The sequence below is a fragment of the Lolium perenne genome, chromosome 7 (genome assembly GCF_019359855.2).
Source record: "Lolium perenne isolate Kyuss_39 chromosome 7, Kyuss_2.0, whole genome shotgun sequence".
In the NCBI taxonomy this organism is placed as follows: domain Eukaryota; kingdom Viridiplantae; phylum Streptophyta; class Magnoliopsida; order Poales; family Poaceae; genus Lolium; species Lolium perenne.
Genome location: NC_067250.2, coordinates 64,162,403 through 64,233,767, shown reverse-complemented (window position 1 = coordinate 64,233,767; position 71,365 = coordinate 64,162,403). Strand labels below are relative to the sequence as shown.

General features: G+C 47.5%; 2 protein-coding genes, 1 long non-coding RNA gene, 1 other non-coding gene and 1 pseudogene across 7 annotated transcripts; 2 read left to right on the top strand and 3 right to left on the bottom strand.

Moving 5' to 3' along the window:
* Positions 1-3,012: 3,012 nt before the first annotated feature.
* On the bottom strand, positions 3,013-6,229 carry LOC127317259 (uncharacterized). Of its 2 annotated transcripts, none has more exons than XM_051347783.2 (8): positions 5,948-6,229; positions 5,012-5,666; positions 4,748-4,930; positions 4,596-4,661; positions 4,347-4,415; positions 4,191-4,262; positions 3,914-4,102; positions 3,013-3,547 (listed from the first exon to the last, which is right to left on the bottom strand). In XM_051347783.2, the coding sequence occupies exons 2-8, from the start codon at positions 5,633-5,635 to the stop codon at positions 3,458-3,460; spliced, it is 1,293 nt and encodes a 430-aa protein (XP_051203743.1). In that variant the 5' UTR covers positions 5,636-5,666; positions 5,948-6,229; the 3' UTR covers positions 3,013-3,457. The 2 variants fall into 2 exon arrangements, with proteins under 2 accessions (XP_051203743.1, XP_051203744.1); XM_051347784.2 differs by lacking the exon at positions 5,948-6,229 and adding an exon at positions 5,755-5,887.
* Positions 6,230-30,151: 23,922 nt separating this feature from the next.
* On the bottom strand, positions 30,152-30,223 carry TRNAM-CAU (transfer RNA methionine (anticodon CAU)). The gene has a single exon. It is a non-coding gene; the product is annotated as a tRNA-Met (tRNA).
* Positions 30,224-31,428: 1,205 nt separating this feature from the next.
* Positions 31,429-40,533, bottom strand: LOC127317260 (polyamine oxidase 1). 3 transcript variants are annotated; one of them, XM_051347787.2, is made up of 7 exons: positions 40,378-40,533; positions 40,020-40,278; positions 39,716-39,862; positions 35,539-36,349; positions 35,359-35,440; positions 35,189-35,275; positions 31,429-31,453 (listed from the first exon to the last, which is right to left on the bottom strand). In XM_051347787.2, the coding sequence occupies exons 1-6, from the start codon at positions 40,523-40,525 to the stop codon at positions 35,196-35,198; spliced, it is 1,527 nt and encodes a 508-aa protein (XP_051203747.1). In that variant the 5' UTR covers positions 40,526-40,533; the 3' UTR covers positions 31,429-31,453; positions 35,189-35,195. The 3 variants fall into 3 exon arrangements, with proteins under 3 accessions (XP_051203747.1, XP_051203746.1, XP_071679275.1); XM_051347786.2 differs by lacking the exon at positions 31,429-31,453 and adding an exon at positions 32,135-32,397; XM_071823174.1 differs by lacking the exon at positions 31,429-31,453 and having other exon boundaries at positions 34,875-35,275.
* Positions 32,412-34,840, top strand: LOC127317262 (uncharacterized). The gene is made up of 2 exons (XR_007861009.1): positions 32,412-34,020; positions 34,126-34,840. It is a non-coding gene; the product is annotated as an uncharacterized lncRNA (long non-coding RNA).
* Positions 40,534-50,173: 9,640 nt separating the features above from the next.
* On the top strand, positions 50,174-50,715 carry LOC127315986 (large ribosomal subunit protein uL3c-like; annotated as a pseudogene).
* Positions 50,716-71,365: the final 20,650 nt, after the last annotated feature.

Genomic DNA, 71,365 nt, shown 5'->3' with positions numbered 1-71,365 from the left:
ATGCAATTGTCTGTTGTTAGCAACTTAATACTGGAGGGGGTTCGGATGATAACCTGAAGGTGGACTTTTTAGGCATAGATGCATGCTGGATGGCGGTCTATGTACTTTGTCGTAATGCCCAATTAAATCTCACTATACTCATCATAATATGTATGTGCATGGTCATGCCCTCTTTATTTGTCAATTGCCCAACTGTAATTTGTTCACCCAACATGCTGTTTATCTTATGGGAGAGACACCTCTAGTGAACTGTGGACCCCGGTCCAATTCTCTATACTGAAATACAATCTACTGCAATACTTGTTCTACTGTTTTCTGCAACCAATCATCTTCCACACAATACGGTTAATCCTTTGTTACAGCAAGCCGGTGAGATTGACAACCTCACTGTTTCGTTGGGGCAAAGTACTTTGGTTGTGTTGTGTAGGTTCCACGTTGACGCCGGAATCTCTGGTGTTGCGCCGCACTACATCCCGCCGCCATCAACCTTCAACGTGCTTCTTGACTCCTACTGGTTCGATTAAACCTTGGTTTCTTACTGAGGGAAACTTGCCGCTGTGCGCATCACACCTTCCTCTTGGGGTTCCCAACGGACGTGTCAACCACACGCATCAATCTTCATCTTCCAAATTCTCTTATTATTATCAACTGGTAAATCAGAAAGCAGGATCGCATTGTATAAAGATTTTACAGAAAAAGAACCATCTACATGGAGGTTCCATCGAAATTCATCTGGCTCTGGCGATAACTGAATATCTCCAAGCCGCTGAATTAGATTGTTCCATGCCACAAGCCTTTGTCCTAGTAAAACCCGTCTGAACGTCACATTCGGGGGTGAAGTAGCCATTACAGTTGCAATGGTATCACCTTGGCGACGCGCAATTCTATACAAAGCGGGATATTGTTCACATAGGGGTGCATTGTCGAGCCAAGCATCTTCCCAGAACCGTATCTGTGCTCCATTCTTAATGGAGAAAGTCCCATGTCGAAAAAAGACATTTTTTGTCGCCATAAGACCAGCCCAGAAGTGTGAATTCCCAGGTTTCCAAACCACTTGAGATAATGTCTTCGAGCCGATATACTTTCTCCGAAGTATAGTTTGCCAAATCCCATCCTCGGTAAGTAGCTTAAAAAGCCATTTACCCAGTAGCGTTGAATTCTTGACCTCCAGGTCATGAACTCCAAGCCCTCCTTGATCTTTGGGACTACAAACTATACTCCATTTAACCAGTCGATATTTCTTTTTCTCGTTGTCCCCTTGCCAAAAGAATCTGGATCGATAATAATCGAGTTTGTGCAGAATTCATTTGGGTAGGATGAAGAATGATAACATATACAGTACCATATTAGTTAGTACCGTACCAATCTTCCACCCAGGGACAACAATTTACCTTCCCAACTACTGAGGCGTTTTTGTAATCTTTCTTCCACTAATTTTCATTCCGCAATTGTCAGTCACCGATAGTGAATCGAAATACCCAAATAACGAATCGGAAATCGGCCTTGCCCACAACCAAATAACTCTGTATACAGAGCTACATCGTCTTGGGCATCACCGAAGCAGAACAATTCACTTTTATGGAAGTTAATTTTCAATCCTGATAATTGCTCAAAAACTGCTAAAATTAATTTCAGATTTCGAGCTTTTTCAAGATCGTGATCCATAAAAAGAATTGTGTCATCAGCGTATTGAAGGATAGATAAGCCACCATCAACTAGATGTGGAATCACACCTTCAATTTGACCATCAGACTTGGCCCGCTCTATGAGTACCGCCAACATATCCGCTACGATGTTAAACAACATCGGAGATAACGGATCCCCTTGGCGTAACCCTTTTCGCGTTTGGAAGTAGTGTCCGGTGTCATCATTGACCCGGATTGCCACACTACCTCCATACACGAAATCATTAATTAGAGCTCGCCACTCAGGCGAAAAGCCTTTCATCCTGAGTGTCTGTTGAAGGAAAGACCATTTAACTTTATCATACGTCTTCTCAAAATCAAGTTATAATATAACCCCATTTAATTTCTTAGAATGCATCTCATGTACCGTCTCATGCAAAACCGCCACTCCATCAAGGATATTACGTCCCTGCATAAAGGCTGTTTGCGATGGTAAAACCACATGATCCGCAACCGTATTAAGTCTAATGGTGGCCACTTTCGTGAAAATCTTGAAACTTACATTTAATAGGCGAATGGGTCTATATTGTTGGATCCTTTCTGACTCATTAATTTTCGGTAACAAGATAACTTCACTAAAATTTAGACGAAATAATTCTAGTTGTCCAATGTGTAAATCACTGAACAAACCATGGAGATGGATAAAGAGTTATCAGTGAGAAACTGGGATTGAGTTCTTCACTGGTTGTTAAGAGGGGCAACGTGAACTTGGTCAGTCTCAGAGGAACCAGATTAAGTGGAGTTAGTTGATGTCCTTGATAATGACCATGCCAAGCAAGGTGGAAGCAAATATGTGAACTGCCTTCTCAGCAACAGCGTGGCCTAATTAGAGAGACTGCAAGGGGTAATAAACTGCACCCTAGAACTCTTTAATATCAATACAGATATTATAATAAAATTCTGATTTTTCATTGACATTCACGATTGAATCATATTCAGTTTAAGAATACTTCTCATATTTAAGTTTCATTACGATAACAATTACTCTGTTAGTATATACTGTATTATATATCACATAATTGATCTCATTAAATTCATGTTCCAAGGTGTACTTGTTTGTGGTTATAAAGTTGTAACACAAAAGTTACATATATAAGGTTATAATTGTAAGAATCCTTCCATTGCGACAGTAGGATTGCAAGATCCATCATATTTCTGCCATGAACATCGCTTGGGCAATTAAATACTTCCCATACCAAATCAAGCTTATTTATTCTCAGCAAACCCTAAACCAGTAAACAGTTCTAACTGGGTGATCAGTGCTTGTTGGAACGTACAGTAGCAAGTGCAGCAAAGAACCTTTTTGCCACCTCATAAGACCAGCAGCTAGCAATTGTACTTCTGTAATAAGATTATACTGCAGTGGAGTACAATTTAGTGGAAAGGGAGCATTTTACAATATTATTGGATCTGAGCTAAATGCTACCGAAATAGTCACTTTCCTGCAAAATGGAACTTGCCATCATGATGTAAAGAGTTAAGTTACCAATAGTTATACACGTAATTTTCCCTAGGATAATATAACTGTTGCAATCCCCATTTAAGCGTCCAGGTAGTCAGGTCTCCAGCTTCCTCTAGTGGCAAATGGGACATCAGAGGAAAAGGATTTTACAGGATATCAACTGTTGCTTCCAGTAATGCGAAATCAACAATAAAGCATTTTGGGTTGCTCAACTGTGAGCTGGCACAGCAGTGTCAACAAGCTCACATGTAGTTCAGTTGAAATCCCATGTCGAATTGTGAGGTCTTGCTTTAGTGGTGGAATCTATTGCTCAAGGTTTACCATTTGATTCTTGGTCGTTAAAAAGGGTAAAGGGTGTCGCGATGACGTTGTGGAACTCTCCGTCAAAATTACTAGGCACCTGTCCAATGTTCAAACCATAAGAGGGTGCATTCGATTGTAATGAAGCAGAAAATATATACTGGATTAACATGTTTCCAAAATCTTATGTGCATATTCTTTTGACAATAACACTAATGAATTAGCAGTTCTTGAACTACCACAGATTGCAACACTGCACTGCATCTAATGGAAGCCTAGCAGGCACCATCTTTTCAATAACATAGTAATGAACTAGTCATTCAAAAACCACGAAAAATACAACACTGCACTAGGTCCTACGGGGAACTAGCAGGTACTGCCTATTGCTATTAAGTTCCATCTGTCTAGAATTTGTTTTAAAGAGCTTAAAATGAGAAATATAGGCACAGTAAGGCATGGGACAAACCTGATGTGTGGGTTCTTTGAATGTACTGCTAGTTCCTTGCATCGGATTTGTTACTCTTCCAAATGCATCAGTAGAGTTCACAATGCTGTGGAACGCAGCTTGAGAATGTTTTGGTGGATGCAAAAACTGATGTCCGATGTCTGGTAAGAAGCCAAATGCAGACGATGCAGTTCCTTGAGACTGAAAGAACTGTACAATGGAACATATATAAGCATGAGGAAAATAAAGTAACATTTGAAGGACCTATAGTATATATAACTGGCAAAGGATTGCATACATCCTTGGACAAAATGCGTTCTATGTTAAAGTCCAGCGCTGGATTGACAGCTGAAAGCTTCATCGACAAAAACTGCACAATATGCACATACAGGGTCAGGAAGTGGACATCACAGAAGACAGCAAAAGCGTCAAACAAGTATTGCCTACAACATACCTCAACTTGCCGCTGTAATGATTGAACGTAATTGATTATCTCATCCAGCATAACAGCTTTACCGATGACCTGGTTTACAGTTTAGCTTGTGAAAATAGCTAATGACAATAATGTGGATTGTGGAATAAGACATATCTAAGAAGTGCTGACTTCCAAAGTTATACTTTGCATTCAAGATAAGCTCTCCCGTGGCAATACAATGCAGACAGTTAAGAAGCAAAAAAAAAAAAAAAGGAGTAAGTCACTTACTTTACTACAACCAGGAACAAGATCCTGAAGAAACTTCATCCTTTCACTAATCTTTTCCCTCCGAACCTGTATGGCAAGCGATATCATTGAAACTAGATGGGTGGAAAAATCACTTGACAAAGGTAATTCTAATAGGATAATTAGGGACCTACTCTTTCTGCAAGACTATGGCTGTTCGTAGCCTGGCCACTTCGAGCTCTTATATGTATGTAATCTTGCTTGGGTGCATCAGAACTTTCCTCGGCTTGTTTCCCGTTGGACTTTTTGGATGCCACAATAGGCCTCTTCGGTTCACCTTTATCGTCATCATCTTTTTCCTGCTTGACCCCACGATCCTTCAAGAGCAACCCATATTCTTAGCTCCATCTGAACCCACACAAATTTAGCTATATTAGAGAGAAATTTTAAAATGGTACCTGGCATGGTTTTTTCCTCTTCTTGGCACAAGACACACTAGGCCTGTCATCCTGGCTAGCACCGCCGCTGCACTCTGGCTTGCTCAACTCGTTGTTGGAGGCATCAGCACCATGCGAACCCTCTGCATCTCCATGCTGCCTATCACCAGTCAACGATGCATCATTGCAGCCCACGTCCACACCCATCTCCATGGATGGCTCACGACCATTCTGGAAGCTACCAAGAGGCTGGTTCCTAGGGAAAGTGTGATCCATCATGGCTCCAAGATTACCCCCACTCAATCCAGGAAAGCCCGTTCCGCAATCCATGAACCCAGACGGGGCGCCGGAGTACGCGGGCACAGCTGCCGCCGACAACATCCCGAGAAATGAAGAGAACTGATGTCCATTCACCATGGCGCTTGAGTTGCTCTCCCCCAGCCCAAAGCCCTGCCCGGGCGGGTGATTCCATAGGCCGGGAGGGAACGTGTTGGCCATGGCGGCCAACGCGTCAGTGGACGAATCGACATGAGCTTCCGGCGAGAAGCGGCGTGCGTCGAAGCTCGGCTGCTGGTCGTGCCCACTGGGCTGGTTCTTGTCCTCCTGTTCCTCCAAATCCGCGCCGCTCTTCTCGGTCACCTCCATCCCGCTTCTGCTACTCCTCCAAGACCGAAATCTGCGATTGTGCCAACAAACAGAGGTAGTTTCAGATGCCCCGCTTGCTCGACCTCAAACCCTCGACAGTACACCGAATCCAGCACAACCTCACAAGGATGTTCTTTGAGGGAGTCGGGTGAGCTGACTAAACCCAAATCTCACATGAACAAATGCAGTACAGTGAAAGCAAGAATGTGCGGGGGCGGCGGATCTAGACAGTGCGCACCGGCGGGCACCAAGATTCCTGGAGGTCAGTGGCGGGTTTGCTTAACTAATCAGTGGAGGACAGAATGCTCGTACCTCGAGAACCAGTGGCCAAAAAGGCGGACGGAGTCGAGGTGGAACGGGAACGGGAACGGGAACGGCGGCGGCGGCAGGCTCTCGCTGGAGGCGGTGAGGGTGGATGGGGCGAGGCGCCGGCGGTGATGCGAAGCTACGGGATGGCGGTAGCACTAGGGCACGGAGGTACTGCTTCACTGGTTCAGAGCCGCATTTGGGTGGGATTTGGTTTGGGGTAGGTGCTGGAAGAGGAAGAGGAACGTACGGGGCGGGACGGTGGAGAGAGGAAATGGATCTTGACTCTCGATGAGAGCTCCTATTATTTTACTATTTTATTTATTTAAAGCGTAATATGCTGTAGCATATGTATCTGTACATAGAATTTGTATCTATCTATTCTACTTCCAGAACAAAAAAATTAACACGTCGATGTGAAAATAATCAATTACGTGAGGCATCCCCTATGCAATGCATGCTACGAAGTTGTGATCGTTACTAAAAAAAAATGCATGCTACGAAGTTGTGATCGTTACTAAGCCATTACGTCGACTCACATTCTTTTTGTTACTTTGATACTAGCGCTCATCCTAGACTTGATTATCATTATACCTAATTCGATCTCGTTATCGAAGAGGTTATTCAACTCGTTCTATTTGATTTCATCCTCATGACTTAGTCACGTGCTGCAAACTTACAACTTGAATGTAGTCTCACTGAGTGGATCCATTAATTAGTATCATACGTCACGCGCGCGGATGAATAAATCCCGCTCTTGACTCATACGCCTCAACTTATCCTATTGGAGTACTCAACTACACATTTATGATCACCATGTTACGGTCCCTCCGGTGATAATGATTATAATATTGTCTCACGGTCTAAGGATTAGGTTAATACGCTTTCATATATATCGTAAGGTGAACTTCGTGACTTGATCGCGTTACAATACTTATATTTGGGAATGTTCATCATATCATTCACTCAATGATAGAACTCCATTGTCAATAACATACGTGTACATGATCGGGAAACCTCGATCATCGATTGACCTAAATGAACTACTTTGTGAATGCTCACTAAGGACCCTTGTTTGTTTACAATACCACACGTGTATTAATGTTTCCGATTAATACAGTTTTAGCATGCCACGATACTATTATGAACTATTGATATATAATAATAAACACTCTTTTGTTATCTGCCTCTAGGGCACCATATCCACCAGTGACAAGGACATCGAGCTAATCCTAGATGGACCCATAGCATTACTCCCTTGGCTTCCCCCGACGCTCCCATGGTTGTGGCTTCCAAGGAATACTGCTTCCATCGATGTCACTTCCATCGCCACCTTTTGAACTTCGGAGGCAACACGCTAGCTACTGCGGTGAAGTGTGATTATCTTCTACCGAGGCAATCCGCCTCCCATCGCGCTTACTTCTTCGACGGACGCTTCTTGCGCAATTGCTTAACACATGTCATTCTGAGGCGGCTTCTTTGTAGGCATCATACAATGACATAGGTGTGTGGTGATAGCGGTGGACGACGACATGTATTGGGCGGCTAGAGGAGTAGAGGGCGGGAGAATGTATTGGGAGAGGTAAGTAGAATTAGGGATTTTATGTGTGCCGCTTCTAGGACCAGCCTTCGAGCGAATCCTACGTGGTTGCATGTGCCGGTGCCCCTAAGTCGTTCCCTATGGGTCGAGTCCAGCGAGAGGTTACCGGACAGGGTTTTCGGCTGCGTCCACTGCTAACATTCTTTTGGGGGCGCCGATGCGAGCCCATTTTCAAGTTGGCGCTCCGATAGACTATTGGGAGGAGGGGTGATTTGGCGGCACCGATGAAGATGCTCTTAGCCACCTTTTGGAGACCTTCTAGACGAGAAGGGAAAATCCACCTAATGTGAAACAACCAACTCGTAAGAATCGCACAACCACATCATATCACATCACACTTCATGTGCCAAATAATTTATACTAACCCCAAAATTTTAGTCTATCTTTTTATGGATGCAATCCACATCATCTATTCCTTTAGCTAGTTAATTGTCCCGTGTCATCTCCATATATACTTGTTAATGATGGTCTATCTTCAAATGCAAGTTATTCACATTATCTGTATTTTTTATCGAATTGTCCACATCATTAATTTTTAACCATCGGATATACAAGAATTTCATGTCAATTAAATTTAGCTTCTCGATTATTTTGGCCAATGGAAATTTGCATATTCATATTAACAACTGATACGTCTCCGACGTATCGATAATTTCTTATGTTCCATGCCACATTATTGATGATATCTACATGTTTTATGCACACTTTATGTCATATTCGTGCATTTTCTGGAACTAACCTATTAACAAGATGCCGAAGTGCCAGTTGCTGTTTTCTGCTGTTTTTGGTTTCAGAAATCCTAGTAAGGAAATATTCTCGGAATTGGACGAAATCAACGCCCAGGGTCCTTGTCGTTGCCTAATCGACGGTACCTCGGAGGAGGGATCCTCACGAGGGGGAGAAGAAGTAGGGGCCATAGGGCGGAGTGCTCTCGGGACGGTGGTACGCGATTTACCCAGCTTCGGAACACCTGCACGATGACAGGGCCTACTGCTGCTTGTCTGGAATTATCTGGGCGCTTTCGCGTTGTTACAATGAGTTGTGGTTGTGCCTCTAGGGCTCCCGGGATCCGGCTTATATAGGCGCACGGATCTAGGGTTTACATGGAGAGTCCTAGCCGGAATACAAGTTGCCTAACTACGGTTCAATGTCTTGCCGTGTACGTCAAGGATCCGCCTTCCTTCAAGTACCTGCTGGATCCGGATACTTTATGGGCCTCCACGGATCCGGCCTCCTTCGTAGGTCGGTTAGGATCCGGCTCCTCGTTCCTGGGCTGGACTTCATCCTTCATGATCTACAGCAACTGGGCCGCCCGATGGGCCACATGCCTCACCACCAACTATGGGCCACCCGGGCTTGCCGGATCTAGGCCATGCCGTTGATATACCCATAATGTATACCCACAACAGTAGCCCCCGAAGTTCTCCGAGATTCATCATTCCTCCGATTTCATTCAGCTCGGATCCGAAGAGAATCTTGAAGAGCTTCAAAACTTTTACTTGATTCCGGATTCATTCACTCGGAAGTCCTTCATCTTCAGTTCACGTATAACAACGGAGACTCCGCTTTTCCCGCGCACAACCTCCTTATTTCCCGCGCTAAATTTTCGCAGATGCAAATCTTTAGCCGGAATTTTCGGGAGTGCATGGTTAAGTTACCTCCACGTCGTTTTACCGCACTTGACCTAAGACACGTGTCATCCATCCAACGGTGTGACCGTTCCGTTTCCACCGTCGGATCCGAATCCCAAATCTCCGCGTGTGGCCTATAAATACCCCGCGGCTCGGTAATTCTTCATTCTTTCACCTCTCCTCACCACTTCATCTTCCTCCTCGCGCCGCGCCGCCCGACAGATCTTGACTCCGGCGAACCTTGCCACGGTGAACTCCGCGCGCCGCCAGTCCAAGCCTCTCCTCGCGCCAAGACCGCTTCGGTTGAACGGGAAATCCTCCCCGCCGCCGATTCGTGGTCACGCGAGGTGATTTCCTGCAAGTCCGGCGACCTCGACTTCACCGGAACTCCGTCGAGCCACCGCGCCATTAACGGTACGTGCGCCGGCCTTGTAGAAGACAAACGTAGTGTAGATCCGGTTACTCAAATAATTTGCATGGGCGCAGCCGGAAGCATGCCACTTGATTCATCGCACTGTACTGGTAGCTCTCCGAGTAGCCCGAATCCCAATCCATTAGAACCAATATGTCCGGATCCCATAGCATACCTGCCACCATATGTTTCCGACATTAGGTTAGCTCAACCGTTTTCCGCATCTTCCAAAGACCGCTCCCAAAGCCGGATCCCCTCCCTCAAAGAGCTTCAAGAAGAACTCGAGGGACAAGCTAGGATGGCAGCCAAAGTACAGGAGGCGGAAAACAAGAGGGCGTCCAAGGCTCGGATCCGTGAAGGAGAGCGGGGTCAGTGGTGGCCCTGCGAGACTACTGATGTGGAGCTTAGAGAGCTCCAGAACGAGGGTATGATCTCCACTCACTGGAGCTTCACCCGCGATTCCATCGTCCCCAAACCCGAAGCCGGAGAAATCGTCATGACTAAGGCTTGGGTGGAACGCGGATTATCACTCCCTTGCTCGGAGTTTTTCCTCTCCATCCTCAACACATACGGGCTCCAGCCCCACAACATCTGCCCAAACTCATACCTCCTCCTCTCCAACTTCGTAACTCTTTGCGAAGGGCACCTTGGGATCCGACCAGATGTCAAATTATGGCAGTTCTTCTTCCGGGTGAAGAAGGAAACAAAAGACAAAGCAATGGTGAACTGTGGGAGTATGACGTTCATGCTCCGACCTAGCCGCATGTATCATCCCCACGACTCGCACGAATCCGCCCGGTACTGGAACGCCGGATGGTTCTATGAAAAGAACGCCTCAGTTCCGGACTTCCACGATGGCTTGCCCAAGTTCATCAACGAGCCTCCGGAAGAGCTCGCGAGCTGGAGCTTTGTTCCTTCGCTCGCCCAAACCCCTATTTTGGAGAAGGCAGCGCGGAGAATTTCCTGGCTAGTCCATGACGGACTGACCGGAGCCCAGCTCACCCTCAGCTGGTTTTCCCGGAGGATCCAGCCCCTGCGCTACAACGCACGCCTGATGTGCGCTTATACTGGGGCGGACGATCTCCTCCGAGTCACTCGCCACGATCTTCCGGCCGACTCCCTCAAGAGAAGGTTCAAGACGTTGGTGAAGATTCCTAGGGGCCAACAGGTCCCGGAACTGATCAAGGATATCTACACAAACGACCAGTGTCCTCCGGTAAGCTCTGTTCTTTTCGTTGCTTCAAACTTCACAAGTTTTTGGATGTTAACTCTGACTTTTATTCATATTCCTCCCAGCTCAACACTTTGGCGGAGGAAAACTTCCGCACCATTCTTCGTGTCCCTGTCAGCGGCGACGCGGCGGAGGAGGTTCCGGAAGACGAAGAGGAGGAAGAGGAACAGGCACCCCGCAAGGCGGCCCCTCGACCTTCGAAGCGTCCCCGCGCCATAGCTTCCGGCTCAGAAGCCGGAGCCAGCGGCGAGGCCTCCGCCAAGAAGTCCAAGACCGTAAGGCCACCTCCGCTAGACTCGAGGAAAGCGGAACGTGCACGCCTGAAGATGCTTTCAACTGCTGGCAAACGCACGCGCCCCATCATCCCCAGCGCCCCGTAAGTTTCCGAATATGGTGCTCCTCTATTTGACGAAATTATTTCTTATTCCATCCCTTTCACTTATTTGCAGGAATCCGAGTACCACTGCCACGCGGACCATCAGCCAAGAGCCTATTACTAAATACATGAAAAAGTCTCCGGCAGTTGGTCCCACTACTCCAGCTCCGCCAAGTACCTCCCACCCTACTCCTCGGCCGTCTCCCCCTCAGGCTGATCAATCTCCCCCTCCTGCCGCAAACACTCCACCGGAAATAATTCCGGTTAGCAGCGAGAAAGTGGGCGGAGAAGATCCTAAGGCCAAAGGCCCTGCCCAAGAAGACGCAGAAGAACAAGGCCAAGGAGAGGCTGAAGTCACTTCTTCTGAGAAGGCCGGAAACGGCGCTGGCGACATCGTCGTTTTTCCGAAAAACTTTGGAGATCCAGCTGACACCACTTCCACCCCCAAGGCATATGCTACCAAGTTTTTCAACAAGTTAACCGAGGCGGAGAAATGGGAGCTTGAACAAGACTTGCTCAACGCCATGCTGAACAACGCCTGGGGGAAGCCTGACGCCGCGACATCGGAAATCCAGGACTTTAAGAAGGATGTCGGCCAGTTCTTCGACAAACTCATCTGCAAGCAAAAGGTACTCCCCAGTAGCCCCCAAGCATGTAGGCGGAAACTCAAATAATAGTTAGCGCTTAGATGCTTAGAGAAAGATTACTTCAGGGAAAGTTTTTAAATTGAATCAGTAGCCCCCAAGCATTATGGCGGAAAGGTTCCGGCAATAATGCTTTAAAGGAAACCACTGTTACAGGCCGAATTTTTACTCCTGCCCTGTCTATGTTTTACAGGAACAGCAGACGCTGCATTATGAGCTGCACAAGAACATTGCCCTTCAGCGCCGCGTCACTCTGAATCAGGCGGAGAATATCCGAACTCTGAAAGATGCGAATGCGGAACTGAACAAACAACTGGCGGACGCCCAAGGTTGGTTTCCGTCTTTTTTTTGTCATTAGTTCGCATTCCGACTTTGAACTTGTTTTTGACTTATGTTATTATAGGCGCATCCTCTTCCCTTGCTACGGCCTCGTCGGAACTTGAGAACCTGCGCTCCTCGTACCAAGAATTGGAAACGAAACTAAAGGAGGCGGAACTAAAGAGGGAACAGGCCGAGAAACAGCTGGCGGAGAAAAACTCCGAGCACATCAGGGAAAAGGGCGAATTTATATTGAAAAGAAATGCTGACAGCGAGACCATCAAGAGGCAGCAGAAAGAGCTCAATGGACTCCGGAAATATATGGAGACCGCGGAACATCACTGGGACTTGCTCAACGAGAACATCTTGGGTACTATGCTGAAACCTTGTCTTGATGTTTGCCCCGACTTTTTTCTTTGTGCTCAAATCGCATGCTTATATCCTGATTATCTTATGCAGAGCCGCTTGGGTATCCGGAAAAGCGTCGGAATTTGTTCCCACGAGACGACCTTCTTCAACTTGCAGGCGATGATTGCAAAGAACTCATCTCCGCCTCCCGCAAGATATGCTACAACTTATCCATCAAGAGGAGTCACACTTGCAACGTTCGCAAACTTGCTGGAAAAATGGACGTTCTTCCGGAGCTGGTGACGGATCTACAAGCATCATCAGCCCGAGGCGCAGCTGCAATGACCTTAACTATGTGCTTAGCACATAATCCGGAGCTTGATCTTGAGCAGGTAACCACGGGCGTTCCTCCGGATGCGGATGTTAACGCGCTCCTGGATACAGTGAGCGGCTACGACACCCGTATCGCGCGCAGGATCTGGCACAATGAATTCTACGACAAGGTCGTTCTTCCTGCGGACGAGCCCTTGGAAGCCGAAATTCAAAAGGAGCGCGACGCGGAGGCTAGACCTGCGGAATCCGAAACCCAATTTACCTGGACCAGCTCCAAGGACGCTCCCCAAGAGGAACCCAAGACCAGCGCTGCCGCTTCTGAAGAAGAGGAAGAAAGTGATGATGACGTGTCATCTCCGGCCGAAGATGCCAAGGAAAAAGATCCAGAGGGCAAGACTTCTCCGGCTAACGGGGAGTGAAAACTTTTATTCCTGCGGGAGAAATAATGCATCATTTTGGCCCCAGCGAGGGTTTGTAATATAACTTTAATTCTTAAGTATCTAGGGACGAAACAATTATGCGTGGGCGGAAAACTTATCCTGCTATCCGTTAGAATTATTTGCATGTTTCGTTTGTTAAAAGCAAGTGCTGGTTTGTTAATTTTCCGGCTTACTCGTTTGACCTTCCACGAGCCGGAGAACCTTTGGCCGGAAACGCTCGCCTGCGGTGACGAAGCCCAATGGCGTCCGTCCATAACCGCGGAAACAAGCCCCCAGCCTAGGTGCCGGAAGTCGCTACCAGGAATCCACGAGTTCGCAACGAAAAAATTTTCCACCAGAAAACTTAAGCTTACGTCCTAAGGGACGATTTTGAAAATCACAACTTTCATACACGCCTAGGCGGAAACATCCAGCTCTGCGGTTTTTAGTCAGAAAAAACATACACGATCTAAAATGAACAAGTAAAGGAGGTAAAAGACTCAAAGAGTGAACCATAAGCTTTATTTCATTGATCATGTATAACTATTACAGAGTTTGTAACTCGGAAAAAATATGCTAAGTGTAGAAAGGACGTAGCTGTGCGATATTCCAAGGGCGGTCTGTCTCGTCGTAGATATCATCCGGATCCTCACGCTTGCGTTTCCGGTGCCAATTAGCAGGTCTATCCTTCAGCTCGCGGAAATCAACAAGGTAGTACGACCCGTTATGAAGCACTTTGCTAACGACGAAGGGTCCTTCCCAGGGAGATTGCAGCTTATGGTCTTTCACCTGTCGAAGGCGGAGGACCAGGTCTCCTGCCATGAAGGAGCGATTCCGAACTCGACGATTGTGATAGCGTCGGAGCTTCTGCTGGTAGATGGCGGAGCGCTGATCAGCTAAGTTCCGAGCTTCCTCGATCAGGTCCACAGATAGCTGTCTGGCCTCATCAGCTGTTTCTTCATTGTAGGCGGAAACTCGCGGTGAATCGTGGATGATGTCGGAGGGGGGCACGGCTTCGGATCCGTATACCAGGAAAAATGGGGTGAACCCTGTTGATCTGTTAGGGGTAGTTCGTAAACTCCACAAAACAGCTTCCAACTCATCAGCCCAAGCTCCAGCTGCTCGTCGCAGCGGTTCTTCAAGGCGCGGTTTAATTCCTGATAATATTAGGCCGTTAGCCCTTTCAACCTGACCATTTGACTGTGGATGAGCCACAGATGCAAGGTCCAGTCGAATCCCTACTGTCTCGCAGTAATCCTTCAATTCTCCCTGTGCGAAGTTTGTGCCATTGTCTGTGATTATGCTGTGTGGGATACCGAATCGCATCACGAGGCTGCAGACAAATTTTAGTGCCGTAGCACCATCGACTTTCCTCACCGGCTTTGCCTCGATCCACTTGCTGAATTTGTCAACAGCGACCAGAAGGTATTCAAAACCGCCAGGAGATGATCTTTTTAACTTACCAACCATATCAAGCCCCCAGACCGCAAATGGCCAGGTGATAGGTATGGTCTTCAGCTCTTGGGCTGGAGCGTTTGGTTGAGTAGCGTAGTACTGACAACCTCGGCAGGTCTTGACTATTTTGTCAGCATCTTCTTTGGCTGTGAGCCAGTAAAAACCTAGCCGAAAAGCTTTTGCAACGAGTGACCTGGAGGCGGCATGATGCCCGCAGTCCCCTGCATGGATCTCTCTGAGGATTTCAATGCCATCTTGATTGGAGACGCATTTGAGAAATACCCCTGTTGCACTTCGTTTGTAGAGCTGTCCATCAACAATTGTGTAGGATCTTGCTCGTCTGACGATCTGTCGCGCAAGGACCTCGTCCTCTGGCAACTTTTGATCGATGAGGTAGTCCAGGAAAGGCTGTGTCCAAGCCGGAATGATAGCCATCACTTCCCTAGCCGGAGACACTGCCGCTTCTGGGTTTTCCGGGTTAGCGCCCTTCACCGAGGGTATCCGGAGATGCTCCAGGAAAATACCAGGCGGAATTTGCTTCCTGCCGGATCCGAGCTTGGATAGCATGTCTGCCGCTGTGTTATCGTCTCTTCTGACGTACTTGACTTCGTATCCGAGGAAGCACTTGGCGATCTCGTCAACTTCGTCTCTCAGAGGCCGCCATGACGGAATTTCTGGCGTTCCAGGTTCTGGCTACTTGTTGTGCCACCAGGTCGGAATCTCCACAGCATATAATGTGCTTGATCCCGATTTCCTTAGCGATGCGCAGGCCGTGTAGTAGAGCCTCGTATTCCGCCATGTTGTTTGTAGCTTCGAAGTGGATCTGCAGAACATACTGCAGTTCTTCTCCGGTAGGGGACTTGAGGGTGACTCCGGCTCCTGAGCCTTGATGCTACTTGGATCCATCGAAGTGCATGACCCATGTTTCTGGTTCCGGCTCCAGACTTGCATCTGGAGCTTCTGTCCAATCTGCGACGAAATCTGCCAAGACTTGGGATTTAACCGCAGTCCTAGGCTTGTAAGCGATGTCGAAGGCGGATAATTCGATGCCCCATTTAGCCGTACGTCCCGTTGCGTCAGCGTTGTTGAGAATTGTTGACAGCGGAGCCTTGCTCACAAGCATTCTTGGGTGCTCTTGGAAGTAATGTCTCAGCTTCCGGCTGCCTAGGAACACTCCATAAGCTAGCTTCTGAAAGTGAGGGTATCTTTGCTTTGACTCCGTCAGTACCTCGCTAATGTAATAGACAGGTCTTTGGACGTCGTATTCATGACCTTCTTCCTTTCGCTCCACCACGATGACGAGGCTGATGACTTTGTTAGTGGCTGCCAGATAAAGGAGCATTGGCTCTGACTCTGCTGGGGCTGCCAAGATAGGTGGGGAGGTGAGTATTTCCTTCAACCCCCGGAGAGCTGCGTCAGCTGCGTCGTCCCAGACAAATTTGTCTGTTTTCTTCAGCAGCTTGTACAGAGGTAGCGCCTTCTCGCCAAGACGGCTAACAAACCTACTGATTGCTGCGACGCAACCAGTTAGTCGTTGCACATCTTTGAGACAAGTTGGCCGTTTGATACACATGATTGCCTTGATTTTTTCCGGGTTAACCTCAATGCCGCGCAGAGAGACTATGAAGCCAAGGAGTTTTCCGGCTGGCACGCCAAAGACGCACTTCAGCGGATTCAACATCATCTTGTACCTGCGGAGATTGTCGAAGGTTTCTGTGAGGTCGCTGATCAGGTCGGATCCTTTCCGGGTCATGACCGCGATGTCATCGACGTAGGCGTGCACGTTCCGGCCGATTTGGTCCTTCAGGCACCGCTGCATCGTACGTTGGTAGGTGGCACCTGCGTTTTTCAAACCAAAAGGCATAGTAACATAGCAGTAAGTGCCAAACGGGGTAATGAATGAAGTCGCCTTTTGGTCGGATTCCTTCATCCGGATCTGATGATACCCGGAATACGCATCAAGAAAACACAGAAGTTCCGCCCCCGCCGTCGAATCAATGACTTGGTCAATGCGCGGCAAGGGGAACGGATCCTTCGGGCAATGCTTGTTCAAGCCGGAGTAATCGATGCACATTCTTAGTATTTCAGTGTTCTTTTTGGGTACAAGGACGGGATTTGCGACCCAATCGGTGTGGATAACTTCTATTACAAAACCTGCCTCTAGTAACTTAGCTAGTTCCATTCCTATGGCGCGGCGCTTCTTATCTCCAAAGCGTCGCATAGCTTGCTTCACCGGTTTAGCCCCCGGATTTATGTTGAGGTAGTGCTCGGCGAGTTCCCTAGGTACTCCGGACATGTCAGAAGGTTGCCATGCGAAGATATCCATGTTAGCGCGGAGGAACTCGACGAGCGCGTCTTCCTATTTGGGGTCCATGTTGGCTCCGACTGAAACCTGCTTGGAAGAGTCGCCTTTGATGAGGTCGTGCTTCTTGGTTTCTATCGCGGCCTTGAAGGAGGTCTTCTGTTCGGAGATCTGCTTCTTGGTGGTCTGCATCTCAGTCGGATCCACCGCGGCTCTGTAGCCTTTCAGCTCCTCTCCAGATATCACAGACTCTGCGAAGGCGGCTTCGCCTAACTCGCACTCATGAGCCTTTTTGTAGTCTCCGGATACGGTAATCATACCCTTAGGACCCGGAATCTTGAGCTTGTTGTAGATGTAGCATGCTCTTGCGTGGAACTTGTGGTAGGTGGGCTTGCCGAAGATGACGTGGTAGGAGCTCTTGAAGGGCACAACTTCAAACGTGATTTTCTCTTCGCGGAAATTGTGAACATCGCCAAAAGCCACGGGAAGTGTGATGCTGCCGAGGGAATTTGCCTTCTTACCCGGAACCACGCCATGAAACTCAGTGTTGCTGTGTTTGAGCTGTTCCTTGGTGAGGTTCATCCGCTCTAGAGTCTCCAGGTACATGATGTTTAAGCTGGCTCCACCATCCATGAGGCACTTGGAGAAGTCATACCCGTCTATGCGGGGACTTACAACCAAGGCGTAGCATTCTTTTGGCACAATGGCAGGGTGATCCTTCCTATCAAATGTGCACGGGATTTCCGACCACCTGACATACTGCGGCACAGCCGGAACTGTGGCGTTCAGGATCCGGGTAGCTGACTTAGCAGCGCGGACTGTTGGGGTTCCGAGGAAAGTGTGGTAAGCCCCCACGCTCTTTTTATCGAATGGGTTGGATTTACCTGCGGATCCGACCTTGGGATCCGGCGAGTTATCGTCCTCATCCATCGCCTCGGAACTGTCTTCCTCTTTGTCCTTGTTCTTGCCCTTGCCTCCTTTGCCGCGTGGGCGGTGCTTCCGGGCTCGCTTATATCCTGCCTCCGGGTCGTTCTTTAGATCATTGACCCACTTGCAGTTGCGGTTGGTGTGAGTGGACTTCCCTGTAACCGGATCCAGGTGGGCCAGGCAGGGCATGTCTCTGTACTCTTCGTAGGTTTGCGGGGCGCGGGATCCGCCAGCTGTGACCTCAGTGGCATGCTGCTGACCCCTGCCGGCTCCGCCTCCACGGCCGCGTCCTCTTCCGCCTCCTGAACCTCCGCGTTGAAACGCCATGGCGACCATCTCGGATCCGCCACTCTTCTGGTCATCAGGGTTCTTGCGCTTATGGCTGCTGCTGTTGCCGTTATCACGGTTCTTCTTTTGTTGATGTAGGGGGATTGCTGTAGCTGCGAGATCACCGCCTGCGTCATCATCGGCGGCAGTATGATCACTGGCAATGGAGATCATCTCATCCAAAGTCAGCTTGTTTGAGTTAGCCAAACGAGTGAGCGTATGCCTCAGCAATCCTCCCCTCTGCAGTCCACCAATGAAAGTGTACATGGCGGTGGTGTGGTCGACGTTTTCGCACTCGTTCCTGCATGCCAACCATCGTGTGAGGTAGTTTCTTGAGGTTTCTCCCTTCTTCTGGATGCAGGCTTGCAGGTCGCTTGCTGTGGCAGGTCTTTTGTAGGTGCCTCTGAAGTGTTTCTCGAAAGCGGTCTTCAGGTCGAACCAGCAAAAGATGGAGTTCTTCTCGAGGTCGCTGAGCCAGATCCGGGCTGGACCTACAAGGTACAACTGGAGCATGCGGCAGGCGATGTTAGGGGTTCCTCCGGCGAAGGTTACTGCATTATAGTAATCCTCAATCCAGGTATCCAGCCTTTCGGTGCCATCATAATGCTTCAGGTTTCCGGGTAGCTTGAGGTTCATCCTTGGCTTTGGTTCCTCTCGAATCATCCTGCCAAAGCACTTCGGACCAAGGTAGTCGGTTCTGTATTCGTGAAGGCGGTCCCGTGCGTCGCGCGAGCCGTGGCGAGGAGACTGTGAGCAAGAGCGAGATCTCCGGCCGTTGCCTCCGCCTCCACCTCCGCCGCCACCGCTAGGTGGTGGTGAGGGAGACCTGCGAGGTGGTCGGTCCGATTTCTTGCTTCCGCCTTCCGATTCTCCTCGGCCTTCCCGGTGCTGGCTCCGGCTTCTGTGGCTGCCTTCGCCATGGCGCTGGCTGCCCTGGTCGTTCCGGCTCCGGCGAGGTTCCGGGTCGCGGCTCCGGCGAGGCTCTGGGATGCGCTCTTCATTCCGACTCCTCCTGGGCTCGGGCTCACGATCGTTGTTCTGGTTCCGGCGAGGTTCCGGCGAGCGCTCCCTGTTTCTGTTTCTTGGCAGCACGTTGTCGCGGATAACAATCCCACCATGCCCTGGGGGCCTGGTGTTTCCGGCTGGACTACGGCGGCGAGGAGGTCGCGGGTAACCATTAGGCGGAGGAGAGGGGTTGCGATATTTGTCTCGTCCAGGGTACATTGCATCCTTTCCCTTTCTTGGGTCTTTGACGGAACGGGGATCGGATTTGGGTGTTCCCTGGTTCTTCTTCTGCGCTCCGAGGATCCGGTGTGTGATTCATCATCAGGATGCCGATTGGCGCGAGCGTCCTTCTGCGCGGTAGATACACAGTTATCCGGATTGGATTCTAACCTGCGCGAAGTATCCGCCTTGCTTTGCTGCTGCATCGCTGAGACGACAAGTTTGCGGAGGTAGTTGATATCGACCTCTTCGTCCTTCTTCTTCAACAGCTCCGCAGCTTTTAGCATGTTGTCCTTTGGGGTTTCCAGCGGCTGCTGCTCTGCGGGCGTGGCGAAGTTGATTCTGCGAGGCGGAATTGCTTCTCTAACAATTCGATCGGCCTCCGCCTGCGCATAGGTCATCTTTACTTCCCACTCTTGCGCCATGCTCTTGACATGCTCGAGTGTGGCAGCAATTTCGCGATCCTGTCTGTCAAATTGGTCCACCAAACCTGCAGCTTCTGCCCTTTCATCCCTTAATGCGGCTGCGGCATCGGCGAGCTTCTTGGCTGTGGCCAGCATTTCCTTTCTAGTGGCCTCTAGAGCCTCCGGATCTGCGGCGTCGCCCGGGGTTATAGGTTTGTTAAGAACTGCTCGTGCAACCATCTCTTCAGCTGACAGGAGTTCCTCCGAGGAAGAATCCCTGCGGGGTCGCTCCCGTGACATTGGAGATCCTTGGCGGGATGGCTGAGGGTCAGATTGGTTGGTTGCCTCTTCTGATCCAGGTTGCCCCAGCGCTGCTACGGTTGCGAGAACCTGCTTAGGCTAGGCGGATTCAACTTCAGGGTGATCACCGTATCCGTATTCCCTTATCTTGCGAACGAAGTCATCAGACTCCATGGAGGGGGTATCTCCCGAAATTGGGCTCAGATTGCCCAAAATCGACTCTTCAACCGGAGTTTCGCTTTCTCCGACAGGCTCAGCCTGATCCGGATCCGCGTCGTTTTCCGGTGCCTCTACCTGCTCAGGACCAGCACCGTCTTCTTGAGGGGCGGTGCCGGCGGTATGGGCCAAGAAGTGTATGAAGTGGCACCTCTGCTTTTCTAACACACAGGAGACCTGTGCGGATCTGCATTGGTCTTCCACCGTTGTTTCCTGCTCGTGGGCGGATTGGGTGGGCTTTGAAAATTCCAGATCCGAGGCGGAATCTTCCTTGGGAAGCTCCTGCATCTCGTATCGGATCTTCGCGACAGCGTCCAGCTCTGCGGCGGTCGCGTCTGCGTTACTTACCAGTGGGTTTCCGTCGGAATCGACGGTTTCCCCGATGAAGATGTGTATGCCGCCAACTGGGACGATGGAGAGCTTGACGGGGTTTGTCCTAGCCGGAATCCAACACTCATCCGGAGGGACGATCGGCAGATTTCCGGCGTAGAGGACGCGCCCCACAGCGATGGTGTCGTCGTAGCTTCCCATGGCGGAACCCTCCCGGTTCCGGCCTCCGCCCGCGCGAGCCCCACGGTGGCGCCAAGCGTCGTTGCCTAATCGACGGTACCTCGGAGGAGGGATCCTCACGAGGGGAGAAGAAGTAGGGGCCATAGGGCGGAGTGCTCTCGGGACGGTGGTACGCGATTTACCCAGCCTTCGGAACACCCGCACGATGACGGGGCCTACCGCTGCTTGTCCGGAATTATCGGGCGCTCTCGCGTTGTTACAATGAGTTGTGGTTGTGCCTCTAGGGCTCCCGGGATCCGGCTTATATAGGCGCACGGATCTAGGGTTTACATGGAGAGTCCTAGCCGGAATACAAGTTGCCTAACTACGGTTCAATGTCTTGCCGTGTACGTCAAGGATCCGCCTTCCTTCAAGTACCTGCTGGATCCGGATACTTTATGGGCCTCCACGGATCCGGCCTCCTTCGTAGGTCGGTTAGGATCCGGCTCCTCGTTCCTGGGCTGGACTTCATCCTTCATGATCTACAGCAACTGGGCCGCCCGATGGGCCACATGCCTCACCACCAACTATGGGCCACCCGGGCTTGCCGGATCTAGGCCATGCCGTTGATATACCCATAATGTATACCCACAACAGTCCTATTTTGCCACGAAGCTTCCAGAAGACCGAAGAGTCAACGAAGTGGGGCCACGAGGTGGCCAGGAGGGCAGGCGGCGCGGCCCCACCCTTGGCCGCGCCGACCTGTCTCCTGGGCCCCTCGCGACGCCCCCTGACCTACCCTTCCGCCTACAAATAGCCTTCGTTGCGAAACCCCCGATGCGAGAGCCACGATACGGAAAACCCTTCAGAGACGCCGCCGCCGCCAATCCCATCTCGGGGGATTCAGGAGATCGCCTCCGGCACCCTGCCGGAGAGGGGAATCATCTCCCGGAGGACTCTACGCCGCCATGGTCGCCTCCGGAGTGATGTGTGAGTAGTCTACCCCTGGACTATGGGTCCATAGCAGTAGCTAGATGGTTGTCTTCTCCTCATTGTGCTTAATTGTCGGATCTTGTGAGCTGCCGAACATGATCAAGATCATCTATCTGTAATTCTATATGTTGTGTTTGTTGGGATCCGATGAATAGAGAAAACCATGTTATGTTGATTATCAATTTATATCTATGTGTTGTTTATGATCTTGCATGCTCTCCGTTATTAGTAGATGCTCTGGCCAAGTTTTTGCTATTAACTCCAAGAGGGAGTATTTATGCTCGATAGTGGGTTCATGTCTCCGTGAATCTGGGGAAGTGACATAAATCTCTAAGATTATGGATGTGCTGTTGCCACTAGGGATAAAACATTGGTGCTATGTTCGAGGATGTAGTTACTGATTACATTACGCGCAATACTTAATGCAATTGTCTGTTGTTAGCAACTTAATACTGGAAGGGGTTCGGATGATAACCTGAAGGTGGACTTTTTAGGCATAGATGCATGCTGGATAGCGGTCTATGTACTTTGTCGTAATGCCCAATTAAATCTGACTATACTCATCATAATATGTATGTGCATGGTCATGCCCTCTTTATTTGTCAATTGCCCAACTGTAATTTGTTCACCCAACATGCTGTTTATCTTATGGGAGAGACACCTCTAGTGAACTGTGGACCCCGGTCCAATTCTCTATACTGAAATACAATCTACTGCAATACTCGTTCTACTGTTTTCTGCAAACAATCATCATCCACACTATACATCTAATCCTTTGTTACAGCAAGCCGGTGAGATTGACAACCTCGCTGTTTCGTTGGGGCAAAGTACTTGGTTTGTGTTGTGCAGGTTCCACGTTGGCGCCGGAATCCCTGGTGTTGCGCCGCACTACATCTCGCCGCCATCAACCTTCAACGTGCTTCTTGACTCCTACTGGTTCGATAAACCTTGGTTTCTACTGAGGGAAACTTGCCGCTGTGCGCATCACACCTTCCTCTTGGGGTTCCCAACGGACGCGTGTCGAACGGAAAGACAATACGTCAACCACGCGCATCAAGCAAAATTTCTGGCGCCGTTGCCGGGGAGATCAAGACACGCTGCAAGGGGAGTCTCTACATCCCAATCTCTTTACTTTGTTTTTGTCTTGCTTTATTTTATTTACTACTTTGTTTGCTGCACTAAATCAAAATACAAAAAAAATTAGTTGCTAGTTTTACTTTATTTACTATCTTGTTTGCTATATCAAAAACACAAAAAAATTAGTTACTTGCATTTACTTTATCTAGTTTGCTTTATTTACTATTGCTAAAATGGGTACTCCTGAAAATACTAAGTTGTGTGACTTCACAACCACAAATAATAATGATTTCTTATCCACACATATTGCTCCACCTGCTACTACAGCGGAATTCTTTGAAATTAAACCTGCTTTACTGAATCTTGTTATGCGAGAGCAATTTTCTGGTGTTAGTTCTGATGATGCTGCTGCCCATCTCAAAATTTTTGTTGAACTTTGTGAAATGCAAAAGTATAAAGATGTAGATGGTGACATTATAAAATTAAAATTGTTCCCTTTCTCATTGAGAGGAAGAGCTAAAGATTGGTTGCTATCTCTGCCTAAGAATAGTATTGATTCATGGACTAAATGCAAGGATGCTTTTATTGGTAGATATTATCCCCCTGCTAAAATTATATCTTTGAGGAGTAGCATAATGAATTTTAAACAATTGGATACTGAGCATGTTGCACAAGCATGGGAAAGAATGAAATCTCTGGTTAAAAATTGCCCAACCCATGGACTGACTACTTGGATGATCATCCAAACCTTTTATGCAGGACTGAATTTTTCTTCGCGGAACCTATTGGATTCAGCTGCTGGAGGTACCTTTATGTCCATTACTCTTGGTGAAGCAACAAAGCTTCTTGATAATATGATGATCAACTACTCTGAATGGCACACGGAAAGAGCTCCACAAGGTAAGAAGGTAAATTCTGTCGAAGAAACCTCTTCCTTGAGTGATAAGATTGATGCTATTATGTCTATGCTTGTGAATGATAGGAATAATGTTGATCCTAATAATGTTCCGTTAGCTTCATTGGTTGCTCAAGAAGAACATGTTGATGTAAACTTCATTAAAAATAATAATTTCAACAACAATGCTTATCGGAACAATTCTAGTAACAACTATAGGCCATATCCTTATAATAATGGCAACGGCTATGGTAATTCTTATGGGAATTCTTACAACAATAATAGGAACACACCCCCTGGACTTGAAGCCATGCTTAAAGAATTTATTAGTACACAAACTGCTTTTAACAAATCTGTTGAAGAAAAGCTTGGGAAAATTGATATACTTGCTTCTAAAGTCGATAGTTTTGCTGCTGATGTTGATCTTTTAAAATCGAAAGTTATGCCTAATGAAAATCATCATAATAAAATTACTACTACAGCAAATGCCATCCAAGTTAGAATTAATGAGAATATAAGATTGATGGCCGAATTGCGTGCTAGGTGGGAAAGAGAAGAAAATGAAAAAGAAGAAAATATAGCTAAAGTTTGGACTATTACCACCACTAGCAATGCTAATGCTACACAAGTTGCTGCACCTCCTACTATTACTAATAAAAGAATTGGCGTTAGTAATGTTTCCACTTCTAATGCAAAGCGCGAAAAACTGCCTGAAACTGCTAAAACTGCTGAAACTGTCTGTGATAAAACTGCTGAAATTTTTTCCAACATTGGGGATGATGATCCCATTGCTTTAGATTATAATGGTTTGAATTTTGATGATTGCCACATCTCTGAAGTTATAAAGTTCTTACAAAAACTTGCTAAAAGTCCTAATGCTAGTGCTATAAATTTGGCTTTCACGAAACATATTACAAATGCTCTCATAAAAGCTAGAGAAGAGAAACTAGAACGCGAAGCTTCTATTCCTAGGAAGCTAGAGGATGGTTGGGAGCCCATCATTAAGATGAAGGTCAATGACTTTGATTGTAATGCTTTATGTGATCTTGGTGCAAGTATTTCCGTTATGCCTAAGAAAATCTATAATATGCTTGACTTGCCACCGCTGAAAAATTGTTATTTGGATGTTAATCTTGCTGATCATTCTACAAAGAAACCTTTGGGGAAAGTTGATAATGTTCGCATTACCGTTAACAATAACCTTGTCCCCGTTGATTTTGTTGTCTTGGATATTGAATGCAATGCATTTTGTCCCATCATATTGGGAAGACCTTTTCTTCGAACTGTTGGTGCTATCATTGATATGAAGGAAGGTAATATTAAATATCAATTTCCTCTCAAGAAAGGTATGGAACACTTCCCTAGAAAGAGAATGAAGTTACCTTTTGATTCTATTATTAGAACAAATTATGATGTTGACACTTCGTCTCTTGATAATACTTGATACACACTTTCTGCGCCTAGCTGAAAGGCGTTAAAGAAAAGCGCTTATGGGAGACAACCCATGTTTTTACTACAGTATTTTTTTTTATATTTGTGTCTTCGAAGTTGTTTACTACTGTAGCAACCTCTCCTTATCTTAGTTTAGTGTTTTGTTGTGCCAAGTAAAGTCGTTGATAGTAAGGTTCATACTAGATTTGGATTACTGCGCAGAAACAGATTTCTTTGCTGTCACGAATCTGCGCAAAATTATCTGTAGGTAACTCAGAAAATTATGCCAATTTACGTGAGTAATCCTCAGATATGTACGCAACTTTCATTCAATTTGAGCATTTTCATTTGAGCAAGTCTGGTGCCTCAATAAAATTCGTCAATACGAACTGTTCTGTTTTTGACAGATTCTGCCTTTTATTTCGTATTGCCTGTTTTGTTATGTTCGATGGATATTTCGATTCCATTGACTTTCAGTAGCTTTGTGCAATGTCCAAAAGTGTTAAGAATGATTATGTCACCTCTGAACATGTATATTTTGATTGTGCACTAACCCTCTAATGAGTTGTTTTGAGTTTGGTGTGGAGGAAGTTTTCAAGGATCAAGAGAGGGAGATGATACAACATGATCAAGGAGAGTGAAAGCTCTAAGCTTGAGGATGCCCCGGTGGTTCACCCCTGCATATATCAAGAAGACTCAAGCGTCTAAGCTTGGGGATGCCTTGGGCATCCCCTTCTTCATCGACAACATTATCAGGTTCCTCCCCTGAAACTATATTTTTATTCCGTCACATCTTATGTGCTTTGCTTGGAGCGTCGGTTTGTTTTTGTTTTTGTTTTGTTTGAATAAAATGGATCCTAGCATTCTTTGTGTGGGAGAGAGACACGCTCCGCTGTTGCATATGGACAAATATGTCCTTAGGCTCTACTCATAATATTCATGGCGAAGTCTCTTCTTCGTTAAATTGTTATATGGTTGGAATTGAAAAATGCTACATGTAGTAATTGCTAAAATGTCTTGGATAATGTGATACTTGGCAATTGTTGTGCTCATGTTTAAGCTCTTGCATCATATACTTTGCACCTATTAATGAAGAAATACATAGAGCATGCTAAAATTTGGTTTGCATAATTGGTCTCTCTAAAGTCTAGATAATTTCTAGTATTGAGTTTGAACAACAAGGAAGACGGTGTAGAGTCTTATAATGTTTACAATATGTCTTTTATGTGAGTTTTGCTGCACCGCTTCATCCTTGTGTTTGTTTCAAATAGCCTTGCTAGCCTAAACCTTGTATCGAGAGGGAATACTTCTCATGCATCCAAAATACTTGAGCCAACCACTATGCCATTTGTGTCCACCATACCTACCTACTACATGGTATTTCTCCACCATTCCAAAGTAAATTGCTTGAGTGCTACCTTTAAATTTCTATTCCTCCACCTTCACAATATATAGCTCATGGGACAAATAGCTTAAAAACTATTGTGGTATTGAATATGTACTTATGCACTTTATCTCTTATTAAGTTGCTTGTTGTGCGATAACCATGTTCCTGGGGACGCCATCAACTACTCTTTGTTGAATATCATGTGAGTTGCTATGCATGTTCGTCTTGTCTGAAGTAAGGGAGATTTACCACCTTTATGGTTAGAGCATGCATGTTGTTAGAGAAGAACATTGGGCCGCTAACTAAAGCCATGATCCATGGTGGAAGTTTCAGTTTTGGACACATATCATCAATCTCATATGAGAAAATTAATTGTTGCTACATGCTTATGCATAAAAGAGGAGTCCATTATCTGTTGTCTATGTTGTCCCGGTATGGATGTCTAAGTTGAGAATAATCAATAGCGAGAAATCCAATGCGAGCTTTCTCCTTAGACCTTTGTACAGGCGGCATAGAGGTACCCCTTTGTGACACTTGGTTAAAACATGTGCATTGCGATAATCCCGGTAATCCAAGCTAATTAGGACAAGGTGCGGGCACTATTAGCATACTATGCATGAGGCTTGCAACTTGTAAGATATAATTTACATGACACATATGCTTTATTACTACCGTTGACAAAATTGTTTCTTGTTTTCAAAACCAAAGCTCTAGCACAAATATAGCAATCGATGCTTTCCTCTTTGAAGGACCATTCTTTTACTTTTATTGTTGAGTCAGTTCACCTATCTCTCTTCATCTCAAGAAGCAAACACTTGTGTGAACTGTGCATTGATTCCTACATACTTGCATATTGCATTTGTTATATTACTTTACATTGACAATATCCATGAGATATATATGTTATAAGTTGAAAGCAACCGCTGAAACTTAATCTTCCTTTATGTTGCTTCAATACCTTTACTTTGAATTGTTGCTTTATGAGTTAACTCTTATGCAAGACTTATTGATGCTTGTCTTGAAGTACTATTCATGAAAAGTTTTTGCTATATGATTCATTTGTTTACTCATGTCATATACATTGTTTTGATCGCTGCATTCACTACATATGCTTACAAATAGTATGATCAAGGTTATGATGGCATGTCACTGCAGAAATTATCTTTGTTTATCGTTTACACCGCTCGGGACGGCAGAACTAAGCTTGGGGATGCTGATACGTCTCCGACGTATCGATAATTTCTTATGTTCCATGCCACATTATTGATGATATCTACATGTTTTATGCACACTTTATGTCATATTCGTGCATTTTCGGAACTAACCTATTAACAAGATGCCGAAGTGCCGATTCTTTGTTTCTTGTTTTTGGTTTCGTAAATCCTAGTAAGGAAATATTCTCGGAATTGGACGAAATCAACGCCCAGGGTCCTATTTTGCCACGAAGCTTCCAGAAGACCGAAGAGTCAACGAAGTGGGGCCACGAGGTGGCCAGGAGGGCAGGCGGCGCGGCCCCACCCTTGGCCGCGCCGACCTGTCTCCTGGGCCCCTCGCGACGCCCCCTGACCTACCCTTCCGCCTACAAATAGCCTTCGTTGTGAAACCCCCAGTACCGAGAGCCACGATACGGAAAACCTTCCAGAGACACCGCCGCCGCCAATCCCATCTCGGGGGATTCAGGAGATCGCCTCCGGCACCCTGCCGGAGAGGGGAATCATCTCCCGGAGGACTCTACGCCGCCATGGTCGCCTCCGGAGTGATGTGTGAGTAGTCTACCCCTGGACTATGGGTCCATAGCAGTAGCTAGATGGTTGTCTTCTCCTCATTGTGCTTAATTGTCGGGTCTTGTGAGCTGCCGAACATGATCAAGATCATCTATCTGTAATTCTATATGTTGTGTTTGTTGGGATCCGATGAATTGAGAATACCATGTTATGTTAATTATCAATTTATATCTATGTGTTGTTTATGATCTTGCATGCTCTCCGTTATTAGTAGAGGCTCTGGCCAAGTTTTTGCTATTAACTCCAAGAGGGAGTATTTATGCTCGATAGTGGGTTCATGTCTCCGTGAATCTGGGGAAGTGACAAAAATCTCTAAGATTATGGATGTGCTGTTGCCACTAGGGATAAAACATTGGTGCTATGTTCGAGGATGTAGTTACTGATTACATTACGCGCAATACTTAATGCAATTGTCTGTTGTTAGCAACTTAATACTGGAAGGGGTTCGGATGATAACCTGAAGGTGGACTTTTTAGGCATAGATGCATGCTGGATAGCGGTCTATGTACTTTGTCGTAATGCCCAATTAAATCTCACAATACTCATCATAATATGTATGTGCATGGTCATGCCCTCTTTATTTGTCAATTGCCCAACTGTAATTTGTTCACCCAACATGCTGTTTATCTTATGGGAGAGACACCTCTAGTGAACTGTGGACCCCGGTCCAATTCTCTATACTGAAATACAATCTACTGCAATACTCGTTCTACTGTTTTCTGCAAACAATCATCATCCACACTATACATCTAATCCTTTGTTACAGCAAGCCGGTGAGATTGACAACCTCATTTGTTTCGTTGGGGCAAAGTACTTGGTTTGTGTTGTGCAGGTTCCACGTTGGCGCCGGAATCCCTGGTGTTGCGCCGCACTACATCTCGCCGCCATCAACCTTCAACGTGCTTCTTGACTCCTACTGGTTCGATAAACCTTGGTTTCTACCGAGGGAAACTTGCCGCTGTGCGCATCACACCTTCCTCTTGGGGTTCCCAACGGACGCGTGTCGAACGGAAAGACAATACGTCAACCACGCGCATCAACAACTCAGTGTTTCATGTATTTTATACCCTTTATTTGGATGGTAGAGTTTATTAAAAGATTTCCCTTGAACAGGTGGGGTATTTTTCTAGTTATACACCAACCACATTCCAGATGGGATGTGTTGAGAAGCGGACAAACCTGTATGAACGGTAATAGATGACATCTATGAAAACAACATGAAAATTACACGCGCAAAAATGATACGCATTATTATTCTTCGTGTGTGTGGATCCCTCTTCTTACGTGTGAGGTCAACAAACATGAGGGGGGTTCAACGAGAGCATGAGGGACAATTCAAACGCAACCAATCATTTCTACAGAATGTGTGTACGAATAATTGGCTTTCATGTGGCAGGATGTGAAAGCATATGTCAACACACCAAGGACGAGACGCCTAACTAATTTGACGTTCTAAAAAAAAGGTATGCTATCTTTTTTTTTACAAAGTCACACGTAAATTCGAAACTGTGTAAAAAATAGTGGATATTTTTGTTCAGAGAATGACATGGTCGTTGAAAGGATGTCATAATATAGTTCTACCGTGTTTGTTACTTACTGGAAATTTGAACAAAATTGAAATTTGCACAAGCAAGCACACAAAGAAGGGAGAGAGAAATATATAGCACAAAAAAGGAGAGAAAAAAGATATCAGAGCCAGGTTTCGATCCTGGGACCTGTGGGTTATGGGCCCACCACGCTTCCGCTGCGCCACTCTGATTGTTTGATCAATTATCCATCGCAAACTTTATAGACCCACTTAGCAAATATAGTTGAGACAAAAAAAAAGCAGGGCGTAAACTAAACGGAACTGGGCCTGCTGTAGTCCGTGATGAAGGCTGGAACTGGGCCTGAAAGCGACAAGACATCCAGGTTCGTGCTTGTGCTAAGCGGAACCCAATTCATCGCATTATATTGTCCAGACCAGCCCATGCAATGAGTTATACGTCTGGATTAGGACTGAGGTCAACTGGGCATGGGCTTTTGAGTGCGTGTTCTTTGCCAACGCAAAGGTAAAAATGGAGTGTTCTAGAGCACGGTGTTGTCTCTCAACGAAAGCCTGATATGCCACCTAGTAAAGTGTGAAATAGTATAGCAAAATGCAAAATAGACTCATGTGGCATGTAAGCACACCTTTGCTATGATAAATATTCTATTTAACCGTTCTAAGTGGATTTAAACTATTTCCATGAAAACGATGGTATTCATCAAATAATTGCAGCGTTCGTTTATGATTGTAGATGAAATAAAGTTAAGTAGATCAACCCACACACTGGAGTTTCTTTTACTGAAGGAGAATTTGGCCGGGGAAGTTGCTTCATAGTTAGAATGTTAAATTGCATCAATTTATGATGACTTTCAGCAAGAACGCTGTGTGGTCTCTAATTATGTAGTTCATATTGTTTTTAGTATATATAATAGATAAATAATCCTTATCAAAGATCGTCCGATGATATCAGCTTCTCCATATGTTTTTGATCGGTCAAGATGGAATTGTAGTTGTTATTCGCTGGTATAGTCTCTTGTAAGCACCACACTAGTTGTTCAAATATTAGAAGTGTTCACATTAATTTAATCAAACTAGAAATTATCATACCAAAATTCTTGAGATTCACTAGCATAGGTAAATTAGACATGCACACACCAAGGAAACAATCGTCAATTGCATCTCCAATAATCAAGAAAGGGAAAATAATAGTATGACAAGAGTCACATATGAGTTAATTGGATGATATGCTATTATGTCGAAAGGCAAAACACGAGGAGTTGCACGCGTGGCAGTGGCAACAATAACAACAGCGGTGGCCTCAACAACATCCTTGAGGACATCACTCGGCATGGTGATACATAGTCGATGAAGGAGAATATGAGAAGTTGTGTTGAGACACTCCCCAAAACCCTCATCGGCTATCTTCAGGATACAAGAGGCAAGGTTCCAGAGGTTTCTGTCCTGGACGGCCATGCACACAGTAAACGGGATTAGCCGAAAGCATCACAACGAGAAAGAACAATGATGGTAGAGCGAGAGCACGAACATGCAGATTGACAATGACATGGACACCCATATTATAGTCAAGGAGTTCAAAGACGTCATATTACACATAGGGTGGGCCGGGCCGACGACTCAGAATCGGACTACAAAATAAACTCACCTCATAAACTTGGAGTACAAGATAAGAATAGAGATACCCAAAACAATGGAAGACTAGTTTGTTACTGATTATGAATCATACCTCTAAACCGATTTGTAACTCTAACCGTAGGTCACCTATATAAGGTGGGGTAGGGATCACCCAATTAGTGCATCACAACCTTACAACTTTACGCTACACACGATCCCTACCATCCTCAAAAATCTCTCTTGAGCGCAACCACTATATACAATCATTAAAACAGTTTAAGCATTATATAGTGCGTTCTTATAAGTCGAGACATCATGCTGTGTGATGGAAAGCATACCTCCAATGTATTTTGTAGCTCGGTCGATAGCAATTTGCAACGACACTTAGGCTTTGTGCCACAACACATTGAATGGGAAGCAAATTAGGTGTTGGTGATCGAGTGCTACCACATCTCTTATAAACTGCATCGTATGTTATTTGTTGGATATGTCCACGAGATTGTACAATAATTAGACAACACAATTTATTTGAATTTTATTTAAAAAATCAGGAATACTCTGGCAATACAACCCTTTGCAATTTTTTCTCATAAGTCTGATAAATAATAAAGTCAGTATGACTATTAACTGAGCCTAAAACATTTTTCTTCTCATGGAGAACAAAATACGGGTGCCAGAAAAAAATCACTTGGACAATAATCAACACCGACAAGTCTCTGAGAAATGGCAACTTCTGAAGTTTTCTTAATTTGTTCATTCACTTGGCGGCTAATCTGCACCATAGAAAAAACATATTGTGAAGGAGGGGAACAATAGTTAATTAGGAACAAATTTTATATATGGTCCATATGCTGTTTGTAGTACATGTCTAGTGGGTTAAATATTAGTAGGAGGACTAGTATTTACCGAGTGTGGATTTTGTATACCCAAGCATGGGTGTGGGTGTACACTTTGCCGTTTATTGGGTGTTGGAGATTCGTGCGAAGGCAGGGTCGATGGAACATTTTCCTCCATTTCTCTCATTTTCCTGTCGCGTCGCTGCATCCTTTTCTCCTGTCGTGTCGGGTACAGCACCAGAGGCTGCACTGACTCTGTCCAGAAGTGGTAGGGCGCGGTTCTCCACCCCATACCTCTCTGCCCTGATTTTCCTCGTGCTGTAGCCGCCCCCGTCCACACCGCGCGGCCGACGCGCAGGTAAAGCACGCACGCCGTTCGCCGTGCGCCATCGCCGTGCGAGCCGGGCACACTGCGACGCTGACGCGCAGGTAGAGCACGCCGTCGCCGTCGCCGTCGCCAGCGAGTCGGCCACACCGCGCCGCCGACGCGGACGCCGTCGCCGTGCGTCGTCGCCGTTGCCAGCCATTGCTCCTTGGTGCCCGGGTCGCCATTGCTCCTCGTCGCCGGCGAGAATCAAGTTTTCTCTATCCGCCCCCAACCTTCCCCGCTCGCGGACCGAGCTGCGCCGCCCTTTTTTAGCCGCCGTCGCGGCTGCTGTGCGGTGCATCCAGTCAGCCTCCCGTCCTCTCCGCCGTGCGGTCGGCGCGGCTGCTCTACGTTGCAGCTACTCCACCACTCGCCCTCTCCGTCGGGCAACCGGCGCTCAGTCTCTCGCTGCCGGGGCATCCGTTTCCTTTTGTCTCCTCCTCTCTTTTTTTCACTCCCTGATGTATGACCTTGGGCTACACTTGCAGGTAATCTCCGGCGGGGCAAGTCCAGCCCTCACCCTCGACACAGATGGTGCCACCGTCTGTGCCGAAGAAGCGCAAGGTGCATCTCCCGGAGAACGAGGTGCTCGCGCGCAGGATGCTCGAGAAGCACAGCTCGTTAGCATCATGCTTGCCGGCGCCTAGCCGCCTACAGCGGTGTCTGCCTCGCCAAGCATCCATTCTAGACTCTCCGCGACTTATCCCGTATACTAGTACACATTTGTCCACCTCTCAACTTTTCTCCTTCACGCTGCTGCGATGAGTGTGTGTAAGGAGACTATGTTTTGGTCGATTCTGGGTCATGTTCTCTGATCGGGCGCAAAATGTCGCACTTCTCTTCCGTAGTCAGACACAAATCAGAGGTCTCTTCCGTATTCAGCTCCTTAAGAAGAGACGTTGACAGTTGATATTTCGTCAGGGAAATGCTGGTGCAACAACGCTGGGCTGTTCAGTTGAAGAGATTATGTGCCAGTTATCTTGAGTTTTATCTTAACGGAACCTTTTTGCCGACTCATTTGACATTTACTCTGTTCTTCTTATGTTCCAGTTTAGAAGGATTTCATTTTTTCATCTAATGAATCAAGATAATCATGTACACAATCACAAATGTAGGAATCTTTGGTGAGATTCCATTGCAGCGCGCTCCACGCCACTGCAATTGAAATCTGCATTTTGCTCATCCCGTTCATGGTAGACCACCGTTTGGTGCTCCCTGTTTTTCTTTCAGTCCACTTCAGACATCCTCCTCCTTCTCAGCTCGGGCAGTCTTTGTCTTCGACGAGTATCTTCTTGCAGGCCTCGTAGAACATGGAGATACCGGCGGCGGGAATGAGCTTGACGCAGCAGGGACCGAGCCACCGAGGCCATGGTGCATCCAATACCGGTGCCATTTTTACTGAGAATGCAGTACACGGCGCGCATGATGATCTTGTACACATGTCGACGAGGGCGCCCGTGAAGGTGAGCGCCTCGGCTGTCGATGAAGGGCCGCCACCCACCACGGCCACACGCATCAGGCGCGCCGGGCGGAGGAGGATCAAGAGATGGAGAGGCAAACTGGAGAGCGGCAACTAGTGGGCGGCGCATGAGAAGAGGCTCGGGGAGAGGAGGAGGACGACGCGCCGTCTTCTCGCCCGCGTGCAAGAGTACGCCATGGTTCATGTCCTGCCGATGTACATGCCGCCATGCTTTGAGTCAACATGCTCTAAGGTGACTCCATGTCTGCCCGGCTCGTCCTCCGCCGCGGCCGCATCCTCCGGCGGAGCCGCCACCGCCGCCGCCCCCGAATCCGGCGCCGCCGCATCCGCCGCCAGTGCCGCTGCGCAGAGAAGACTGGGACATGGTGCTTCTCTGATGCAGAGTGGATGAGATGGTGGTGGACAAGAGGGGAATCGGGAGGAGAGGTGCTGGTCGCAGCCGGCCGCTGTCGGGTGAGAGAGGAAAAGCAGTTTGATGTTGTCATGAAAACTATCCCTTTTGTAATAGGCAGGGGTCTTATGTCTTGCCCTTTATAACTTGGTTTAGTGTTTGCCTGAACGCTAGCATTAGGCGGCGATCCTTTCCCTTTTTCCTTCGTTTTATGTCAGAACCACTGTATTTTCGTTATCTTCTGGTAATGAAAATTCGATCCTTGTGGATCGTTTGGAAAAAGAAAAAAAAGCAGCGGCATGGTGGAGTCATCCCGTGTCGGGTGGCTTTATGCCCCTGTTCATGGGACCCAACTACTTTAGAGAATTGAAGGAAAAAAGAGCAAAATAATTTCTCTCACTTGCCATCTTGTCCGAATCTCCAACCATCTAACGGCTATGGAACCACCCACACTCATGCTTGGGTGTACAAATGTATTTCCCGTATTTACCTTTGGATTAAGCATTCTTCCCCTTGACATTGTACTTGCACATCTTTTTCTTGGCACAGTTGATCAAGATGTCAGCAGAATCAATACCTAGAAGAGACAATGCATGGTATATGAATACCTCATGTGTTCGTACCAAGAATCCAAAAACGAATGAGAAACTTGTAAATTACCAGCAAGATACGCTCCATGGACATAGCCGTTGTACTTTTCGCTGGTATGCTCACCGGTGAAGTACACCCGCCCAACAGGAGCCTGAATTAATTACGTATACCATAGAAACAGGAAATTATGTTACGTCAATGGAATTCAGAGGGCAACCTATTTAAAATCCAAGATGGATGTATATGTACCCGGATGAGGTCGTATTCGTAGCGGTTGACGCCAATGGGCCAGTTAGAGAAGGTGCCCTTGAAGAACCTGTTGGACCACCACCTGGGCACGAGGATCTCTGTGGCGTCCGGCACATCCTCACCGGGGAACATCTTCCTTAGCACGTCCACTGCCTCCGCCATGGTCTCGCTGTCAGGCTGCTGCTCGATCCTCCTCGACTCGTCGTCGGTGACGGTCACCAGCAGCACGTTGGACCCCGGGTACTGCTTCTCGAACTGCTGCCACACCGGGTAGTACCCTCTCCTCTCGCTGGCGTGGAGGAAGAACTCCGTGCCAGGCCCCTCCGGCCAGAACCTCTTGGGGAACTTGAGGAAGATCTTGGTGTACACTGCCATGTCGAACTGGTAGATGGACACAATCTTCCAAGAAGGCAGCTTCGGCTTGAACCGTATGAGGTCGGTCTGCAGGACGCCGAGGCTGGCGGAGACGACGACGTAGTCCGCCCGGTACACCTTGCCGTCCTCCGTCCTGACCGCGACGCCGCTCGGGAAGTAGGTGATCTCGCGCACCACCGTGTTTAGCTTGAGCCTTGGGTCGACGATGGCGCCGGACTTGCGGTCGGTCCTGAGGTATTGCCCAGCGACGTGGTACACAACCGACTCGTAGCCGCGTTGGTCGGCCACGAAGTAGACGTCATCGCCGAAGTTGTCGAATGTCGGGAGAGGCTGCGTGTTCTGCAAGCTCGTCACGCGTGGCGGCTCCGCGAACTCGAAATCGTGCTCGAAGTAGTCCACCACCATGTCCACTGGCGTCGATGGACCGCTAGGCATACTGCAGTAGGTACGAATTACTCCATCCGTTCTTTTTTAATTGACTCAAATTTAGTATAAAGTTGTACTAAATCTGAGTCAATTAAAAGAGAACGGAGGGAGTACATGACAATGAAATATAAAAAGAAATGCAAGTGTGTACGCTACCCATGGAAACATATTGGAGGAGTAAATTGAGGTACTCCCTCCAATCTCTTCTAAAAGGAGTAGATGATTTTCTTTTGCGAATGTATTGGTTGAGGTAGATGAATTGATAAAGTATGTTCCAGTTTTCATGCATTGTATCATTTATTATGTTGTAGTACCATCTCACTTTTTTTCATTTATTGTCTTGTCATACCACCAAAATAAACATCTTGAGATGTGTGATGTTACTAGCTACTATGTAGTACTACCTCCGATTCAAGTAATAAGGCGACCTTGTTTTACGTGCTTTTCGTTTGACTAAGAATTACTTCAAATATATAAAGATTGTTTGTATGAAATTAACATCATTAGAAAATGCTTTTCAATACGAATCCAACGATATTAATTACATATAATATAACCAAAATTTTGTTACTTAATTTTTATGGTCAAAGTTCGTCTTGGAATACATGTGCGCCTTATTCCTTACTTACTATGCATGTGAAACTATTGTTGCATGCAGTAATTAATGAAGGGAGTTATGAATTTCCTTGGTCTTTGCGAATTGGCTCTCTAACAATGAGGATTTCTTAGAGCTGCAGGTTAGGTAAAATGGTTATGTAGCATTATAATTAATAAAGAAAAATAATGATATTGTATCTTAGCTAAGAAATAACACTTGCACGGAGCTAATAGGCAAAATGCATTACGAGGACAACCACATGCAAGCATGTCTTAAAAATTATCAAAGATAGATACAACCTTAAGAGACAATGCATTGTAGATACCTAGTGGAAGTCACATAGATAATAATATAGTACTACGTACAATGCCAACTAACCATTTTGGTGATATGGCAAAACATTAATTGAATTTTTTTGTTTTAGTAACTAACTATGTTACCATCATACCAGGTTGTTCATAATGGTCGTATCTTTGGTGCTGTTTCTAACGCTGCCACGTCGTATCAGATACGGTAGACGAGAAGAGTCCCTAGTGCATCGTATCCTTTTGTTCTATGCACCTTAAATTCACTCAGGGATCTTGTATGCTATGTACCAATCTGGCCATGAGAAGAGAAAAGGAAAGAGAGGGATAGGAAGCTGCACAAGATCGACCATTATCGTTTTCTTCTAGATTCGTTGGACAAGATATGGTTCTACGCTTGCATATAGCAATATTCTCTCTCTGCATTTAGTCGTACGTGGCTGACTCGCCGCATTGGAGACAACCTCACACATTTCAAGATAAGATGAGCTATAATAAATATGATTTTGCATGATAGCACATATATATGTTACTACCCACCATGAAGGTACTAACATAGATTAGTAATAATTGTACTATATATATGTTACTCCACACTAACACCGTTACATATGATAACATGCTGAGAACCAACCCATTATAAAAGCCTTATAATCCCTAAAAGGAGAATGTGGGACATAATATGTGGTTCCTTCATGCCGCCTTATCAACCAAGCTAGGGACAGAATATGTGGAGTACTAGCATCCATGGAGACATGATTTTTTTGTGAGCTGAATTATTGCTACTGCAAACTACTTCCTCCATTGGCTAATATAAAATATTTTAGCTTTTTGTAGATCTATCTATTTTGCTATGTATTTACTCTATTTTTAGTGTATATATAGATCCACTCATTGTGGTGTATATCTTGTTCACTTTAAAATATCTAAAATCTCGCATACTTATGAACAGAGTAGTAGTATTAGACCCGTTCAAAAAGCTTGGCTGCCTCCCTCGCAAAAAAAGAAAAAAAAAAAAAAGCTTAGCTGCCTCGGCTTTTGGTTCAAAGTATTACTATAGTACTTCGTTCAAGGCTGTTCTTTTGTTCTCCGGTGGGGTAGCTATCATATAATACTAGCATTTCACTGATCTTGTCTGATCTCACTTTAATCGTCCCGCTCTATCGGTAACGAAAATATAGAGGTGGCAGGGACGTACATGTGGAAATAATATTGAACTAATTCAAAAGGAGTGCGAAATTGTATGTTGCACTCTGTCGTTCATGTTTCTAACTACTCCTGGACATAGTAGTGGTCCTTATTTGCTAACATTCACTATATATGTGTACGTGAAGATCTGTTAATTACGGTAAATGTACTGATGTGCTTTGTAACGCAGTCTCTCTGCTAGGCATTATAAGGACACAGAACTTCTCTAAATTCTTGGAGATTATAAGGTGTCTATCATTCATTGTCCTCTCTCCCCTAATTTATGTTTTCTTGTTCCCCCTCTTTTCTCTCATGCATATTATTTGTGAATTCTTTAATAAATGAGGATAAGCTATGACTTTCTTGGTCCTAATGAATTGACCATCTGGCCTAAGACTATTTTGTGTGAATCATACTCCATTATTAGGTAATGTGCTGGTGTAGATAGGATTAAGAGTGAAAGGTGAGCATCAACCAGTCGCCTGTCGCTAGTAGAGTAAATATCACAGGACAATCCAATTAATATTGCTCCTTGCTCACCATGAGATTTATTTTAACCATTAATTATTGTCAATAAATTATTAGTTATAAGCAACAAAGAATAGTACTATCATCAGTGGACAACGCACAGGACAACGCAACAACAGTATTCCACGCTAATTAGATACTCCCTTCTTCTCAGTTTACTAGTCTTCCCCGTATCCCTAGGTCGCCAATTTGATCTATATAATTTAAATTATATAATACAAAAATTATATCATTATAAAATAGAACATCTAAACTTTCTAATGGTATAACTTTTATAACATATAAGAAAAGTTAACTTGATCAAATTTGCGACCTATGGATACGCGTACACCTAATAAACGGTGAGAGAGGGAGTACGGAGCACTCCTATATGTGTGTCAGAGTGTCGGATGGGAATCATACTAGATTAACTCGTACTACGTTAATTAGCTTATCGCTTTAGTTATAATAATGTCACAGTATCGAGATCCACGTGCATAAAGCCCGAGGGTCACCTCGGCATCCACCGGCTGAGCTATACTAGCACTGGACCCTTGAGTATGGCGAAGGAGTATGGCCGAGATTGGCCAAGATCATAGAGAGAGTATCTAGTGGTACAGAGGTTATGTGTACTACCAGTTTCCCCATGGTACTTACATAAGGCAAGGTTCATTGACTAAACCCAAAAGAATCTACCCAGATCTTATGCATGGTTTCCTGTAGTGTAGCTAGCTAGTTTAGTGAGAGTGGAAGGTACGTTGTGAGATTAGGAGCGTACTGGTCATTGAGGCGTTGCATGGCCATGACGGACATGTCCTGCTGGCCGCTGTGGTGCAAGGTGCCGGCGAGCTTGCTGCCGCTCTCTCCCACCTCCTCCATTCTCTTGATAATCTTGTCGACAAGTTTCTCCTCGTAGAGACCACCGCTGGATCCACAAAACAAACAAGGTATACACAGGATCATCCAAGGAAAATATTCTACTTGTACCTTAATGCACATAAGCAAAGGACCTATTAAAAGCAAGCAACTGATCTACTATATGATAAAAAGGGCTACTACTATATGATAAGACTTATATATACTCTTGCTTGTAGATGTTGCTGGCGAGGTGGTCGAAGTCGGAGCGGAAGGTGCGGAGGTTGAGGCCTCCGGTGCTGTTGGCCATGGTCCAGATGGGGTTCATCTCGTCGCCGTTCACTCCCTCCACCCAGTTGGCTCCCATCTCTACGTTCACCCCGGCGAACTTGGTCTTGTGGATGCGGCCGCCGATGCGGTCAGTCGCCTCCAGGATTAGGAGATCGGTTATCCCGGCCTCCGACAGCCTCTTCCCAGCCGAGATCCCTGCAAAACATCTAACGTTAAGAACGAGAAGCATCCGTTTCCTTGAGTGAAGAGAGCCATGCATGCATATGCATGTAGTGTAGCTAGCAAGGCTCTTACCCGACATGCCGGCGCCGACGATGATGACCTTGGGACCGGCGGCGGTGGACAGAGAGGCATATTGTGCTACAGCAACGACGAGCACCAGAACTATGACTGTGGAGGGCTTCATCTCTCTCTTTCTCTCTCTAAGCATGTGTTGAACCATAGAGGTCTAACGGGGAGTTTATATGAGCACTAATAAGGACACGGTGCAAGATGCTACGGGTGCCTTTTGAATTATGGTATTAATATTATTGTATGCTTCCCGTGTATCTTGTGCAGTGTGTGCTGTAGTCGGGTCGATGGGAATTCCTTTTCCCATATGTTTGTTTACGTACGTCGAGTCGGTCATTGCTTTATCTAAACCATGTTGGTTCTAGCTAGCTCTAGTTAAGATATTCTTTGCTGATCGACGTGTGATGCGTTGGAAGCAACCTTACCTTATTATGAGTACACGCACTCTGCCCACCAACCATTGTGTTTGGTGATGGAATAACATGGCAACAAGCTACTACTCGTGTGCGAGTATAGCGCACACAGTTTGACTTTGATCACCGGTAAACCCTGCAACTAATCTGATAGTAGTAACAAGTAAATTTTGAGATCACCATGTTCACTAGTGGAGAAACGTCCATTCGTACCGGTTCCAGAGGGGCATTCGTACCGGTTTTGCAACCGGTATAAAACATCTGGTACAAAAGCCCCCCCTCCCCCTTCGTACTGGTTCCTTACGAACCGGTATTAAAGGGGCCTCCACGTGGGCCACCAGGAGAGCTCAGGGCCAGGGAGGTTTGGTACCGGTTTGTAATACGAATCGGTACCAAAGGTTGCCACACGCGGCACAGAAAATGCATGAATCTCTGCCGCGGCAGAGAATTCAGGGTTTAGGGTTTTTTGAGGGGTTTAGGGGTATCGGAGCGTTTCATATCGCGTCGATGCAACAGAAACGTGTTTGGGTTTAGGTAGTACATGAAGATCAAGGTGATGCATATCAAGTTGGTGCATATAATATAACACACATGTAATTGCATAAGATCGCAAATTAAGTAGTACATGCATGAAGATCGATCTTCATGCATAGTGGTACTCTCCGAGGCGTACTCTATATATGTCTATTACATGTAGCATAGTGGTACTCTCCGACTCAAACTATATGTAACATGTACATCTTCATTCATAGTGATACTCTGCGTATGGTGGTAAGACGTCCCGAAGGAAAAAATCCCGCCAATTCCTCGCCTATTGCTATGAAGCGGTCCTCGATTGAGAGCTTGTTCCGCTTTCTTGCCAACTATAAAAGAATAAGATACAAATGAATACATGAGCTACGTGTGTGTATATATATATATATGGAAAATAGTGGGCTACCATGGGTGGTAGCTATGCATATACATCCAACCATTAGATCTTCTATAGGGAGCACACAAGGAGCACACGGTGTTAGACCATTTTGTTTTCATCCGATTTCGAACAAGCGCCTCCGTTAGTTAACCATACCGCAATTCTTACAAATACCAAAACAACAACCAGCCACGGACACGGTTTGTACCACAGGAAAAGAACCCGTCGGACGGTTAATATCCAAAACCTAAACAACACCACGGTGCGGATCGTACAGACACTTCATACAAACCGTAGCAATTTTTTTGCCAAAACAACAACCAAATGACGGTCACGGTTGGCAGTTTTTTGAGTTGACTACGTGTGGATAGCAACTAATGGCATCACCTTATTTTTTAAATCCCGTGTACTACTACCAGAACCGTTCCGACTCAAATGTGTGAAAACAAGTAAAAAAAGCAAATTTTCATACGTATGGCTCTAGCTACCGTGTCATCGGTACAAATTGTCAAAAGGTGTAAGAAAAGCTAAATTTTCACACGAGGATTGTTTTCACCATTGCCGACTCAATGTGTGAAATCATGTTAAAAAAATTACAGTGGGTATTTTTTTCTCTTCACAGAGCTGATCAACTCGGCAACAATTACAGTGGGCATTGAGTCTCGCTCCTAAAAAAGAACCCGCCGGAATCCACGATGGCCGGGGGTGTGGGGAGATGTTGCCATCAAGCGACTCCGCCCTCACCTGGCTCCTGCCGCTCCCACCGACGCAAGACCACCCCCGCATCACAGCGCGCGGGAAGAAATCAAGGTGTCGCGCAGGCCGAAGAGAGGGGTGGAGGCGGGCGGGTGCTTGGTTGTGGAAGGCTCCTGACGGGGGCGAGGTCAGCCGGCGCCCGTGCCCGTCCTCCATCCGGCACGGCTACGGCAGCCGTTCCCGTCCAGCCCTGCACGACGCCCGTTCCCCCGTACCCATCGCGAATCCCACCACGCCACCCCCACCGGGAATCCCACCACCGGCGACCTCCACCGGGTTCCGCGCCGGCAGGGAGGCCACACACTTCCTGGTTCCACGCCGTCGCCGGGAGGCCGCGAAGCTCCTTCTCGTCGCGCCCCCAAGGTCGTGACCCTCCTGCTCGCCGCGCCGCCGCCGGGAGGCCGAAGCTCCTGCTCTCCGCGTTGCTGCTAGGAGGCTGCAAAGCTCCTATTATTCGCGTCGCCAAGGTTGTGACTCTGCTGCTCGCCGCCATGCCACCGGGTGGCCGGGAAGACCTGCTCGCTGCGTCGCCGCGAAGCTCCTGCTCGCCGCGCCGCCACCGGGTGGCCGGGAAGTCCTGCTCACCGCGTCGCCGCCGGGAGGCCGCGAAGCTTCTGCTCGCAGCACCGCGAAGGTCGCGTCCCTCGTGCTCGCCGTGCAGCCGCCGGGTCGCAGCGTCCCTGCTGTTCCCACGCCGTCGCCGGGAGGCAGGGCCTGCTGTTCCCCACGTCTCCGTCGGGAGGCCAAGCACCTCTTGCTTGATGCTTCTCTGCTATCTGGGCACACCTGGTCCTCTCGTGCTTCCGGCCATCACGGTAATGGCCGAGGATGGTTGGTGTTTCTCGGACCGTGTTTCTCTTCCCAGTTATCCTCTTTCTGTCCCCCCTCTGTTTTGTTTCTAAGTAGGGAAGTTCAGCTATTGCTCGATAGGAATCACACATGTTTTGGCAAGGTAGTGCAGGCTTTCAAAACAGTGCAAAAAATCGGTGTGGATGATTCGCTAGTTCAGAACATTAGTGCAAAACACGGCTGAAATTCTATTTTCGGTCGTCTGAACTGTCCATGTCGGTATCATGAACTGCTTCCTCCTTCCTCCTCTGTCGAATTGGTCCCATGATGAAACGGGATTTTAGTGGTGTTTCTAATCCCTTGTTGATTTGTGTGAGAATTTTGAAATCCATGTTCATTCAAATAAATCGTACAGTAGAAATTTTTATCAGGATTTGCTTCACTAGGCGATGTTGATTTTGTTTGTTTCGTCTGAAAGATCCAGTTCCGTTTCTTCACGGATTTCCCAAATTCTACATTTTTTTTTAGAAATTCTACTTATGTTTGCTTATTTTCTCTTACTGCCATCCCTTACATTGGAGCAATCATCACCCCTCTCAACTACCGCTGGGTAAGAACATTCTTCTTCCCCTAATCTAATCAAGAGCACCCGCACACCATCATAATCTCCCAACTCGCTTCACAAGTTTTTGATAGGTATTTTTCTGAATGTGCTACTCTGAAGAATGGGATATTAAACAATGGGGTTCTCTTTCTTGTCATCTAGAGCTTCGAGGAGACAACACATGCCCTAGAGCTTGTGCGACCGTCGGCGTTCATCTTTGATGGAAGTTACAGCTCATGGGTGCTCCAGTTGATGGAGAGCAAGAGATTCTCAACCATTGGTCTTTACCTCACAATGGGGGACCCTGTCAGCACCAGCGAACCTGCAAGTTTTTGTTTTGGATTATTATGCAGAGGATGAAGAAGATACATGTTTCCTTCCCTTTTTAGGATTGATCAGTCAGTTTGAAAATAAACCTTTGCAGCATATAGTACTGGCATTTTGTAATCCTATGTATTCAACATATCATTTTCAGTCATGTCACTTAATCATATCAAGAGAACTTACGGAGGAACTACGGTGATGGAGCCTGTGTCGGCTCCAAGGGATGTAGCTTTGATATGCTTTACATCTGGTAAAAGATATGGGCTGGTTCGTTACATTGATTTGTATTCATCGTTTTTATCTGAAGTTCTAGAGTATTTTCACTTTTTTATCCCTGCATTGTATGTTTATTGCATGTTCACCTGCATACAGCCCCTCTGTATGCCATATCGGAGGGATCTCCTCATGCTTGGTCATCCTGATGGCTGGAGGCTGCCATGTTCTGATACCTAAATTTGACACAAAATTGGCTACCTAAGCCATCTAGGAACGCAAAGTGACTTTTTTTTTAGAAAGTGACTTGTTTCATCACCGTTCCAGCAGTAATGGCTGACCTACTGTCCTATGCTCAGTAAGAAGTAACACTAAAGTACAACTCTAAAAGTCAAACAGTCCGTGTACAGTTTGTTGTTGAGTTTTTGAATTTGATCAGGAAAGACAAGATATCAGGGTGCGGGACTGTGACCAAGATCCTCAATGGTGGTGAGGGGTTGTCAGATGAGCTCACAAATGGGGCGTCTCACTTATTCATTCTGCTACCATCGTTTCATCTTATGGTATTATCTTCTTACTATCGATATCGCCGCTTCACTTTATCTGCAATTTCTGCAGAATTATGTTTACCTGCAGTCATTTTTATGTTTACAGGCACTAAACTCTTTTATCTGCGTACTAAACTTATTTTTAACATGGATGCCTGAAGCATGTTCTTCTATGACATTCATGCCTATCAACAAGCTGGAACTTCAAGAAACCAAGAACAAATCTGGAGGCATATGTGTTTGAAAATCACCTATATATATGATCAGTTTGAAGTGTGGTCGGCAATGTATAGAACTGATCGTATATTTGTACATGTGGTGAAATTTGAACTAAATGTTGGAAAGTTTTGAAGCCCCACACCAGCTGTATTTGTTCCTGGCATGGCTACTAATAAAAACGTTGTTTTGCACTCACTCTGACAACTTATGCACGGCACGGACCAACTAGTACCGAGCTGTGAAAGATTTGTGGATTCAGAATTTTTTGTCAACCGCATGCAACCGCGCTCTGACAAACGTAAAACTGCTTGTCCAGGTTTTGTGCATTCAAATTCGATACAACTATCAAATTAAGGGGACCACTAACGAGCCGGGATAAGTGTGCATTCAGATTTTATTATCAACTGCATGTGAAAAAATGCTGCGAATATAACAACCGTGCCATAAATAGTTTGGGCATTCAACCACAATTCAACAGTTTAACCACGACTACGGCTATCTTGAACCACTATATTTTATTGAATCAATTCCAACCGCACACAGATGATAGCTCACTCGCAGTGCCAGACAACCGTAACCGTTGCAATGTGTGTTTTTAGAAGCAAAACAACAATGTGACTATGGTAGCTACTAGTACTTGCATGACAAAACCAGACAACCATAGCCGTGGCAATGTGTGTTTTTAGAAGCAAAACAACAATGTGACTATGGTAGCTACTAGTACTTGCATAACAAAATGCATACGGTATGGCATATGCTACCGTTACCGATACAAATTGTCAAAATAGGTAAAAAACGACAACTTGCACACGGTATGGTTACCGTGACCGTGTGATTTTGTCATTTCACTACCAAACATCTATACTGGCAGAGAACCAAAACACCGTTACATGAGATGACGGACCCTTTTTTTGATCTGCACCTGGAGAGAGTTGGAGCCCCACTATCCAACGGTTGCTATCCTATGCATAGCTACCACCCTTGGTAGAAAATCCGCGTCGATATATATATATATATATATATATATATATATATATATATATATATATATATATATCAAATCACAATCAAACAACTATTACTGAAACTCAGCACAACTTATGATAAGAAAATAAATTTGTAAATATTGTTTTCGTACCTCTTTATTTCTTTCATTATTCGTTCTCTCGCTGATAATTCTGTGGATGTACTCGCAAATGTAGTATCCACATAGATCAGTCCATTGTGGTTTTTGCGGGTATTTCTTTACAAGAATATAATTCAATCAAACAATAGTGAAGTATGATAAATGTGTGTGGACCTAGGTAGTACTACTTACTTTCGCACGCCATCGCAGCTTCGGTTGCCATTCATGGGACTTATCTTCCTTGATGAAAGTTTCCCATACGCTGCCCGACAAAAGAAAATGCATAAAAGAGTTATCAATTAGTTGATAGCAGGAAATTAACGAAACAAACCGATAAGAATTAAAATTACCTTATGAGCATAAGAAAACAAGACTTGTATAGTTCTGAATTTTTGCTTAGTGAGTCAAAAACTTCAACTTCTCCATCGTACATTTTGATGACGAGAAGAATAAAGTGAAACCTACGCACATCTAAATATGTAGTGTCATATATATAAGTTATCAGTTAAAATTTTGGCATATGGTGAGCAAAATATAATGTGTTATAAGACAGTAAGACTCACTGGAAGTTGTAAGGACAAATTATTAGCCTTTTGTCATGTTGTCGCTTCAAAAACCTTAGAAAAGTCTCCGGTGTATCCTTGTTATAGAGGGGTTCTTCTATGGTTCTAACATACATTGTGTCCAGGTCAATGAACACAATGTTCGTGATTTCGTCCCTTTTGCATTCGAGCATCTTCGATCTGCATAATATAGCGCACAAAAGATTATAATTTGCAGACAATGAACGAGTTGAGCTAAAGACTTGTCAAATTAAATAAATCACTTACAGACAATAGCAACTGATGATAGATTTGTCGAGGGCACGGAGATTGTATAACTGGAAAAGTTCGTTGAAGTCAACGTTCACACAGTATTCCTGGAAGTAGTGCTCTTCCCTAACTCGCACCATGATAGTATCGGTCCCTCCCTTTGAGGCATTAAGGTACCACGAATGTAAGTTATGCATACGTGTTGGTAGCTTCCTGAGATTCTCGACCAAATCTTTCCCTTGAACAAATTGATATGCTCGTTCAGCGAAGGCGTAATCGGTTGTGTTTTGTAGAGAACTTTGAACGGCCTTCCCGTCAAACACCTTCAGAGGGGGGACCGATTGAACGGGTTGTTGTCCGAGCTGGTAGACTTGGTGTATCCCTTTTATCTCCTTGACACCCGATTGAACGGGTTTTTTCGCCTCGATCATCTTGTCATACGACCTTTCAATAGAACGCCTATATTCAGATGGCGGCGATGGTATAGGGTCATATAGATTTTCAACGGTACGCACAACTTTCACCGGATCTAGTCTCTTCTCAAAAGGTATCTCTGGCACTTTCGGTGCAAAAAAGGCTTTCAGCTCGGACTCAACGGTTTCCCTATTTTCCTCTTCACTTTTTTCCCAAGGTAACTTCTCAATGGGCGGCTGTGGTTTCTCCTTTCTAGATCTCTTCCTAGGCGGCGTACCGTTCCGCTTAACGGGCGCTGTCTTACGCGGAGGATCTCGAGATGGTGGACTCACGCTGGGGTCCCTCTCAGGTAGGTGTGGACTTGGCTGCTCACGAGGACTGCTACCAGGAGGAGTCGATGGCATTTGCTGCTCATGTGGAGGAGTCGGTGGCATTTGCAAAAGGATGATGTACTTCTTCGGCCATAGGGCGAAACCGTGCTTGACATCGGCCAGTGTCCTCTCATCGTCACCTCTAGGAATATCAAGCTCCACTGTTTCAAAACCAGGAACAACTTCATCCACCCAAACACGAACACAACCAGGTGGAATGGGCATATGATGGTGTGTTGCTCCATCTTCACTTGGGTACACATAGCCGGCCGCCACCTTAACGGACGTGGTCCTGAATAACATATGTAGCTCGCAATATGTCTTCTCCGTGACATAATCCACGGGGTAGCTTCCTCCACATCCGTCAAGATGCGAGGAACCGACACTGCTTCTTCGTTGAGATGGGGCAGCATCGGCTTGTGGATCCTGTAGAAACAGCGACTGATCAGGTGCCCTCTGATTTTTCTCAAGCGCCTCGACCCTATTTAAAATTTTTGTTAACGTGTCGGCGTCCTTCTTCTTCTTTCGTGAACGGCTTCTATAAGTGTCAGCGCTGTCCGGCCACGCTTCCTTCAAGGTGAGACCTGGGCGAGCTCGTACCCGTCCAACGTGTTCAGGATTCCCCAGAGCGAGTGTCAGCTCGTCATTCTCTCTATCGGGAATGTACTCTCCCTTTCCGACCTTGTCAATTGCATCTACAAGCTTCGGTACGATTGCCTCAATTTTTTCCTTCCATTTTCCCTGCGCAACGATCAGCCCTGTCTTTGGGTCCAACCCTGCCCCATGCGCGAACAACCAGAACTTGGACCGTTCGGGCCAGTCCCATGTCTGTGGAGTGATTCTTGCATTCATCAGTTTATTTTCAAACGTTGTCCACTTCGGAATGGCAGTCTTGTAGCCACCTGACCCCAAATGATGCCAAAGTTTCTTCTTTGAAGCATTTTTCGTATTTGTGACCGATCGGGACACAAAAGTAGACGATTGCTTATACCTCTTAAATGCGGGCCAGTGATCTTTTATCTTCACTAGATTATCATCGAATACTGGATCTTCATTCTTATATTTGTCCCATAATTTTTTCTTCCAGGTCTGGAATTGTATGGCCATCTTCTTCCATGTCCATTCCTTGACTTTATTCTTCTGGCATTCCGTCATGTCTTCCGGTAGGCTGAATCGTGTCAGTAGACTGTCCCAAAGAAAAAAATTCATCGCGTCGTTGACATAACTAGGTTCAGTCCCCGCTTTCTTCGGCTTATTCCACTCTTGAATGCTGATCGGTACATGGTCCCTAACAAGAACTCCAGCTTGATTTGTAAATGTGCGGCAGTGCTCTTTGGGATGCTCCGGTTTACCATTAGCCTTAAATGTCGTGAGGGCTAACCTGCCCTCGCCCTTTAACACTCTCGTCGGGCATCGTTTTGTTTTAACAGACTTGCTCGATGATGCAGAAGGCTAAAAGAAAAAATTATTCGTTAATAAGTGCAATACAAATAAATGAATGCATCTAGGGATGAACATAGACTAATTGATACATAAATATACACCTCGCCGGAGTTTGTTATGGACACTTCGTTGTCTCTTCTAATTTGTTCAGACTCAGGTCCCTTGCCGAAATCATTCAGAAAGTCTTCGAACTCGTTGTCATCTCCATCGGGTTCCGTACCACGGGCACTCTCATAGATCAATTTCTGCACCGCTTCTTCCCCCTCCTCATCTCGGACGAAGGTGCCGTCCACCATACCTCAATGTTAATACAAAATTAAGAAAGAAATTATATTTCATTCATCATGTCATGATCATATAACAGATTGCTAGATGGATAACAATTGAAATGAAGAAAGCAAAAAAGCCTAGCGGACCGCCACGACCACGGACTCGGTGTTCCCCCTCCTCCTCTCGCTCTTCTCTCAATGGATTCGTTTCTATTTTCCGAGCACCAAAGGTTGATGGATTTACTTTTAAAATTTGTTACTGATCAACCATGGGTGGCGGCCACGACATGGGAGGCGGCCACAACGGCGGCATGAAGGGGTTCGTGTCCAACCTTGTCGGCGGCAGCAAAGGCCACGGGTACGGGTACGGACACGGTGGCTACGAGCAGGGGTACGGCGGCCATGGCCAGCAGCACGGCGGGTATGTGCAGCAGGGGCACAGCGCCTACGAGCACGGCTACGGCGGAGGGCACGTACAACAACACGCATAAGGAGAGGTGGCCACAAACCCCTATCTACACCATCTAAATCCCAAACGAGCGCCACCATCAGAGGGAACCACCACCGCTGCACTAATCTCGCTCGAATCCACCAGCAATGGCCATGGCAGCCGCGAGCCTCGGCGGCTCACTGGGCTTCCTCATCCCACGCCGCCGCAGCATATCCTTCTCCGCTCCCAGAGGAGCGCGGAGGAGGCCTCCGCTGGCGGTGGTGCGGGCGGCCTCGTACGAGGCGGGCGTCGGGGTGATGGCGACCAAGGTGGGGATGATGACCTACTTCGACCCGGACAATTGGAAGCCCGTGCCGGTCACAGTGGTCGGGTTCCGGGACGGCGAGAACGTGGTGACGCAGGTGAAGACAGCCGCCACCGACGGCTACGACTCCGTGCAGGTCGGCTACCACGGCGTGCGCGAGGACAAGCTCACCCGCCCGGAGCTGGGCCACCTCGGCAAGGCGGCGCGCCGGCTCTGCGGCACCTGCAGGAGTTCCGGCTGGTGGCCATCGATGCCTTCGACCCCGACCAGGAGCTCGAGTTCAACAAGCTCTTCAAGGAGGGCGACCTTGTCGAACAGGCGCGTGTTGCGCGCGCTGGAGCCGGCTGCCGCATTTCGTCGAATACGTGGTGAGCGGCCGTGGTTGAGAGGGCACCGGCACGCGCCACTGCCCGCAGACGCGCGCGTCCTCCATTGTTGCGCGGCGTAGGCGGCGGTTGGAGCCCAGGGAGGCGAGGCGGCGGTTGCTTCGGTGTAGGCAGCGGCAGCCGCAGCGGCGGGAGGCGCTGCCGGAGGAGGGGACAAGGGAGGCACTGTTGGAGGAGGCGGGAGACGTACCTCTCCGGTTGCCGGCGGAGGGGGAGCGGCCGGTGACGGCGACGGAGTGCAGGGGACGCGGCGACGGGTGGTGCGGCTTGGCGGTCACGACGGACGGAGGCGACGGCGTGGTGCGCGACGGCGACGGACGGCGCGCGCGTGTGCGTGTGAAGAAATGCATGCGATTTGGGGAATTCTTGCCCGCGCGGCTAAGTGAAACAGAGGCGAACCCCTTTGGTACCGGTTGGTGGTACCAACCGGTACCAAAGGTATTTTTTTAGTTTTCTTTTTCTTTTGCTGTTTTCTTTTCTTTCGCTGTTTCTTTTCTATTTCTTTTTTTTTTCTGTTTCTTTTTTCTTTTCTGTTTCTTTTTTTCTTTCATGTTTCTTTTCTTTTCTTTTTATTTTCTATTTCTTTTCTTTTCTATTTGTTTTCTATTTGTTTTTCTATTTCTGTTTGTTTTCTTTTCTATTTCTTTTCTATATCTTTTTTCTATTTCTTTTCTATTTCTTTTCTATATCTTTTCTAATTCTTTTTCTATTTCTTTTCTATATATTTTCTATTTCTTTTCTTCACTGCCGCCACGACGTCGTCCGCGTGGGGAAGTTTCCCGCCACGATGTCGCGCGGGAAACTTTCCCGCCACGACGCCGCGCGTGGGAGAAAAAAGGCGGGAAAGAAAGGGCGGGAATAAAATGGCTCATCAAAAAAGATATAGAAAAGAAAAGCGTGGCATCATCGTCGCTGGCATCGGGGTCGCGGTAGTCGAACGTCGGCGGGTGAGCACGCGTGGGCTGGGACTGAGGGTAGCGCATGCGGGGGCCACGGTAGGCCATGACGCCCTGGAGAGTCCGGCCGCGCCACCATAGCCAACGGCCGGCCTCGTTGAAGTTCTTAGGAGGCGGGCCGCCCTCCTCGTGCCTTGCAAGCGCCCTCTCATGCCGATTGATGAAGAAGCTTTCCCAAGTCGGGCTGTAGTCGGGATGCCACTGGGGATTCCTCCGTTGCTCTGGCGTGAGCTCGAAGTAGTAGTGGTTCATGATGGCCATCTCGCGCGCCACACCTAGAGGGACAGGAGGGACCGGTACGCCTCTGACGCTAAGCAACCAGCCGGTCGGGACGCGGTAGCCCGGCGGGCAGGGGTAGTTCGAGGCGCAAAGCGCCTCCGCCTCCCAGGGGGTGAGAGATACGATGGAAGCCATGGGAGAGAACGATGGAAGCCGGGGAGCTAGATGTGATATGTAAATGGAGGCCAAGCCTACATGTATATAGTGAAAAAATGGCGGGATGACGGAGGCGGGAAGACAGAGGCGGGAACCGGTGGAAAGCGCGGGAAGAAAATAGGCGGGAACGCAATGGCGCGGGAAACCTTTAGTACCGGCTGGTGGGTGCAACTGGTACTAAAGGTGGTTTTTCTGTCATGTAACAAAACTGTCGGTGGGATAAGGACGCGTGGGTAACCTTTAGTACCGGCTGCTGGGTGCAACCGGTACTAAAGCTGTCGGCAGGATAAGGACGCCCTGCTCGATGAGATAAAGCATGTAGCGCATGACGCTCTGTCGGAGGAAGAAGACAAAGTAGAAGCGGCGCCGTGCCTATAAAAGGAGCATCGATACGCCATGGCAAGTAGCTCAACAAGCCAACATGGATGGAGAGTTTCATCCCCATGGATGGAGGAAAGGGTTGGGAAATCTCCCGTGGCGGAACTTCTCGAAGATGCCCTTGGTGCACACACCCTATGGCATCTTCGGAAGTTCCGCCTCGGAAAAATTTCCCTGCAAGCCCGTGAAAGACTCCATCTCCTCTAACAATGTTGGGGAAAGGGTTGGGAAATCTCCCATGGCGGAACTTCTCGAATATGCCCTTGGTGCACATGCCCTATATATGGCATATTCTGAAGTTCCGCCTCGGAAAAATTTCCCTGCAACCCAGTGAAAGCTACTTAACTAGTAAAACAAGCCAACCATCTCCATTGTTAATATCTTACATACAGTAACATCATTACACAAAAGTGATTTCCATATTGAGATACACAAGTTATGATCCCTATCTAGCTAGTCTTCTGAGTTTTCTTCGTGTGTTTCCCTTTGTTCTGACTGTGACGTAACCAATGTTGAGAAAATCGCTTATCGGGTTCAACTCGGTCGGCTGATTATTAGCGATTAATAGGCAAATCGGACGATTAATCGGGCGATAAATGAGTTAATCGGACGATAAATAAATTTATCGGCTAATCGGTGACCACTGAATAGGGATTAATCGGGCGATTAATCGTTGAATCGGACGATTTTTTGAACAGTGGACGTAACCATGGACAATCTTCATTATTTAAGATGATGCTTGGGTCAGTTTTTACCTTGAAGGGTGGAATATCATCAAACTTATTATAATCTTCTAACATGTCTGTCTTGTCCTCTACTCCCACGATGTTTCTTTTTCCTGAAAGAACTATGTGCCGCTTTGGCTCATCGTATGATGTGTCCTCTTGCCTTTCTTTTCTTTTTTTCGGTCTGCTAGACATGTCCTTCACATAAAAAACCTGAGCCACTTCACTGGCTAGGACGAATGGTTTGGTGTCATACCCTAGATTCTTGAGATCCACTGTAGTCATTCTGTACTGCGGGTCTACCTGTACCCCGTCTTTCAGGTTGAACCATTTGCACCGGAATAAAAGGACCTTGAAATTAGGTCCATAGTCAAGTTCCCATATCTCCTCTATGTACCCATAATATGTGACCTTGTTCCCATTGTCATCTTCTGCACCAAAGCGGACCTCACTCTTTTGGTTGGTGCTCTTTTTATCTTGGGCGAACGTGTAAAATGTATTCCCATTAATCTCGTACCCTTGAAAAGTCGATATAGTCGAAGATGGTTGCTTGGCCAACAAGTATAGTTGCTCGTCATCAGTGACATTCATGAGACATGTTTGCAACCAACCGCTGAAAGTCTTCATGTGTTCTCCATCAATCCAATCTTCACGTTGCTCCGGGTATTTAGAGCGTAAGATATCCTTGTGTTCCTCTTTGTACGGAGCCAGCAAGATGGAATTATGTAGAACTGTGTAGTGTGCTTGAGTGGAAGAATGTCCATCCATACACGTTGTTTCTTTCCTAGCGTGTCTTTTCCACGCAGTCTCCCCTCATAGCGCGATTCAGGAACACCGATCGGTTTAAGGTCAGGAATAAAGTCAACACAAAACTCAATGACCTCCTCTGTTCCATAGCCCTTGGAGATGCTTCCTTCTGGCCTAGCATGGTTATGAACGTACTTCTTTAAGACTCCCATGAATCTCTCAAAGGGGAACATGTTATGTAGAAATACAGGACCGAGAACGCCAATCTCTTCGACCAGGTGAACTAGGAGATGTGTCATAATATTGAAGAAGGATGGTGGGAACACCAACTCGAAGCTGACTAGACATTGCACCACATCCTTCTGTAAATTTTGTAGAGTAAGTGGATTGATCACCTTTTGAGAAATTGCATTGAGGAACGCACATAGCTTCACGATGGGTACTCGAACATTTTTCGGCAGAAGCCCCCTCAATGCAACCGGAAGTAATTGTGTCATAATCACGTGGCAATCATGAGAGTTTAGGTTTTGAAACTTTTTCTCTGACATGTTTATTATTCCCTTTATATTCGACGAGAAGCCAGATGGTACCTTGATGCTACTCGGGACTTCAAAAAAGATCTCCTTCTCCTCTTTGGTAAGAGCGTAGCTGGCATGACCATGATACTTCTCTGGATTCAGGTTGTTTCCTTCGTGGATACTTTGCTGGTCCTGCCGTGCATCCGGTGTATCTTTTGTCTTCCCATACACGCCCAAGAAGTTTAGCAGGTTCACGCAAAGATTTTTTGTCACGTGCATCACGTTGATTGCAGAGTGAACCTCTAAGAATTTCCAGTAGGGTAGCTCCCAAAATATCGACTTCTTCTTCCACATGGGTACATGTCCGTCAACATCATGCGGAACAGATTGTCCGCCAGGACCCTTTCCAAAGATCAATTTTAAATCCTTGACCATATCATATATAACTTCCCCAGTAGGGCGGGTAGGCTTCGTTCGGTTATCTGCCTCACCTCCGAAATGCTTTCCTCTCTTTCTTATGTGATGTTGTTTTGGAAGAAATCGACGATATCCTAGGTACACATTCTTGTTTCCCAAATATTTATTGTCAGTCTCACCTAAACAGTGTGTGCATGCATTGTATCCCTTGTTTGACTGCCCTGAAATGTTACCAAGAGCAGGCCAATCATTGATGGTTACAAATAACAACGCTCGTAGGTTAAATTCCTTTTGTTCGTGCTCATCCCACACAGGTACACCTTCTTCACGCTACAACTCTAAAATTTCTTCAACCAATGGCCTCAGGTACACATCAATGTCGTTGCCGGGTTGCTTCGGGCCTTGGATGAGCACTGGCATCATAATGAATTTCCGCTTCACGCACAACCAAGGAGGAAGGTTATAGATGCATAGAGTCACTGGCCAGGTGCTATGACTGGAGCTCTGCTCCCCGAAAGGATTAAAGCCATCTGTACTTAGACCAAATCTTAAGTTCCTTGCATCATCTGAAAATGACTTGAACTCTCTGTCGATTTTTCTCCACTGCGACCCGTCAGCGGGGTGTCTCAGCATCACATCTTTCTTACGATCCTCTTTGTGCCATTGCAACAACTTGGCATGCTCTTTGTTCTGAAACAAACATTTCAACCGTGGTATTATAGGAGCATACCACATTACCTTCGCAGGAACACTCTTCCTGATCTTATACCTCAATGCACTACATACCGGGCATGCATTCAAATTCTCGTACTCCTTGCGGTAGAGGATGCAGTCATTGATGCATGCATGTATCTTCTGCACCTCTAATACTAGAGGGCATACAACCTTCTTTGCTTCGTACGTACTAGAGGGCAATACGTTCTCCCCTGGAAGCATCTTCTTTATTATTTTCAGCAACTTTTCAAATCCCTTGTCAGAAGTACCATTCTCTGCCTTCCATTGCAGCAATTTCAGCGTGGTACCCAGCTTTTTCTGGCCATTTTTGCAATTTGGGTACAACAGTTTGTTGTGATCCTCAAACATTTTCTCCAACTTCAACCTCTCCTTTTTATTTCCGCAGTTCATCTTCGCATCAACAATGGCCCGACCCAAATCATCATCCGGGTCATCAAAAATCGGCTCATCAAAAATGGGCTCTTCTTCAGCTTCATTTTCCCCCATTCTACTATCACCATCTTCAGTGAATATAGGATAGTTGTCACTATCCTCTTCTTATTTGTTGTCTTCCAATATAACCCCTCTTTCTCCATGCTTGGTCCAACAATTATAGCTGGGCATGAAACTGTTCTCCAGCAGGTGGACGTCAATGGTCTTTGGGGTAGAGTAATCCTTCATATTCTTACAGGAACTACATGGATAATAGATGAAACCATTCGACCGCCTGTTTGCCTCAGCCACGTTGAGAAAATAATGCATGCCATTAATGAATTCGGGATGGCACCGGTCACCGTACATCCATTGTCGACTCATCTGCATTTTATATGTATATCAAAAATCATTAATTACACAACATCGTGGATATATGAGTGACCAACTTAATTAATATTCAAGTTCATCACATAAAACTAATTTTTTTTTATAAAAAGAAGAGGCTCACCGAGGTTGTACGGTGTCGGCTAGGGGATGACGCTGGCGATCGACGACTGTGAGGACGGGGATGATACTAATTAAAACCTACAAAACATACCATAATTTCAGCTCAAATTGCATATAAAAAAATAAATCCCTAAATTAGGCATTTCATCGAACACCTTTCTAGCACTAGAAAAATAGTATGAGTTAAAACTACCAAAGAAATGAGCTAAATTAGGAACGCCGGAAGGAAGGATGATATTGCTAACCCTTGGATAGATGTATGCCCTTAATCTTGTTAAATGGTGGAGAAAAAATAGAGATTTGTTGGAGTGTGAGAGGTGCAAAAAAATTTAGAGTGTGATAGGAAGAAGAGAAAAATGAGATGAAGAAGAGCCAGGGACGGGTTCGCGATGTGATGATATGGTGGCACCCTTTGGTACCGGTTCGTGTTACGAGCCGGTACGAAAGGTCCAGCCCTGGCCCCACCGCGCGTCTGAATTTTGGACGAAGACCTTTCGTACCGGTTCCTAACACGAACCGGTACTAAAGCCCCTCCCAAACCGGTGCCAGAGCTCCTCGCCCGCCTGAGCCCCCAAACCGGTGCAAATGATCACTTTGGTACCGGTTCGTAAGGGAACCGGTACCAAAGGCTTAGATGGATGCCCCATTTTCTACTAGTGGTTTGGATGTAGATGTTTATCATGAGATTTCGGAATTGGTATTTATTGGAAACTTGGGCAACAGTTTCCTATTAATTCCAAAGTATTAAACATGATGATAACAACTGCTACCCATGTGAAATTCAAACATGATAAACACTGGCTAACAATCAGCTTCACATGTTCTTATCTTATATTGATATACGTCATTAAATTAGTATGATTTGATTATTATACACATTGAGCAAAAAATGCCGACCACAATTATGCTAAGAGTCTGCTTTTTATTTTCATTGCATCAGTCGGGTTGAGATTCCCGCTCGTATACCTTTACGTAAGCTTAACTTGTGCCCAGGATCCGATGGGCTAAGGGCATGCACAATGACAGAGACGACATGGCTTTCCTTAACCATCCACATCATCTACTAGATACAAGTTGTAGTGCAATGCATTATCTATTATTGTCATCCCTAGAAATTAATGAGAATCAAGTTTTTAATAACAAATTAGTTTGCTAAGGGAAGACATACATACACTACAACATATGAAATATATGTCTCTTATTTTGTGCGAGATCGTCCCCTAGCTAAGGAAAGACAACCTCCTCTATCTTATTTATCTCTCCTCCAACAAAGCAAAAAAATCTTCCGTGGCAACTCTAAGGGAGGATTGTATCACCCCATTGTGCATGTCCTAACAAATTTGAACACACGATATGTATACATGTTCAGGCCCTGGGAAGATCCCCGATAAAACCCCTATATCCTGGTGCGATTTTATAATCGAGCGTGTGAGGTGTTCAAGCTGTTACAATGGGAGGGGTGGGGGTGGACGGATAGACTACGAAGTCGGACTACTAAGTTTCTCCATGGGGGTGTGCTCTAAGAGCCTATAGATGAACGATAGACTAGATCTCTCTCTGGATATGTGTGTGTATGGATATATGGATGAATGTTGGAATGGTTGGTCGAGGAGAGAGTGCTCGAATGGTTGGATGAAAGGCTTGATGAAGTTGAGAATGAGATTGGATGATTAGATCATTGGATGCCCACTCCACCATGCTAAATGAAGTTGAGCATGAGATTGGATCATTGGATGCCCGCTCCCGCCAGTGGAATGGATCTTATATAGCTAGGGCCATGGCCACGGTTAACCATGGAGTCTCCGTCCTCTCCTATGGGAATTGAGCGGGGAGGGGCACTGTGGCCGCGTTCGGTTGCACGTCCTTATGCCGGTAGGTTACCATTGCAATGTTTATGAAGTCATATGCTGACTTCAAGGTCCCCGGGAAGGACCTCTCCCTGCCTGATTGCTCAAATGGGATGTGATAAAGTGGACCTCCTCTTGTCTTGTCTTGTCTTGTCATGGTACAACCACCAAGAAATTGGTTGTGCGGTGATGACCCACAAGTATAGCGGATCGCAACAGTCTTTGAGGGAAGTAAAATCCAAATTTATTGATTCGACACAAGGGAGTCAAAGAATATTTATAAGCTTTAACAACTGAGTTGTCAATTCAGATGCACCTGGAAATAGACTTGCTCGCAACAGTTTATCAGTAGTAACAGTTTTATAGCAGTAGCAGTAGTGAAGTAACAACAGTAATAAAACAAAAGCAGTAGTAGCTATGATTGCAGTAGACAACAGGATTAAAATGTTGTAGGCATAAGGATGTATTAACGGGCGCTGCATGGATAAGAGAGTTCATATAATAGCAAGACATGGTCATTTGCAGGTATAATGATAAAAGCATCCTAGTATAAAGTAACCATAGGTGTGTGTTCCTATTTAGTCGTGCGTGATCACGAGGAGAAACTTGCACGACATCTTTTGTCCTACCAGCCCGTTGCAGCGAGGTGATGATGCGTGAAGCACACGTTCGTTGGGAACCCCAAGTGGAAGGTGTGATGCGTACAACAGCAAGTTTCCCTCAGTAAGAAACCAAGGTTATCGAACCAGTAGGAGATGAAGGCCACATGAAGGTTGTTGGTGGAGGAGTGTAGTGCGGCGCAACACCAGATATTCCGGCGCCAACGTGGAACCTGCACAACACAATCAAAATACTTTGCCCCAACTTAACAGTGAGGTTGTCAATGTCACCGGCTTGCTGTAAACAAAGGATTAAACGTATGGTGTGGAGAATGATGTTTGTTGTGGGTATACTTTATGGGTATATCAACGACATGGCTTGGATCCGGCAAGCCCGGGTGGCCCACCGACGGTGATGGTGGCATGTGGCCCATCGGGCGGCCCAGTTGCTGTTGATCGTGAAGGATGAAGTCCAGCCCAGGAACGAGGAGCCGGATCTTAACCGACCTACGAAGGAGGCCGGATCCGTGGAGGCCCATAAAGTATCCGGATCCAGCGCGGCCTAGAAGGAAGGCGGATCCTTGACGTACACGGCAAGATATTGTACCGTAGTTAGGTAACTTGTATTCCGGCTAGGACTCTCCATGTAAACCCTAGATCCGTGCGCCTATATAAGCCGGATCTCGGGAGCCCTAGAGGCACAACCACAACTCATTGTAACAACGTGAAAGCGCCCAGATAATTCCAGACAAGCAGCAGTAGGCCCTGTCATCGTGCAGGTGTTCCGAAGCTGGGTAAATCGCGTACCACCGTCCCGTGTGCACTCCGCCCTATGGCCCCTACTTCTTCTCCCCCTCGTGAGGATCCCTCCTCCGAGGTACCGTCGAATAGGCAACGACAGTTGGCGCCCACCGTGGGGCCTGCGGCGTCTGGAGGCCGGAACCGGGAGGGTTCCGCCGTGGGAAGCTACGACGACACCATCGCTGTGGGGCGCGTCCTCTACGCTGGAAATCTGCCGATCGTCCCTCCGGACGAGTGTTGGATTCCGGCTAGGACAAACCCCGTCAAGCTCTCCATCGTCCCAGTTGGCGGTATACACATCTTCATCGGGGAAACCGTCGATTCCGACGGAAACCCACTGGTAAGTAACGCAGACGCGACCGCCGCAGAGCTGGACGCTGTCGCGAAGATCCGATCTGAGATGCAGGAGCTTCCCAAGGAAGATTCCGCCTCGGATCTGGAAATTTCAACGCCCACCCAATCCGCCCCTGAGCAGGAAATAACGGTGGAAGACCAATGCAAATCCGCCTGGGTCTCCCAGGTGTTAGAAAAGCAGAGGTGCCACTTCGTACACTTCTTGGCCCACACCGCCGGAACCGCCCCTCCAGAAGACGGAGCTGGTCCGGAGCAGGTAGGGGTACCGGAAAACGACGCTGTTTCGGATCAGGCTGAGCCTGTCGGAGAAAGCGAAACTCCGGTTGAAGAGTCGATTTTGGGCAATCTGAGCCCAATTTCCGGAGATACCCCCTCCATGGATACTGAAGAGTTCGATCGCAAGATAAGGGAATACGGATACGGTGATCAGCCTGAAGTTGAATCCACCCAGCCTAAGCAGGTTCTCGCAACCGTAGCAGCGCTGGGACAACCTGGATCAGAAGAGGCAACCAACCAATCCGACCCTCAGCCATCCCGCCAAGGATCTCCAATGTCACGGGAGCGACCCCGTAGGGATTCTTCCTCGGAGGAACTCCTGTCACCTGAAGAGATGGTTGCACGAGCAGTTCTTAACAAACCTATAACCTCGGGCGACGCCGTAGATCCGGAGGCTCTAGAGGCCACGAGAAAGGAAATGCTGGCCACAGCCAAGAAGCTCGCCAATACCGCAGCCGCAATAAGGGATGAAAGGGCAGAAGCTGCAAGCTTGATGGACCACTTCGAAAGACAGGATCGCGAAATTGCTGACACACTCGAGCATGTCAAGAGCATGAGGCAAGAGTGGGAAGTAAAGATGACCTATGCGCAGGCGGAGGCCGATCGAATCGTTAGAGAAGCAATTCCACCCCGCAGAATCAACTTCGCCACGCCCGCAGAGCAGATGCCACTGGAAACCCCAAAGGACAACATGCTAAAAGCTGCGGAGCTATTGAAAAAGAAGGACGAAGAGGTTGATATCAACTACCTCCGTAAACTTGTCGCTTCAGCAATGCAGCAGCAAAGCAAGGCGGATACCTCGCACAGGTTAGAATCCAATCCGGATAACTGTGTATCTACCGCGCAGAAGGATGCTCGCGCCAATCGACATCCCGACGATGAATCACACACTGGATCCTCGGAGCGCAGAAGAAAAGCTAGGGAACACCCAAATCCGATCCCCGTGCCGTCAAAGACGCCTCCGTCAGATCCAAGAAAGGGAAAGGATGCAATGTACTCTGGACGGGACAAGTACCGCAACCCCTCTCCTCCGCCTAATGGTTACCCGCGACCCCCTCGCCGCCGTAGTCCAACCGGAAACACCAGGCCCCCAGGGCATGGTGGGATTGTTATCCGCGACAACGTGCTGCCAAGAAACAGAAACAGGGAGCGCTCGCCGGAACCTCGCCGGAACCAGAACAACGATCGTGAGCCCGAGTCCAGGAGGAGTCGGAATGAGGAGCGCGACCCGGAGCCTCGCCGGAGCCGGAACGGCCAGGGCAGCCAACGCCATGACGAAGGCAGCCACAGAAGCCGGAGCCAACACCGGGAAGGTCGCGGAGAATCTGAAGGCGGAAGCAAGAAGTCAGATCGACCCCCTCGCAAGTCTCCCTCACCACCACCTAGCGGTGGCGGCGGAGGTGGAGGCGGAGGCGGCGGCCGAAGATCTCGCTCTCGTTCACAGTCTCCTCACCACGGTTCGCGCGACGTGCGGGAACGCCTCAACGAATACAGAACTGATTACATCGGTCCAAAATGCTTTGGCAGGATGATTCGAGAGGAACCAAAGCCAAGGATGAATCTCAAGCTACCCGGAAATCTGAAGAATTATGATGGCACGGAAAGGCCGGATACCTGGATTGAGGATTACTATAATGCTGTAACCTTCGCCGGAGGAACCCCTAACATCGCCTACCGCATGCTTCAGTTGTACCTTGTAGGTCCAGCCCGGATCTGGCTCAGCGACCTCGAGAAGAACTCCATCTTTTGCTGGTTTGACCTGAAGACCGCTTTCGAGAAACACTTCTGGGGCACCTACAAGAGACCTGCCACAACTAGCGACCTGCAGGCATGTATCCAGAAGAAGGGTGAAACGTCCAGAAATTTCCTCACCCGATGGTTGGCATGCAGAAACGAGTGCGAGAACGTCGATAACCGCACAGCAATGCACGCCTTCATTGGTGGCTTGCAGCGAGGAGGACTGCTGCGGCACAAGCTGACCTGCTTGGTCAATGCAAACAAGCTGACTTTGGATGACATGATCACCATCGCCAGTGATCATACTACCACCGATGACGACGCTGGCGGAGATCTAGCAGCCACAGCAATCCCCCTGCACCAGCAAAAGAAGAACCGTGATAACGGCAACAGCAGCAGCCATAAGCGCAAGAACCCTGATGACCAGAAGAGTGGCGGATCCGAGATGGTCGCCATGGCGTTTCAACGCGGAGGTTCAGGAGGCGGAAGAGGACGCGGCCGTGGAAGCGGAGCCGGCAGGGGTCAGCAGCACGGCACTGAGGTCACAGCTGGCGGATCCCGCACCCCGCAAACCTACTAGGAGTACAGAGACATGCCCTGCCTGGCTCACCTGGATCCGGTTACAGGGAAGTCCACTCACACCAACCGCAACTGCAAGTGGGTCAATGATCTGAAAAACGACCCGGAGGCAGGATACAAGCGAGCCCGGAAGCACCGCCCACGCGGCAAGGGAGGCAAGGGCAAGAACAAGGACAAAGAGGAAGATAGTTCCGAGGCGATGGATGAGGATGATAACTCGCCGGATCCCAAGGCAGGGTCCGCAGGTAAATCCAACCCATTCGAGAAAAAGAGCGTGGGGGCTTACCACACTTTCCTCGGAACCCCAACAGTCCGCGCTGCCAAGTCAGCTACCCGGATCCTGAACGCCACAGTTCCAGCTGTGCCGCAGTATGTCAGGTGGTCGGAAGTCCCGTGCACATTTGATAGGGAGGATCACCCTGCCATTGTGCCAAAAGAATGCTACACCTTGGTTGTAAGTCCCCGCATAGACGGGTATGACTTCTCCAAGTGCCTCATGGATGGTGGAGCCAGCTTGAACATCATGTACCTGGAGACTCTAGAGCGGATGAACCTCACCAAGGAACAGCTCAAACACAGCACAACTGAGTTTCATGGCGTGGTTCCGGGTAAGAAGGCGAATTCCCTCGGCAGCATCACACTTCCCGTGGCTTTTGGCGATGTTTACAATTTCCGCGAAGAGAAGATCACGTTTGAAGTTGTGCCCTTCAAGAGCTCCTACCACGTTATCTTCGGCAGGCCCACCTACCACAAGTTCCACGCAAGAGCGTGCTACATCTACAACAAGCTCAAGATTCCGGGTCCTAAGGGTATGATTACCGTATCCGGAGACTACAAAAAGGCTCATGAGTGCGAGTTAGGCGAAGCCGCCTTCGCAGAGTCTGTGATATCTGGAGAAGAGCTGAAAGGCTACAGAGCCGCGGTGGATCCGACTGAGATGCAGACCACCAAGAAGCAGATCTCCGAGCACAAAAACTCCTTCAAGGCCGCGATAGAAACCAAGAAGCACGACCTCATCATAGGCGACCCTTCCAAGCAGGTTTCAGTCGGAGCCAACATGGACCCCAAATAGGAAGACGCGCTCGTCGAGTTCCTCCGCGCTAACATGGATATCTTCGCATGGCAACCTTCTGACATGTCCGGAGTACCTAGGGAACTCGCCGAGCACTACCTCAACATAAATCCGGGGGCTAAACCGGTGAAGCAAGCTATGCGACGCTTTGGAGATAAGAAGCGCCGCACCATAGGAATGGAACTAGCTAAGTTACTAGAGGCAGGTTTTGTAATAGAAGTTATCCACACCGATTGGGTCGCAAATCCCGTCCTTGTACCCAAAAAGAACACTGAAATACTAAGAATGTGCATCGATTACTCCGGCTTGAACAAGCATTGCCCGAAGGATCCGTTCCCCTTGCCGCGCATTGACCAAGTCATTGATTCGACGGCAGGGGCGGAACTTCTGTGTTTTCTTGATGCGTATTCCGGGTATCATCAGATCCGGATGAAGGAGTCTGACCAAAAGGCAACTTCGTTCATCACCCCCTTCGGCACTTACTGTTATGTCACCATGCCCTTTGGTTTGAAAAATGCAGGTGCCACCTACCAACGTACGATATAGCGGTGCCTGAAGGACCAAATCGGCCGGAACGTGCACGCTTACGTCAACGACATCGCGGTCATGACCCGGAAAGGATCCGACTTGATCAGCGACCTCACAGAAACCTTCGACAACCTCCGCAGGTACAAGATGATGTTGAATCCGCTGAAGTGCGTCTTTGGCGTGCCAGCCGGAAAACTCCTTGGCTTCATAGTCTCTCACAGAGGTATTGAGGTTAACCCGGAAAAAATCAAGGCAATCCTGTGTATCAAACGGCCAACTTGTCTTAAAGATGTGCAACGACTAACTGGTTGCGTCGCGGCAATCAGTAGGTTTGTTAGCCGTCTTGGCGAGAAGGCGCTACCTTTGTACAAGCTGCTGAAGAAAACAGACAAATTCGTCTGGGACGACGCAGCCGACGCAGCTCTTCGGGGGTTGAAGGAAATACTCACCTCCCCACCTATCTTGGCAGCCCCAGCAGAGTCAGAGCCAATGCTCCTTTATCTGGCAGCTACCAACAAAGTCATCAGCCTCGTCATCGTGGTGGAGCGAAAGGAAGAAGGTCATGAATATGACGTCCAAAGACCTGTCTATTACATTAGCGAGGTACTGACGGAGTCAAAGCAAAGATACCCTCATTTTCAGAAGCTAGCTTATGGAGTGTTCCTAGGCAGCCGAAAACTGAGACATTACTTCCAAGAGCACCCAGTAACAGTTGTGAGCAAGGCTCCGCTGTCAACAATTCTCAACAACGCTGACGCAACAGGGCGTACGGCTAAATGGGGCATCGAATTATCCGCCTTCGACATCGCCTACAAGCCTAGGACTACGGTTAAATCCCAAGTCTTGGCAGATTTCGTCGCAGATTGGACAGAAGCTCCAGATGCAAGTCTGGAGCCGGAACCAGAAACATGGGTCATGCACTTCGATGGATCCAAGCAGCATCAAGGCTCAGGAGCCGGAGTCACCCTGAAGTCCCCTACCGGAGAAGAACTGCAGTATGTTCTGCAGATTCACTTTGAAGCTACAAACAATATGGCGGAATACGAGGCTCTACTACATGGTCTGCGCATCGCTAAGGAAATCGGGATCAAGCACATTATATGCTGTGGAGATTCCGACCTGGTGGCACAACAAGTAGCCGGAACCTGGAACGCCAGAAACTCTGTCATGGCGGCCTACAGAGACGAAGTTGACGAGATCGCCAAGTGCTTCCTCGGATACGAAGTCAAGTACGTCAGGAGAGACGATAACACAGCGGCAGACATGCTATCCAAGCTCGAGTCCGGCAGGAAGCAAATTCCGCCTGGCATTTTCCTGGAGCACCTACGGGTACCCTCAGTTAAGGGCGCTAACCCGGAAAACCCAGAGGTGGCAGTATCTCCGGCAAAGGAAGTGATGGTTATCATTCCGGCTTGGACCCAGCCTTTCCTGGACTACCTCATCGATCAGAAGTTGCCAGAGGACGAGGTCTTCGCGCGACAGATCGTCAGACGAGCAAGATCCTACACAATTGTTGATGGCCAGCTCTACAAACGAAGTGCAACAGGGGTATTTCTCAAATGCGTCTCCAATCAAGATGGCATTGAAATCCTCAGAGAGATCCATGCAGGGGATTGCGGGCATCATGCCGCCCCCAGGTCCCTCGTTGCCAAAGCTTTCCGGCTAGGATTTTACTGGCTCACAGCTAAAGAAGATGCTAACAAGTTGGTAAAAACCTGCCGAGGTTGCCAGTACTATGCCACTCAACCAAATGCTCCAGCCCAAGAGCTGAAGACCATACCTATCACCTGGCCGTTTGCGGTCTGGGGGCTCGATATGGTTGGTAAGTTAAAAAGATCATCTCCTGGCGGTTTTGAATACCTTTTGGTCGCTGTTGACAAGTTCAGCAAATGGATCGAGGCTAAGCCAGTGAGAAAAGCCGACGGTGCTACGGCACTAAAATTTGTCTGCAGCCTCGTGATGAGATTCGACATCCCACACAGCATAATCACAGATAATGGCACAAACTTCACTCAAGGAGAGTTGAGGGATTATTGTGAGACAGTAGGGATTCGGCTGGACCTTGCATCTGTGGCTCACCCACAATCCAATGGTCAAGTTGAAAGGGCTAACGGCCTAATATTATCAGGAATTAAGCCACGCCTTGAAGAACCGCTGCGACGAGCAGCTGGAGCTTGGGCTGACGAGTTGGAAGCTGTCTTGTGGAGTTTGCGAACTACCCCTAACAGGTCAACAGGGTTTACCCCATTTTTCCTGGTATATGGATCCGAAGCCGTGCTTCCCTCCGACATCATTCACGATTCACCGCGAGTTTCCGCCTACAATGAAGAAACAGCTGACGAGGCCAGACAGCTATCTGTGGACCTGATCGAGGAAGCTCGGAACTTAGCTGACCAGCGCTCCGCCATCTACCAGCAGAAGCTCCGACGTTATCACAGTCGTCGAGTTCGGAATCGCTCCTTCATGGCAGGAGACCTGGTCCTCCGCCTTCGACAGGTGAAAGACCACAAGCTGCAATCTCCATGGGAAGGACCCTTCGTCGTTAGCAAAGTGCTTCATAACGGGTCGTACTACCTTGTTGATTTCCGCGAGCTGAAGGATAGACCTGCTAATTGGCACCGGAAACGCAAGCGTGAGGATCCGGATGACATCTACGACGAGACAGATCGCCCTTGGAACATCGCACAGCTACGTCCTTTCTACACTTAGCATATTTTTTCCGAGTTACAAACTCTGTAATAGTTATACATGATCAATGAAATAAAGCTTATGGTTCACTCTTTGAGTCTTTTACCTCCTTTACTTGTTCATTTTAGATCGTGTATGTTTTTCCGACTAAAACCGCAGAGCTGGATGTTTCCGCCTAGGCGTGTATGAAAGTTGTGATTTTCAAAATCGTCCTTTAAGACGTAAGCCTAAGTTTTCTGGTGGAATTTTTTTGTTGCGAGCTCGTGGATTCCTGGTAGCGACTTCCGGCACCTAGGCTGGGGGGCTTGTTTCCGCGGTTATGGACGGACGCCATTGGGTTTCGTCGCCGCAGGCGAGCGTTTCCGGCCAAAGGTTTTCCGGCTCGTGGAAGGTCAAACGAGCAAGCCGGAAAATTAACAAACCAGCACTTGCTTTCAAAAAACGAAACATGCAAATAATTCTACCGGATAGCAGGATAAGTTTTCCGCCCACGCATAATTGTTTCGTCCCTAGATACTTAAGAATTAAAGTTATATTACAAACCCTCGCTGGGGCCAAAATGATGATTTGTTTTTCCGCAGGACTAAGTTTTTACTTCTCCTTAACCGGAGAAGTTTCCACGTTGGCATCAGCTCCCCCTGCGTCAGTCGGAGTTTCCTTCTCTGCGTCTTTGGCGGGCGAAGAGACTTCTTCATCTTCTTCCGCTCCAGCTGCAGTCGGAGAAGCAGCGTCACCTTGGTTCTTTGAGCTTGTCCACGTATACTGGCTTCCGGATTGGGCGGGCCTATTTTCCGCTTCGCGATCCTCCAAAAGCTCAGCTTCGAGAGGTTCGTCAGCAGGAAGAACCACCTTCTCATAAAATTCATCATGGCGGATCCTCCGAGCAATGCGTGTATCATAGCCGCTAACCGCGTCAAGCAGCGCATTGACATCGCATTCCGGAGGAACGCCAGAAGTCACCCGGTCCAGGTTTAAACTCGGATTATGCGCTAAGCACATAGCCAAGGACATGGCAGCCGCACCCCGTGCTGAAGAGGATTGCAGGTCCACAACCAGCTCCGGAAGCAAATCCATCCTCTTGATGAGCTTGCGCACATCGCAGGTTCGGCTCTTCTTGATGTTGAGGTTGTGACAGATTTTCCTGGAGGCGGAGATGAGATCCTTGCAGTCTTCTCCGGCCAGCTGAAGCAGGTCATCGCGCGGGAACTGGCTCCGACGTTCCTCGTCATATCCGAGTGGATCTGGAAGATGCAAATTTTGTTAAATACAACAAGTTACACATATGCTGTCGTATAAGTTTCGAGGACGTACCCATGACGTCGGAGTTGAGCAGGTCCCAGCAGCTCTCTGCTGTTTCCATATACTTGCGAAGACCTCCAATTTCTCTTTGCTGCTTCTGGATGATGTCGCTGTCAGTTTGTCTTTTCAGCTCGAACTCACCAGTTTTCCGAGCAAGCTCCGAGTTCTTCTCAGAAATTTTCTGTTCTGCCTCTGCGAGTTTTGCTTCAAGATTCTTCTGTGAAGCACGTAGAGTTTCCAACTCGGAGGAAGCTGCAGCGAGAGAAGAGGAGGCACCTGCTCATAGTTATATAAAGCATCAAGGTCGAAAGATGCGGAACATAACCCACAGCCGTCAGATAATCGGAAACCAACCTTGAGCTTATGAAAGTTGTTTCTTCAGAACCGCATTCTCCGCCTGAAAGCACTGGATTTTCTCCGCCTGGCTGATGGTCACACGACGCTGCAGCGCAATGTTTTTGTGCAATTCGTAATGCAGGGCTTTTTGTTCCTGCAAAACACAGTCAGAAACGGAGTGAATTCCGTCATCATTGTTTAAGTCTTTCTAAAGCATTGTCGCTGGAAATTCTTTCCGCCATCATGCTTGGGGGCTATCACGACATTTAAAACTTTCCTTTCAGATTGAGTTCTCTAAAAGTATTCAGACGCTAACTGATAAAGTTTCCGCCTAAATACTTGGGGGCTACTGGGGAGTTACCTTTTGCTTGCAAACAAGCTTGTCGAAGAATTCGCCAATGTTTTTCTTGGCGTCCTGGATCTCCGACGTTTCAACGTCCGGTTTGCCCCAGGCATTGTTCAGCATAGCATTGAGCAAATCTTTCTCCAGCTCCCACTTCTCTGCCTCCGTTAGTTTGTTAAAAAACTTCGTGGCATAGGCTTTCGGGGTGGAAGTAAGATCAGCCAGATCTCCAAAGTTTTTGGGGAAAACGACCATATCACCTGTGATGGCTTCAGCTTTGCCAGAGGAATTAACTTCTGCATCCCCCTGGTTTCGTCCTTCAGTTTCGTCGTTGATGGGACCCTTGCCGCCGGAACCATCTCCGCTCGCTTTGTCGCTGCTAACCGGAATTACTTCCGGTGGAGTGGGTGCGGCAGGAGTTGGAGACTGGTCCGCGGGAGGAGGAGAAGGCTGCAGGGGGGCTTGTGGAGCGCTCGGCGGAACTGGCGTCGAAGGACCAACGGCGGGAGATTTCTTCTGCATATACTTAGTGATATGCTCCTGAACATTGGTCCGCGTGGTGGTAGGGTTCGGATTCCTGTGAGCAAGTAAAAGAAAAGTATACATAACAGAGCTTACCAAGATAAACAACGCATGTTACTCGGAAGCTTACGCTGCGCCCGGAATGTTGGGATGTGAAGGTTTCCCTGCTGTCGAAAGCATCTTCAGGCGCTGGCGCTCCGCCTTCCTGGAGTCAAGCGGAGGTGGTTTGACCACCCTGGGTTTCTTGGCGGAAGCTTCGCCGCTGCCTCCGGCGTCGGAGCCAGAGATTTTGGCGCGGGAACGCTTTGTAGGTCGAGGAGCAGCCTTTCGGGGCACTCGTTCTTCTTCCTCCTCAGGGTCTTCCGGATCCTCTTCCACCGAGTCACCGCTAACGGGAACTCGGAGTATGGTGCGTAGGTTTTCTTCCGCCAAAGAGTCAAGCTGCGAAAAGGGTGAGCAGAACAAGTTAAACACTTAGAAAATTGTGAAAGGATAAAGGAATGCGAAGGATTAAGTGCTTACCGGAGGACATTTGTCGTGTGTGCTAATATCCTTAATCAGCTCCGGGACCTGTTGGCCCTAGGAATTTTCACCAACGTCTTGAACCTTCTCTTGAGGGAGTCGGCCGGAAGATCGTGGCGAGTGATTCGGAGGAGATCATCCGCTCCAGTGTAAGCGCACATCAGGCGTGCGTTGTAGCGCAGGGGCTGGATCCTCCGGGTAAACCAGCTGAGGGTGAGCTGGGCTCCGGTTAGTCCATCATGAACTAGCCAGGAAATCCTCCGCGCGGCCTTCTCCAGTATGGGTGTTTGGGCAAGCGTGGGGATGAAGCTCCAGCTCGCCAATTCTTCCGGAGGCGTGTTGCTGAAGGGCGGGAGTCCATCGTGGATGCTCGGAACTGACGCGTTCTTCACATAAAACCATCCGGCGTTCCAGTACCGGACGGATTCGTGGGAGTCATGAGGAGGATACATCCGACCAGAGCGGAGCATGAACGTCATACTTCTGCAGTTTAGCATGGCCTTGTCCTTCATCTCTTTCTTCACCCGGAAAAAGAATTGCCATAGTTTGATGTTGGGTCGGATTCCGAGATGCCCCTCGCAAAGAGTTGCGAAGTTCGAGAGCAGGAGGTAGGAGTTGGGGCAGATGTTGTGGGGCTGGAGCCCGTACGTATCGAGGACAGAGAGGAAGAACTCCGAGCAAGGGAGTGATAATCCGCGCTCGACCCACGCCTTTGTCATAACGCGTTCATCCGCGTCGGGTTTGGGAACGTCGGAGTCGCGCGTGAAACTCCAATGCTCGGAGATCATGCCTTCGTTTTGAAGCTCCCGGAGCTCCACGTCAGTTGTCTCGCAGGGCCACCATTGACCCCGCACCCCTTCACGGCTCTGGGCCTTGGAAGCTTTCTTGTTTTCCACCTCTTGTACCTTGGCTGCCATTCTAGCTTGGCCTTGTAGCTCCTCTTCGAGCTCTTGGGCTGTTGGGATCCGGCCTAGTAAAGTACTGGAAGAGGCGGAGAACGGTTGAGCAAGCCTAACGTCGGAAACATATGGTGGTAGATACGCAATGGGATCCGGGCAAGTTGGTTCCACGGCACTGGGATCCGGGCTACTCGGAGAACTACCGGTGCAATGAGGTGAACCATGAGGCATGCTTCCGGCTGCACCCATGCAAGCTAAGTTGAGTATCCGGATCTACACTAAATTTATCTTCTACGAGGCCGGCGCACGTACCGTTAATGGCGCGGTGGCTCGATGGAGCTCCGGTGGAGTCGAGGTCGCCGGACTTGCAGGGAATCGCTTCGCGTGACCACAAATCGGCGG

Excerpts from the sequence above, each read along its gene's own strand:
- LOC127317259 (XM_051347783.2), bottom strand. The coding sequence starts at position 5,635 with ATGGAGGTGACCGAGAAGAGCGGCGCGGATTTGGAGGAACAGGAGGAC. Across the intron at positions 4,662-4,747 it reads GCCATAGTCTTGCAGAAAGA|GTTCGGAGGGAAAAGATTAG; the intron begins GTAGGTCCCTAA and ends CTTGCCATACAG. Across the intron at positions 4,103-4,190 it reads AACGCATTTTGTCCAAGGAT|TTCTTTCAGTCTCAAGGAAC; the intron begins GTATGCAATCCT and ends TCCATTGTACAG.
- LOC127317260 (XM_051347787.2), bottom strand. The coding sequence starts at position 40,525 with ATGGTTCAACACATGCTTAGAGAGAGAAAGAGAGAGATGAAGCCCTCC. Across the intron at positions 39,863-40,019 it reads AGCAACATCTACAAGCAAGA|CGGTGGTCTCTACGAGGAGA; the intron begins GTATATATAAGT and ends TTGTGGATCCAG. Across the intron at positions 35,276-35,358 it reads CCATGGAGCGTATCTTGCTG|GTATTGATTCTGCTGACATC; the intron begins GTAATTTACAAG and ends TGTCTCTTCTAG.